Genomic DNA, 72,089 nt, shown 5'->3' with positions numbered 1-72,089 from the left:
AAGTATAAATCCAACAAAACATGTACATGATCTGTAAGTTGAAAACTACAAAACACTAAAGAAAGAAATAAAAGAAAATGTAAATAAAAGAGACAAATCATATCCATTGATTGGAGGACTCAACATAGTAAAAATGTCAATTTTCCCCACATAGATCTATAGATTTAATGCAATCCTAATAAAAATTCCAGTTGTATCATACAAAGACAAGCTGATTCTAAACTTGGTATGGGAAAACAAAGAAATTAAGATAGCTGAAACAATTTCGAAAAAGAATAAACTTGGATGAATCACATTACTACAGTAATCAAGACAGTGCAATTTGGTGAAAGGATAGATCAAAGGAACATAACCGAGTCTAGAAATAGACCCACACAAGCATGGCCAACTGATTTCTGACAAAGGTACAAAAGTAGTTCAATGGAGGAAGGATAGCTTTTTAACAAATGTGTTGGAACACTTGGACATCCATATACAAAAATATGAATTTTTACCTGTACACATCTCATACAAAAGTTAACTCAAATGGATCAGAGCTCTAAATGTACAATATAAAAACTATAAAACTTCTAGAAGAAAACATAGGAGAAAATCTTTGTCACCTGAGGTTAGGCAAACGCACATGACACCAAAAGTATGATCCATATAAGAAAATATTGATAAATTGGACTTTTGCAAAATTAAAAACACTCACTTTGCACAAAACATTGTTAAAAGAATGAAAACATAAGCTACTAACAGGGAGAAAATTCTTGCAAATCACATATCAGTAAGACTTTATTCAGAATATATAAAGAACTCTTAAAATTCAACAATAAGAAAGTAACGAGGCAATTTAAAAATAGGTAAAAGACATGAACAGACACTTCACCATAGAGGTAATAAATGAACACATGAAAAGATGTGCAATGCCATTAAATTTAAACCATGACAAGATACAAGTATGCCCCTCTAAGAATAGCTAAAGTTAAAAATACTGAAAATATTAAGTGCTGGTTTAAATCAGAGCAACTGGAACTCTAATATATTATTGGTGGGAATGTACTCACGAAATTGGTTTGGCAGTTTCTGATAGTTAGATATATACTTATTCTCTGGCCCAGCAAACCCACTCCTAGGTATCTACCCTCGAGAAATGAGAACTTACGTTCACACGAAAACCTAAACGCAAGTGTTTGTAGCAGCTCTAATCACAATAGCTAAAACTGGAAACAAGCCACATGCCTTTCAACAAGTGAATAAACAGACTGTGGTACATCCGTACAATGGAACATTACCTGGCAATAAAAATGAATGAACTGCTAATATAAGCAACAGCTTGGATGAATCTCAAAAGCATTATGCTGAGTGAAAGCAGCCAGGCTCAAAAGTTGATATATTCTATGATGCCATTATATAACATTCTTGAAAAGACAAAACTATAGTGATAGAGATCAGATTAACGGTTGCCAGAGGTTATAGGTTAGGGGAAAGTGTCACTTATAGGAATCCCGTGCAGGGATTTTCTTGGACGGTGGAACTGTTCTGTATCCTGATTATAGTGGTGGCTCCATGAATCTATACATGTTTTAAAACTTGTAGAACTGTACATCAAAAACAAGAAGTCAATTTTAGTGTATGATAATTTAAAAAATAAATGTTAAAAATTAGGTGTGGTCAGGACAATCATTGAAAAATAGAGGAGATCTAATCTATATCTAGAAGATTTCTGCATCAGGTTGTTTTGAAAGTGTTTTAAATTCTGTCTGCACTTAAATATGCTGAAATAATCGTGGAAGTCACATTATAGGTAGGATTTATTCAAGAAAGATAATGAGGAACTCCAGTCAGGAGACCATACAGAAAGAAAAGATCTTGGCCTTATATCAAAAGATTACTGAGTGCTTGTTTATGTATTTTGAATTAAAATTATAATCTTTTCATGCTTCCCTATGAATTTCTACTAACCACCTAGCTCATAATCTCATTGGATAATAATTTTATTAGGGATCTTTTATTGCAGCCATTTACTTTTTTAAAAGTATCTGATAGTCTATTCATGTGAAATATTTTATTTTGAAACAAATTTTCTTAATGGTGTTTTGTTACATCTTACTCTTCATCTTAAGACAAATAAATTTGCATTTTAGGTATACACCATATGCCCTTAATGCAAATGGATTCCGTGGATAAGGCATAATATTGTTCAAGAATATATGGTCCTGGGAGAGAGGTATGGGTGAAAACCACACAGTGTTTGTTCCCAGCTTAGGGCCTTTGTTGCTATGCAGCAAGGTCAAGATAATGACATTAAGATTACTTATTGATTTAAGCTCCCAATAGTCAACCTTTGTTCATAGAACAGTTCTTTCCACCCTCTTCTGACTAAATTATCACTGAGTGTTCAAGCATTTAAATTATTAGCACAAAAGTAGTGTACTTTTGATGGAATCACTAGGCTGAAGTGAAAGAAAGGAAAATCTTTAATCATGTCAAAGAGAGAAGATGAAGTCACTTGCAGTCTTCTTCAAAGTCTTGTCCACTCTACACAGCCATCCAAAGGTACTGGATCATCTTTGTTGTAGCCATTATAACAGCAAAGCTTCCAGGTTAGGGATGGTGATTCCATGCAGAAATTTCTTCCAGGCATTTCTTAGGAAGTGTAAATGTTTTAATGAATCTCAACAAAAATCAATCAAGAAATTAAGGAAACTGGAAAAAGTATAGTTCTCCTGCAATCATTAAAGCTTAACAATCTACTTAGAGATGTTGCTTGTTCGGAGTGATTCAATGACATCAAGCAAGAGCTGACGTCGGGAGGCAAAGGTTAAGGTTGACATTTCCAGGAACTGGGAACAGGAACGCAGATTGGTCATGTTCTCATCAATCAGAGCTGCTATAGCTGTTGCCTTGTGGGTGTGTTCATGGCTTGTCTGGGGCTGGTGGTGAGTCACTCTTGTAAATAAAATAAATGTTGATGAGTTTGTGTGCATTGTATACTTTACAAATCTGTAAGTGGTATTCTAAGGAATAACAAGTTTTAGAAGCAAAATTAGTTCTTCAACTGGCAATTTCAAAAGTGATTCTGTGTAATGCTAATAACCATGCTAGGAGACCCAAGTGTTACATGATTCAAGTACTGTTCCAATATTTGCTGGCATTTTCCAATGTTTGAATATTCTCTGTAGCTGTGCTTATATAGTAGCTGCTGGCCACTCGTGTCCATTAAACTCTTGAAATGTGGCTCATATAAATTGAGATGAGCTGGACTCCATAGAATAAATATGAATAAAAAGAAGCAAAATATCTCATTGGTAGTTTTTATATTGATTATATATTGATATGATAACATTTTGGATATATTGGTTTAAATAAAATATATCATTAAAATTAATTTCACCTGTTTCCTCTTTACTTTTTTAACATGGCTACAAGAACATTTAAAATACGCATGTGTCTTGGACAGTGTTGATCTATAGGTTACAGCTCCTTGTAGATACAATGAAACCTTTTAAAATTTACAAAACAATTTTTTAGATATTCATAATAATGAGTAAAGAGTATGAAGAATGTTGGAATTATTTTGAGCATGACATGATTTCTGGAATTCCAAAATCCCGAAGATTACTGTCAGGAACTTGGAAACACTAGTCAAGGGCACCAGCTTTGGAGTGCAACATTCAGTTTCGGCTTCAACTCTGATGCCAGACTTCCTCGTAATGTAATGGGATGATAATAAACACCACATAGTGTCATGAATATTGTTAAAAATAATACAGGGCACCATTCCTCCCCCTGAGCTTCTTTATGGTTTCTGGAAGCTCTGCTGCTCCCCTGTGTCTGGGACTTGGCATCTGCACTTGGCAGTGTCTTGCCCATTCTCCTACCAGCCAGATGAGCATCCTTACTCCACTCCTGTAAGATAAACAGTCAACCGTTATGGAGTGCCAACTTAGGCCAAGACACTGTTCTGTGAGCTTTGTGTAGCCCACAAATAGACCCTATTATTGTATACCTTTATGGACAGACGTATTGAGGCACAGAGAAGTTAACTTATTCTAGATAATCCTGCTCAAAAGTAGCAGAGCCTGGATTCAAACAAGACAACCAGGTTCTAGGGTCTGCAGACTTCTTCTTCCCTTCTTCCATCACCTCCCTCCCTCCCTTCTTTCCCCTCTTTTTTGAACCTTCAAGCTGAGCTTAGCACTCCCTAGTTCAGGGCCAGTTGCCATCTGTGGTCCATACCAAGGCCACATTTCCCTCATTCTCTGTCCTCCCAAACTCCATCCCATTCCTTTCTTACCCCAATGGCAACAACCATTATGTTTTTAATGTGTTTCTTTTTATTTGGTTATGTTCTTGCAGGATGTGGGGTGCCTAGCTGGCTCAGTTGGTAGAGCATGCAGCTCTTGACCTTGGGGTTGTGATTTTGAGCCCCACAGTGGGTGTAGAGATTGCTTAAATAAACTTAACAAAATGTTCTTGCAGAAAGTATATGAGCCCCATCTTGCCTGCCTGTAAGATAGAGTAATAATAGTACCCACTCTGCGGGTATGTTTGGAGGAAGAATCGATCACCTGTGCTACAAATACATTTGTGATGCCACCAGTACAGGATGAGGGTTCACTGACCTCAAGGCTCTATCATCCCACATGGAATGTTGTCAAGTCCAGTCTTGTAAATTTACCCCTCATTGTAGATTTACTTGCATTTTCCTGATTAGTAACGCCTTTTAAACGAGTTATACACTTACTAGCCTTGTGGGATTCCTCTTCTGTAAATTGCTGTTCATGTCTTTTGCCCATTTTTTTCCCATTGTGATTGCTGGTCTTTACTTGTCAACTCAAAGCCGTAGCTATTCTAGATATAGCTCCCTCATTTTTTTAAAATTTCAAGTTTTTATTTAAATTTTAGTTAGTTAACATATATGGTAAAATTGGTTTCAGGAGTAGAATTCAATGATTCATCACTTAAGATAAAACACCCAGTGTTCATCACAACTGCCTTCCTTAATACCCATCCCCCATCTAACCCATCCCTCACCCATGTCCTTCCATCAACCCTTAGTTCCTTAGTTTGTTCTCTATATTTGAGTCTCTCTCTCTCTTTTTTACAGAGAGAGAGGGAAGAGAGGCAGAGGGAGAGGGAGAGAAAGAATGTTAAGCAGAGCCCAAGGCCCTGAGATCATGACTTGAGCCGAAATCAAGAGTTTGACACTTAGCCTACTGAGCCACCCAGGCGCCCCTATAGTTAAGAGTCTCTTATGGTTTGCGTCCCTCTCTTTTTTTTTCCACTTCTCCCATGTTCATCTGTTTTCTTTCTTAAATTCCCACATATGAGTGAAATCATATGGTATTTGTCTTTCTCTGACTGACTTAATTCACTTAGAATAATACTCTCGAGTCCCACCCATGTCATTGCAAATGGAAAGATTTCATTCTTTTCAGTGGCTGAGTAATATTCCATTGTGGGGTGTGTGTGTGTGTGTGTGTGTGTGTGTGTGTGTGTGTGTGTATCTTCTTTCCTGCAGTCTCTGTCTTTGGCCACAGGCTGCACACCTAGTCACTAAATGAAGTGGCCTCTTTAGGCCCTATTCCTGTCAGACACTGGACAGTTTGGGTCCTTTGACCAGGGAAGACCTCCTTCTGGACAGCACTTCACAGTTATTTCTAATGTACCTTCATTTGACCTTTTTCCTATGTTCTGACTCTCATTTATCAATTCTTTATTTGATAAAATATTTATTGAGCACCTATCATGTGCAGTTAGAGTTCTAGACATTGGGATATAAGACTGAGCAAATAGGCACAGTCTCTGCCCTTAGAATGCTGGGGGGGGAGGGGAAGACAGACAAAAAAATAGCAAGATATATGTCCCCAAACTTGGAGACAACTCAGATGTCCTTCAGTAGGTGAATGGATAAAGATGGTCCATCCAGACAATAGACTATTGTCTATTTAATAGACTAATGCTAAAAAGAAATGAGCTATCAAGCTATGAAAAGAGATGAAGGGAACTGAAATGCACATTACTAAGTGAAAGAGACCAATCTGAAAATATACTGTGTGGTTTCAACTCCATGACATCCTGGAAAAGACAAAACTATGGAGGCAGTGAAAAGATCAGTGGTTGGCAGGGGGTGGAGGAGGGAGGGATGAGTAGGTGGAGGAGTCTCGCAGCAGTGAAAGTACACTGTGTGATACCATAATCGTAGATATGCATCATTATGCATTTATCCAAACCCACAGAATGTACAACACCAAGAACCACCCCTAATGTAAAGTATGGACTTTGGGTAATGATAATGTGTCAGTGTCGGCTCATTGATTCTAACAAATGTAGCACTTTGGTGGGGGATGTTGATGATGGGGGAGGCTGTGCATGTGTGGGGGCAGGGGGTAGATAGGAAATCTCTACACTTTATACTTAATTTTGCTGTGAACATATATATATATATACACATACACAAACACATATATGTATTTATCTATATGTGTGTATGTAAAATGTGTCAGCTGGTGGTAAGTGTCATAGAAAAAAATAAGCATAGAAGAAGATGAAAAGTGATAAATGTTTTTCTTGAGAGTTTGGTCCAAGAAGGCCTCTTTGAGGAAGCGCATTTGAGCAGAGACCTGAAGGGAATGTGAGGGAGTGAGCCACGAGAATATCAGGAGGAAGAGCATCCCAGGCAGAGAGAACAATAAGTGCAAATATCCTGAGGCAAGAATCAGCTTTGTGTGTGTTCCAGGGACAGCCAGCAGGACACTGTGATGTGTGAGAGAGATGCAAAAAGTCAGTCTGGAGGACTGGGCAGGAGCTAGAGCATTCCAGAGCCAGCCTGAGGACCACAGCAGGCACCCCTTCAGTCTCCTGATTGACATAAGACATTTTTTCTTGAGCTAACACCTTAAGCTCTATCTCTCCTTTCAAGATGACTGGCAGTTCAGCTCTGATTCACTGTGTACAATTTTATGGTTTAAAATGAATTTAAAATAAAATTCTTTTAGCATTCTTGGAGATCATCTCCCTTACTGTCCACCAGTTATAGGATGTTGAGCAGTTTAAGGAAGATAGAAAGAAATTCACAGAAGTGGTAAATTAGCCCTTGTGTATAGAGAGAATATAATCATTATTGGAATTATGCACATCAACACAAAGATTTTTATTTTTAATTAGCAGAAATAAGTCATTTGTAGCCAACTGAGAGTTTAATAACTCTTTTCGGTAAGATTGTTGTAAGAGCTTGGAGAAATTAATCCTTTGAAAACTGGGATTTTTTTAAAAAAAAAAGGAAAAGAAAAAAAGATTTCCTTAGTGCTAGCCTTGCTATTTCCTGCATAATTTAGTGCAGTATTCTATTGGTTCAAAATGTTTTCAATTAAGAAAGACAAAACTTCCTATCCCAGATTAATCAAAAGTCACTTTAAGTGACTTAAATTAACAACAGAAAAGGAAGCTTCATCAACTTGAAAATTAAACTAAGCAGCATTTGGTTTATTATTTGGAAGTGCAAGTCAAAGGAAAATTTAATAAAATTTAATAGAATTTCTAAATAAAACAACATATGCTTTAAATTTCCTATCGCAAAATTCAATAACAAGTATCATGTTAGACCATGTATCAGGCAGCATGGTTAGAAGACATCTCTGAGATCCCCATGTGAGGCTGACAGGTCATGATTTTGCCCTCTTCTTTTGTCCAAGGTGGATATGATTTGCTATTTCCCCATGAAAGCTATTTTTCAGTAGCTTGTACCCATTGGGTCCTCCCTGCCACAGGCTTTGTGAATGCTGTTCCCTCCACCAAGGATACCCTTCCATCCTTTCTTCACTTAGTTCTCTCCTACTGGTCTTCAAATCTCAGCTCATTGTCACCTCCTCAGGAAGGCTTCCCTTGGTGTCCCAGAACAGAATGCCTTCATCCCTCTCTTTGTAACATTGGTCAAAGTGGCATTCATGGAGCAGGGTCCATGATTTTAGTCCACACCATGTTTTTAGGGCACCTCAATGAACATTTGTTGAATGAATGACTGATAGGAGGATATGTATAATCGCTAGGAGGGCAATTGCTGTTGAAGTACTTGAACCACCAATGCAAAGATCCAAAAATGTCTTAGCTGGGAACTCTGGCTTTATTGTGATTAAGCTGGATACTTAATTTTTTTTCCTAATGAGCAGATGATTTTGTTTTTCCCAAGCTTTTTGATCCAAGATTCGATGTTGTCAGGGCAAGGTAAAAACTGCTGATGGCCCCTCCTGTTCTAATAAAAATCCCCAAAAGCCAAAGAAAGGGGGCTTTGTAACGACATTGGATCTGTACATCAACCAGGTCAAGTTTGAGATCAAGTCTCGCTTTTACATTTGGGAGCAGACTTTTCCTTATACCCTTTACCATATATAATCAAGGGAGCCTAAAAATAAAGCATAGGGTCTGCTGCGGGAGGCAGGAGAGAAGGAAAATGAGGAAGAAAAAATATGCAGAAAGGAGAATTATAACTACATGTAATTCTTTGCTAGAACATTTTCTGTAGAATAACTGCTATATAGTCAACTCCTCATCTGTCTCCTTAGTATCCTTAGCTCTTTGCCCAAAGAAACTCATCTTAGAACTATTAGTCTCTTAAATGTTTCCAAATATAATTGTGATAGATTGTAAATTCCCCAATAATTAAAAAATAGTTTGTGTAGATGAAAATAAATGGAACACCAAAGCCAACCAGAGAGAATCAAAATTATATCACAGCTAGGGACCCTCAGAGACTCTGGGGGCTGGAAGGTTTCTCTCCAGTCCAGCATTTTCCCAGCTGCGGTCCACAGACCATCAGCATCAACATCCATGGGCAGTATTTAAAATCAGAATTTCTGGGAGTTGCCCTAGAGACCCTTGTTTTTAACATGTTGCTCAGGTGATTCTTACAAACTCTCTGGTTTGAGAACCGCTGATCTAGGTTGGCCCTTTTGTTTCATAAATGGGGAAGATTAAGCATGTTCCTGGAATTGTCCAGCCAGTGAACAGTAGGAAGGAGACTGGACTCTCTGACCAGGGCCTTCCTCTGTGATCACCTTCAGACCCAGAGCTTTTAGCAAGGCCTGCTAGTGATAATAGTAAAAGAATATTTCCTACAGAACTGCAATATTGCTGCTTCTTCTTCACACCATTCTTAAATCCTGGGACTATTAATGTCTTGATCATTGGAACTCATTACAACACCAAAGTCTGGGATTGCAGTAGGTCTCCTGCTAGAGGTGATCAGGGAAATTGAAAATATGCTCCCCAAATGCTCCTGCCCAGCCCTTTGTAACCGAGGACATTCTAGGTGGGGTGAGGGGCACAAGGTGACAGATGGCAACTCACTTAGAAGGAACTTGAAACTCCAAGGAGTGCAGTCTGGCCACGGACAAAATAACCTTTAGGTAACAGTTTCCCTCTGTGTTCAAAATAGCACCTACCTCGTCATTTAGTCAAAAATGTTGTTTCAGATTTACTGAGAAATTTCACAGCCTGCCTGGAAAGTCACTAATGTTTTAGAAATTCAGGCCCTGTCATGTCTTTGAGGGTGTGCAATCCTCCTAGAGGTCAACGAAAACCACCCAGGACTGAAAGACTGTACGATCAGTGCAGGCAGCAAAAATCCCATTGCCCTTTAGAAAGCAATTTATATTTTTTTCTAGAACTGAGAGTTATGTTTACTGAACATGAAGTCCTAAGTAGGAAGTATCACTTTTTCATTGTGGGGGCTCAGAGGGAAGGAAATAGTTATTACTCAGAATAACTTTCCCATCTTAACCAAGGTTTAACTGTAAAGGATGAACTTGAGAAGGCTCCCCTCTGGGAATGGAGCTATTCGTGACTCTAGAAAGGACAACAGGCACCCTGCAAAGGTCACTGCTGTTCTCCCTCCCGCCCTTCATCACCAGTGCAGTTGGTACAGCAAACCAGTTGCCTGCATGGGGGCAGAGGAACGCAGCAAGGCAGGCTGATTCATTTCAGTTGAGATGAGATTGCAAGTGGTTGAAAGTCCTTCTGGAAACCAGACAGCCAGTTTGTGGAAATGTGAGCGGGGGCTACCCTATAAGGACAAAGTCTGAACAGGTCAGTGCAACCTCCAAACCAAGCATTGCTCACCATTCTTTCTGCTAATGGATGATCCCCAGGCTGGATCAAGATAGCGAGAGCCTGCCCTCGCCCCTCCCAGCTAAGCCGATGTTGGTGGGGGGTGGGGGGGAGGGCACTTGAGCCAAGGTTGTGGAATTGGTAGGAGGCCACCATGGTTATTCTCACCTCAGTCAATGCCTTCCTCTTCCTGGAACCCCATTTTTCTCTCCAGTCCCATCCAAACAAAACACCCCGGGTACCCACATTGCATCCCTTTGCCCCATGTTTCCGGTTACGGGACCTCAAGTTTCTAAGATTTTACTTTAGTGTTAAAAAGCACCTATGAAGACCCTGGAGTGACTTAAAAGCAAACAACACAAGTTGATGACATGCTGATGACCTTCACTGGTGCCGTGACACCCATTTGGACAAGCTTGTCTGCCACCTTGTTCCAAAGCACAAGTTCTGAACAAAGCTTAAACAAGAAAAAATCAAACTCTCCCACTTCACCTTGCCTTCCAGTTTCAACCCCCTCCCAACGCCATAACGTTAGGCCTGCACGACACACAGACTGGGGCACATGTTTCTGAGGAGACGTGAGAGAAGTCATTCAGTCACGGTAAACTTCCTCGGGGGTCTAGTCTTGGATCTCCTCTCACACCTTCTCCTTATGGGTGATTGCCCTTGGGAGGCCGTCCAGCCACAAGGTCTGAGGGAATCTGAATCTCCTCAGACACTGGGTACCAGCGATATCATGTGAGCCCCAAAAGTGACGTTAAAAATGAACAGATCAGATGACTAATGCAATCAAGGCAAAATATTCTAAGACAGAGGGGAATGCAATGAATCAGCACGGAGCTCTCTGTAAGGAAATGCAAGAGTCAAGAAAAACAATGCAAAGGAGTATTCACTTCTCAGTCTCCCCGCCACTGAGGCATAATGCTGAGAAAATCCCCCCACTTCCATTGAGTGATGGTTAACAACTACTCTTCCTGGCAGCTTGCTCATAATAGTTATAACTCCCAAGGGGGCTTTGGATGCCCCAAACCTTCAAAAATGCTGTGGTGGGCTGACAGGCAGTGGTGGGTGTGCCCCCTTGGAGCTGTAAATATCCCGGCGTGGAATTGTGATGACCAGCTGGGCCAGGCTTGGCCTGGGCTCCTGGGGGATGTGGAAGGGGGAATACAGTGACCAGCTGGAGTCAGATGTGACTTCTCTCCCTATGTCTTTCACCGACCATTTCAACAAGTATTTATTGAGTCCTATTTAGTGAGTTCCTTTGTGACATGCGAGGTTCTGTGCCAGTCACCCCCAAGGCCCAATCTCCCTGTCCTCTCCTACATTTCATTTTTGTGAAGTCAAGGTAGACATCTAGAGTTTAAGAAGAATAGAAAATTGTTGCTTCTGTTATCTTTAATTGGTAATTGAATGGCCTTGAATGCAAACCTCAAATATAATGAGACAGGATTTTCTTATTCTATTACATGATCTAATATTATACACATAAAAGGCACTTTGTATTTTTAAGTGTAACATCATTTAGATACTGTGACATGGCCAACAGTTACAGAGTGAATGGCAGAACCGGCACTCAAACATGGATCTTCTGATCTCAAGACCCTTGCTGATAGAAAGATTGGGTTCTTGAATTAAAATAAATATGAATGCCATGGCCAAACCTCACACCTTGAAGAAAAGGATGAATACCCGTGAAGAGAAACAGCATGGGTGCCTGTCCTGGGAGGGCACAATTGGACCAAGAAAGGAGTTATCTTTGTGAATTTCATTGTCTTGTAGGCCCGAGGATCTCAGGATTTCTCATACAATGCAGTTGTGAATGTCGGGAGAGATTGCCTCATTTGTCAAGGGCTCAAGTCTGAAATACATCCAAAACCTCAGAAATAATTGCCAAACAAAAGTGGGGGAGACCAACCCTCAAAGAGGACTCAGTTTATCTGACAAACACCTTTATTTTTGCCCAAAAATTGAAAATGGATTGACTGTATTTGAAATAAGCCTTATTTCAGGGAATTCCCCATCTACTTATGATAATCCTATCACAAATGAAACGCTGCTTAAATGAAATGCATTTACCCTGGGGCCATTCAGTGAAATTGTCTTAGGGAGCTTGCGTCAGTGGTTGAGGGTTAGCCTTCAATAATGCATTATTTAAGCTAAATGGATTTGAAGGCCCTATTAAACTCCTGACAATTTTTTTTTAATTGAGGGTGGTGATGGTTAAGTGGAGATTTGAAGTGATCTGGAAATTACGATGCAGAGGAAATAGGAGGGAACACATTGAGATGTCCTCTTGTTTCTAGAGCTGTCATAATCTCAGCACAAACAGGAATGTTACGAGGAGACTAATTATTTTTCCCCCGTGGAGAGAGAAATGACAGCTATAATCCGAGTAGTGACGCCTGAATCAAGACATTCAATCTTTTGTTTAATTTTAGCATCCCACGGTCAAGTTCAAAAATCTCTTCTCTAGATAGCAGGAGGGGAAGAATGAAGGGGGGGGAATCAGAGGGGGTCACGAACCATGAGAGACGATGGACTCTGAAAAACAAGCTGAGGGTTCTAGAGGGGAGGGTGGTGGGAGGATGGGTTAGCCTGGTGATGGGTATTAAAGAGGGCACGTTCTGCATGGAGCACTGGGTGTTATGCACAAACAATGAATCATGGAACGCTACATCAAAAACTAATGATGTAATGTATGGTAATTAACATAACAATAAAAAATTAAAAAAAAAATCTCTTCTCTGAGAGGAGGTTAGAAAGGCACACAATGGTGATGGGAAGTGAGGTTTCTGCCCCAAATGCTAGCAGGGGGGTATGCTCTGAGAACTCCCTGTGCCCCACAGATATTTTCTAGGTGTGAGCTAGTACTCTTATCTACAAACTGCCTCTCTTTTCACCTCATGTGGTACATTTGCTTCTAAATGCAAATGCTGATGCTATAGCCTAATTTATCAGGCCGAGCACACAAGAAGTGACGCATAAGCAGTGCCTGATTAATATCTGATGAATGACAGCAGTCCCCAGAGTGGGGGCTGTACCACCGAGGCTCAGATCTGGCTAGCCACTCTGCTACTGCCCCCACCACTCAGCTTCTGCTTCCCGGTGATTCTAGAAGCTACCCCTGTTGTGGATTGTTTGGGCTCCAGAAAGATAGATTTTTTCTGTTTTTTGTTTTGTTTTTTATCACATACTCCTTTTTTCTCTGGGCTCATGAGCACTCCAGGAGAAGTTGGCCATGGTGAATTAAACACGATTTCTCACTCTCGCACTACTCACACCACTTGCTAAACCCCACTTGTGGACCAAGCTCAGATTTCCATCTTGAGGATGCCTGATCCCAGGCAAAGCACAGGGTGTGCTTAGAGCACCCTCCCAGGTATCTCTGATTCACACTTCTTTGACTCCAGTGGCCTCACACTCACCTAGAGGGCTTATTAAAACAGGGGTTGCTCGGTCTCATCCCCAGAGTGTCCAGGGTAGGTCTGGGGTGATGCCCTCAAATTTGCATCTCTAACAAGTTCCCAGGCAATGTCATGCGGACGCTGCTGGTCTGGAGAACCCCCTGGAGAACCTCTGCTCTAACTTGACCCCAGGGGCCCATTAGAAGCCCTAGTTGTCCTCAAGTTCCCTCCACCACATTTATAAATCATTTTTGTACTTGAGAACATTTAAATGCCTTAGCCTACAGCAAACCAGACCCCTGTGCTCTGGAAGTGTTTCTTGGCCATCAGCTAAGCAGCTCTGGGAGCTGAGGTGGCTCTTTCAGGCCCGGCAGGATCTGATTCATCACCTGACTGTGCTGGTTATTTTGTGCATTTCAGAGTCTGACGCTGGCCCCAGCTCACATTAAATGTGTGGACTTGGGGATTGAATGTGACTTCCCAAGGAGTCTTGTAGCCAAGGAGTCATTACTGGTGGCATTTGGCACAGTGCCCAGGCAGCCTAGTTTCTAGAGAAATCCCTCCTGCTCAGTTAAGGAGCCTGTCACCCGTGAAACACAAACTTCCAGACGAGCCTAGATGTTAGCTGGGGTCTGCCTCCCCTAAATGCTGCTGCCTTGTTGAGAAGAGTCAGAGAACGTGGCGAGGACCCCTCAGGACACAGAGAAGCCGTCTGTGATGTAGGTGACCCAGGAGGTGAGGCCATCAGGATGCTCAGATGAACCCTTTCTCTGCGCTTTGGCTGAGACCTCCAAGACCACGACCCCCGCGCCCTGAATGATGCGAGTCTGGCTGCGCAGCACCACCGGGTCCCACCAGCATAAGTGGTCTCTTACAAGGTGAGGGCAGCCAAGAGCCAGAGATTCCTCTGAGAAGAAGTGAGAAGTGATGGAGTCTTGCAGACCCCCTCACCGTCATCCCTCTCCACTTGCTCTATGGCCTAAGGGGCAGGTTGCTCCTTGTCACATGAAGCCAAGTGGCCGAGCTTCAGGGGCTTCCCTTAGGTTAGGGTGCAGAGGGACAGTTATGCACTAGTCCCACACTCCCTGAGGACCTGAGCGGAGGATGGGATTCACCCACCATAGAAAGTGGGGCCGCTGGTCCCCCTTCTTGGGGATTAGATTTGAACCGACTGCACGTTGCCTGCCGGAGCCGTGCAGCTCCTGGCGCTGAAGGAGCTTCCAGGGCAGCCAGCAAGAGGGAGGGGAGTCACCCGTGTCCTGGAGTCTGTGGCAGGGTTGGCAGTGGGGGAGTCCCTGAGAAACAAAGAACTCCCCCCCCCGCCGAAAGCACAGCTTTGAGCATTTGCCAAGCCCAGAGGCCTTCAGAGCCGAGCATGCAGTGCCAGTCACAGAAGGCTCTGTCCCTTCTTGCATAAGCAGAACCTGGAGAGGTCCCAGCTGCAGCCTTGTGGGGGACAGGTGAATAACAGAGAAGCCCCCCAGTTTCCCTCCCCCATGCAGCTCGGGAGGGGGGAATATCACCTTCGAATTAAATTTGGAGTTTTACACATAAGACTAAACACTTTTTTAAAAGATTTTATTTATTTATTTGAGCACACACGTGGGCGAATGCACGAGAGAGAGAGAGAGAGAGAGAGAAGTCGGGGGGAACACGGGGGGGAGGGGCAGAAGGAGAAGCAGATTCCCCACTGAGCAGGGAGCGCGACGTGGGGCTCGATCCCAGGACTGTGGGATCATGACCTGAGCCAAAGGCAGACGCTTAACCCGACTGAGCCACCCAGGTGCCCTAAGACAAAACATTTTAATTATGGAAATGAGACTGTTCTAGTAGCTGGGGCATCAGGAAAATGCTTGGGACATTGCTCAGACTTTTTTCAGGTCCCAGGGAAGAACCAGCCCAGAGAGGGACTTCCAGGACCCAGTGGGAAGAGTCTAGTTTCTTGAGGACAGCAGTGTATGGGATTCAGCTCCTTCCTTATACCTGATGCATTTATCTATTTATAATGTCCCCCCCTCCCGCATAACTAGAAGGAGACCTTTTCTTTTCAAAATCAAAGCTCCCATTTTTGTGCATTTTACTCTATTCCAGGAACTGTGCTAATCATTCAAATGTAATTTAATTCTCAAGCGGCCCTAAGATGCACCATCATCTATTTTACAGACAAGGAAACTGAGGCAGACTTATCTTGTGACTTGCCCAGATTACGAATGGTGTGGCCAGGTTAGAACTGAGGCGGCGGGGTTCCACAGTCTGAGCTTGGATTCTTCCCCAGTAGTGATTCTCAACGTGAGGGACAGTTGCCATGTCTGGAAATGTTCTTGTTCACGTCTGGGGGTGGGGGTGGTGTGTGCTATGAGCGGCTAATAGGTCAAGGCCAGGGATGCTGCTGAACATCCCACAGCACACAAGACAGCAAAGAATTATCCAGCTCCAAATATCAATAGCGCTGAAGTTGAGAGACTTGCCTTGTTTGCCAAATGGAAATAGTTTTATTTTTCTGATTATAAAAGTAATATATCATTATTAAAAAAATCAGTCATTTCAGAAAAAGACATTAGAACATGAAAATTACCTGTAATCTCACCACCAGAGATAACTACGGTTAAGGTTTGTTTATATACATTCAGATTTGTTCCTCTGGGGGTATACATGTGCACACACACATTTTTCTTTCACCAGCTTTCTTTATTTATGGTTCTCCTTTTTCAAAAATGGAATCATGTTATAGACACTGATCCCTACGCCAACATTTTTACTTAACCATACATTGTAATAAAAATACGTATTGTAGACTTTTTTCCTTGTCAATAAACACAGATCAGTGGTAACTGGTTTTCAAAGCATTCTCCCCCATAGCAGAAATGTGTTGGAAATCTGTGGGGTTTTTTTTTTGGGGGGTAGGAGGGGTTCTTGGAATTTAGTGGGTGGGGGCCCAGTGATGCTGAGCATTCTATACCATGTAAGTTAGTCCTTCACATGAAGAAGTAACCGTCATAATTTTGAAATATCACCCAAGACATTTGTGACGTTGAAAAGCCTATTTAGAATAATTTGAGCTAAGATCCAAAGTTCATTTTAATTTAGACACAAATACTTTTTGCAGGGTTTTAACATACATTACATATTCCGGAAATATAGAGGGATATCTAGGGAGGGTTGTACCTTGCTTTGTCCATTGTGGATAATCCCATCATCAATAGCAAAGCAGCTAATGAGATTGGAGTTCCCTGTGCACACAGCTAAAGGGTCTGCATTTGACTTCTGTATGTCTCCCAGCGTGCTCCCATCTCTACATTTATATATTGAAACATTTCATTGTCAGTTCCCCTCCTCCCATTTCTCTTTTCTGTTACAGTGAAGGCGATATATTGATCTTTTAAACTTATGTGTGTGATTCATTGTGTCATTATATTGATTTTTAAAGAAGCGTGTGTAGGTTATATTATCTATGAATTTTGTTTCAGGATAGTAAAGGGAGCATTATAAACATTTATTATAAAAAGGGGTCAGGGAGTATGACCGAGCTCAGAACCACTGATTTATATCATTACATTTAATATAACCTCACTCCTGGGCATACTTTTATCATGGTTTATTTAACTGTCTACCACTGATGGATATTGAGGTGTTTTGGCTTATATAAGCCACACTCTAAGCATATTCATAAATACATCTCTGGGCACTGACAAAATTCCTAGGAGAGGAATTGCTGAGTCAAAGGGTATGTACATTTTCCATTTCAATATAGTTTTGCCAGAGTATCCCACTAAGAGAGTATAAGACACACTTTTGTGAGATTCTGCTGTGAAGGAAGCCATGCAAGGCAGCAGGCCCCGCACGGTGCTCATCCCTTGGCCGTGCTGGGGGGCGGTGGCCCAGATCCTACACCCAGCAGCAAGCGATGCCCTGGGAACTATGTGTCTGTGCCTAGTCGTAGGCACTACGGCAGGACCACAGTGCAATGTGGGTGTCCTTCCTGACCCAGCAGCCCCTCTGGAGTTAGCAAACATCCTTTAATAAATTCCTTCCCAGCGTAAATTGGCATGAGTGGATTCTATTGTTTGCAACAAATAATTCTGACTGATGTAGAAATCCAACTCAATATCAAGTGACTGTGGTGTTTTCTTTAGTGGTGTTTTTCACTTGGACTTTGTTGTGTTTTGAATTGGGTCCTCTAAAAATTCATATGTTGAATTCCTAACTCCCAGTACCCCAGGATAGGACTTTATTTGGAAATAGGGTCATTGCCAATATAATTAGTTAAGATGAGGTCAGTGTGGACTAGGGTGGTTCCTACTCCAATACGAAAAGGGGAAAATTGGACACAGACACACACACACATACACACACGCAGGAAGAACATCATATAAAGATTGGGTCAGAGATTGGGGTGATGCTTCTACAAACCAAGGAACGCCAAAGATGGCCAGCAAACAACCAGAAGTCAGAGGACAAGTCTAGAACAGATTTTCCCTCACAGCCTCAGAAGGAACCAGCCTGCTGACACCTGAATTTTGTACTTCCATCCTCTGGAACTGTGTGACAGTAAATTTCTGTTGTTCAAGCCACTCGGTCTATGATATTTTATTATAGCAACCCTAGAAAACTAGTACAGTTTCTGAGCTCCAGTTACTGAATTTGTCATATCCTAATAGCAGGGGCTCTGTCATTGCTCAGCAGATGTTGAATGATGAAGCCTGAGGTAATATCAGGAGTCATCTGGTCCACCCCCGACTCTGACATACAAAGAATGAAAACCCCAAAGGCCATGTGACTCGTCCAAAATCAGACAGCCGGTGGCAGCAGGGCGAGGTATAGAAGACCGACTTTTAAGTTGTGTCAAACATCCTTCCCACTGAGATGGGAACTGAAAAGGCAGCAAAGCCCCAGAGGTTGGTTTGGACAGAAGCCGCCCTGCAAGGTTCACAGGTACTGTGTTGTTTCCCATCAGAATCATCCTGGGAAGTCTCTAAAAGTACAGAGCATTGGCCTTTCCCTGAGACCCACTGAATCACATTTCTGGGAATGGAGTCAGAGAATCTGTATATTTTAAGAGCTCAGCCAGGTTTGGAGACTCTTTTTTTTTTTAAGATTTATTTATTTTTTGTTTTAGAGAGAGAGGTGGGGGGAGGGGCGCAGGGAGAGGGAGAGAGAGAATCTCAAGCAGACTCCCTGCTGAGCGTGGAGCCCCACGTGGGGCTCAATCTCCCAACCCTGAGATCATGACCTGAGCCAAAATCAAGAGTTGGACACTTAACCGACTGAGCCACCCAGGAGCCCCCAGGTTTGGAGACTCTAGCACACAACCCTCCTCCCAGCCTGCAAGCCAGAGGGGATGGGGCCTGGGTTGTGGGGCAGGCAGAGCTGGGGTGAGGGCTGCCGGCTCTGTGACCTCAACACCTTACCGAAACTCTCCAAGTCTCAGCTTCCTTGCCCATAAAAGGAAAGTAATACCGTTCATTGCCTCCATAAGCTGTCCAGAATTGAAAGAAATTTCAGGTACAGCACAGAGCAGTGTGCCAGGCACGCACACCCCTTAGAATTCCGCTGTCATTGTATTGTTACTCATAAAGAAGTGAGCATGACATTTACAAAGCCTTATCTTTAGGCCACACCGCTCCCTCTGCTCCCTGATGTCAGAGACTGGGCCTACTCTTATTATTTTTGCCTCTAATAAGGTCAGAGAGTCATGCGGGTCTCTCTTCCAGCATATCTTTCTCCACCCACCAAAATCCTACTCACTCTGCAAGGTCAAGTGTCACTTCCTCTTGACACCTGCCATAATCCCCTTCCTGTGTCTCCAGCCCCTAGTCCCAGCCTCTGTAGGCCTGGTCACAGGCTGTTTCTGTGTTAATTGTCCCATGTCTGTCCCCGTCACTAGTCTAGCCCAGCACTGAGCACTAGGTCTGGTGCAAAAGAGACGCTCGGGAGACTTTCCCTGAATCAGATGGAATGTGAATGCTCATTCCAACCCCAGCAAAACCCCACTGGATGTTTCTGAGCCATGAGTCAGGATCCCAGGTGACAGTGATTCGTCGACAGCTCCTTATAGAGGATGTCAAAGGGTGACCACAAGAAATGTTTGTGTCAAGGGTGGCACTCAACCTCAAATGTAAATGTTAGGGAATGGCAGAAGGATTCGGGGTCATGGGTTTCTGGAAGACTCTTTCAGAGTCCACAACAGGCAGCACTGTGCATCTGGCCATGATCTCCAGGGAGCCCGCATGGCCAATCCTGATTCTGACAGAGAGAAGGGCGCCGATTCCCAGCGGAATGAGTGGCAGTTAGGGAATAAAAACATCACCTGTGTGTGGGGCTATATTAATCATGGTTGTGCTCTGTGAGGATCCTGTTCCATAGAAAGCTATCTGTGCCTACATTTCTTATCATGGATGTTTCAGGGTATTAGGTCAGGCAAGATGAAAGAGGGAGAGAGAGGGAGAAATTGATGAATGGTGTACTGCTGGGTTATTTTTCTCTTAAATATCTTCTCTTTTTTATCTGTTATAACATCCTGACCTGAAAGGAAATTTCTATCACTCTCTCCTCTTACTGAAATGGGGCTGCACAGGTTTGAGGTAGACGATGTCACTCATGCGGACCATTGTGAACAAAAATAGAGGCAGCTCTCAGGGGCCAAGGTAATAGATGACACAGATGATTAAAACCCATGGGAAATATCCCAGCTTCTATTTACCATAACTCTTGTCTTCTTTCCCTGCTTTCCTGGATTTACCAGCACTGCCAATGATCTGGCAAATGCCTAGGAACCTGGTGACGAGATTTTTTTCTGCCATTGCACAGTGAACTATTAATTGATAGAGAGAACGAAGTTTTCCATTTCTTTCTAGAGATCTTCTTCCTCCCAAAAGCCAGTCTCTAAACTTTCCTTCCTCTTGCCTTCTTTTCACTTGATATCTATTGTTAATTGCCTGTTCCTCCACTGCAGTGTCTCTTAAATTTATCCCTTTCTCTCCACTCCCTCACCCCAACTTTCCCATTAGAATTTCATTGTTTCATGCCTGGATTGCTGCAACCCTCCTCCTTGCTCCCAGACTTCTCACATACAACCTCAGCTATGACTCAACACTCAGACACCAACACACTATGTATCCTAACATTCAAAGTCCTGTCTATGCTGACCCCTCTGGATCCTATCTAATGTTTCTTTCTTTGTGCATCTGCCATGCAACCATCCATCCATCCATCTACCCACCTACCTATCCACCCATCCACCCATCCTTCCATCTACCCCTCCATCCATCCATCTACCCATCCTTTCATCCATCCATCCATCCATCCATCCATCCACCATCCACCATCCATCCATCTGTTTCATTCATCTCTATCTATTTATCTATCTATCCATCCATCTATCATCACCCTCTATTCTAATACATAGGTCTTTATCTGAATCAGGACCATGTTCCCTCTGCCTCCAGAACACTTCTGTTCATTCCCCAAGCCTTGCCTGTTTTTTTTAAGTCCTACAAGATGCTCTTCAAATAAATCACAGTCCCATGTCAACAAGCCTGGAGGATGCTGCATACCTTAGCCCCTTTTGGGGTTCACAATGCACATTTATACTTTCAAAGCCTTTAGAAGTCCTATAGCCAAATATGTGCTATTCTTTCTACCTCTAATATTCCCCGAACCCTCAACTAACTAAATCTTCACACATCTTTTAGGCCCTGCTTAAATGTCATTTTCTCAAGGAAGCCTGTCTTCACCCCTCCTCTCAACCTAGGTGAGGTTCTATTACAGCTTCTAGAGCATCTTCCATTCCTCCTGCAACCTGACCATTCCATTTGTAACCATCCTAATGTCTGTATTTCCAGCTGGAATGCAACTTCCACAAAGGCAGGGACCACCAGTCTCTTATTTGATGTCTTATCCCCAACACACAGCACAGTGCCTGTCTTACAGTGGGCTTATACACATTATCCACCAACTAAAGGAAAAAAAAAGTAACTTTGGGAAACATTACAGCAAATGCATGATTCTGGCTTGAGAACTTTTCTCCCTTCTTATACAACAGGTGCTGCCCCACCATGATACACACTTGGAAGATATTTCCCTTTCCCTTTGCCTGAAATGCTTCACCGCCTTCACAGATAACAAATCCTATCCCTCACTATCATTTAGGACTCTTTTTGTTGCAAGCCACAGAAAGTCCAATTAAAACAAGTTCACGTAATGAAGGACTCCTAGTCTAGAGCTAGGACTAGTTTCCAGCAAGGGTTTATGTAGCAAATCAAATGATGTCACCAGTGGCCTGGTTTCTCCCTGGCTCCCCTCTGTCTTCTATTTGCATTCCACGGTGAGGCTTCCTCCTTGTGCCCACATCCTGCCCCAGGTTCCCCCTTTGAAGTAGAGGAAAAGTTGTCCCACTGCCTCATATCATACTGAGTATATTCTGATATCCTCTAAACAAAAGACATGAAGCATTTCTTTCTAGGAGAGTTCAAAGCCTGGGACTGCCTCAATGCCTGGGGGCAGGAGTCATCTAGAGGTGTCTTCACTAATATATCTGGCAGTTGAACTGCAACTGGAACTGCACCTGGGACTATGGGCCCGAACTACCAAACATGACTTCTTCCTGTGACCTCACAGCATGGCGGCCTCCAACCTCTTACATGGGGGCTCAGGGCTCCAAAGACAAGTATCCCTAGAAAACCAACGTGGGGCTTACTTTTTATGAACTAGCCTCAAAAGTCACATAGTATCACTGCCAAAGTAGTCACAAGCCCATCCAAATTCAAGAGGAAGAAACAGAGGGCCCACCACTCAAAGGGAGGAATATCAAATCATATTATAAAGAGTGTGGGTTAGGAGGTATCATTGTAACCATCTTTCAGAAATACAATATGCCACACTCCATTACATATTTTGAGTCTCTTAAGGGCAGGAGCTCTTTATAAATACTACTTGAACCAGCCATTGAATCTAAGAATAGGAATAATTTGCCAATTATATGTTAATTTAATCTGTAACAAGATCAAACAAACCTTTGTTAGGTTTTCTATTTAAAGTGTTTAAAAGATTCTGTTCTGTTAGAATATGCATAAAATAAATGGTTGCATGCAAGATTAAAATAGAGAGGAAGATTCTAGCGACAACCACTTGAGGACTTGAAATAGTCATTGGAAGTAGATTTGGTCTTAGGAAGAAACTGGCTCTAGGAACTGTCCAGCCAGATTTCCAAGTTCTCCATCATCTGCTTCTCCTCCAGAATCTTCACCTTGAACTCTGTCCATACCAAATTTCTGTGGTTTCTCAAAGCTTGCCACAAACTCACTCTCCTCAGGACCTTTGCACATGCTAATCTTCCCAAATGAGGCTATTTCTAGTCCTAATGCTGGTCTAGCTTAGATGACACCTTCTCCAGGAGGCCTTCCCTGACACACTTCTCTTTTTTTACCATCACAAAATGCCCCATCTTTTGGGTACTGCCTGGTTACTTGTTTGTCTCCTCCACTAAGCTGTACACTCTGTGAAGACAGAAACAAAATCCATCTCAGTGGCCATTATATGATTGTGCCTGACACACAGGAAGTCTTCAATGAATATGGAGCAGATGCTGTCATTGCCCCATCCACAGTCTCTTGTCCTTATCATTTTAGCCCAGGCTGGTCCCAATTCCAGCTGCCAGTATTTGTACTCCTTTGGCTGAGCACTTTCTCTGGCCACCAAAGCCTGCTTTGTCTACTCCAGTAGCCCGGCCGAAGTTCTAGGGAATTCATGCTCCCTGGGAGCAGTCCTCAATCAATGATTAGGGAGTTGGTGTCCAAATATCCCAGTTCCCTCAACCCTTGGGTGGCATAACTCTGAGGCATGTGTTCTACACCAGATTGCAAAGTTTCCCAGCTGACCCAACAATCCACTCTTGATTGGCTGTCTTCCTTCCTCACCTCACAACTGTCTTTCTTCTTCACCTCACAACTGGCATTTTCTTTGGTTCTCCAGTAAGGGACTTGCTCTCAAGTCCTTGACTCGGGATCTGCTTCCTGAGAACCCAGCCTAAGACAGAATGTTTGTTGAATGAACGACGGAGACTCTGTTCTAGTCCCTGCCCCCCACTCCCCACACCACAGCTGGTGCATGCAACCCGATAGCCAGCAGCCATGCCTGATCCAAGCCAGGAAGAGCAAACACCTAGCAGGAAATCTTAAACCTTTATTTCTGTCTCCAGTGACATATGTAATCAAGACACACACACAGGAAGGTTATTTTACTTAAAAGTGCAATGCTGAGAAGTGGCACTGAAAGAGATTGTTAAATCAGTAAATAACATGGCACCTGTGAATGAAATTAGCTCTAGCAGCCAAGACAAAGGCTGGCTAGATCAATTTCCAGATGAATAATACCACTTGCTTTTCAATTGCTTGGCCCTTGACTGGCATTACACAATCTTTCTTCCATCCTGCTGCAGAAATGGAGACCAAGAGCCACTCTAGGAAGGTCACCCAACAATGGAGAGGGAGCAGATGTTGGAAGTAGGACTGGAATTTAGGGTTTCTCTTCTTCCTTTCCTCTACAAGCCATTGTTATAATTTGGAAAGAGATTTGCTGTGGATTACATACTGCCCTGGGGTCAGTGAGGGTACCTACTCTTTTACTGCCCCACCATACTTCCCCTACTATTCTCTTTTTTTTTCTCCTTCCAGTTAATTAATAGGTGTTTGCTGGATATGGGACGAATAGGACACGTTTCTCTGGGGGATGAACACTGGAGAAGCTTGAAAAGTATGAGGCTTCATCCTGCAAGGGGTCCTCTGAGGTCAGAAAATCAATGATCCAGGATTTGATGTTCTCTTTCAGCCACAACCCAGCTCCATATTTGAGGGGAGAGAAGGGGACAGAGAGGAGCAACGAGCCCTAGGAAAAAAAAATAGTTGTACTTCCCTCCTCTGTCAAAAGAAATCATCTTTAAATTGGACATAAATCTAGAGAGGGTAAAGAAATCTTAAGAAATCCAAGAACTCAAAAGTGTTGAGGAAGCAGGAGCTATTTTGCCATATTTAGAGAGTGTGTGTATACATCTGCACCTGGGCCCATGAGGGGCACGTTTCTGATGTTACTTGAATCTGTCCCCTCCTCCCTAATGCTGACCCACAGGTCTCCCTGCTTCCAATGCCCTCCTCTCAAATCCAGTCACCAACCAATCTTATCAATCCAAATCCTACCACTGGATTCTCCTACTTCAAATTAGTGGCTCCCAGTTGCCCGCAGAGCCCAGAAGGTTGCCTGGAAGCCTGAGGAAATGGCAGGGATTGGGGCCAATAAAAAGCCCCGACCTGGTTTAGAGGCGGCAGCTCATTACAGGACCAGGAATCCAGTGATGTCAGATCTGATTCTTCCAAGGGGTGCCAGGAAGGTACTGACTTGTAAAACTTTGTAAGAGTGAAACAAAACAAGTCCTTAAGATTAAAAAAATAAATAAATAAATCCATCTCATGGCCACTAGTTTTCAAGCTCCAGCCCTCAGGATGAGATGTAAGCCCTTTCACATGGCATCCAATGCCTTCTGTGGTCTGATCTATTCTTGTTTCTGTCCCAGTCGTCTGGAACCACTTGTCACTTTCTCTATCCCCGAAGCGCCACATCCCCCAGGGGCAACTCAAGTTAATATACAGAATTGAAAGGGGAGGGTACGGACTTGTTTTGAAGTGGAGTCCACAGAGCAAGCTCACTGTTTTTGCTCAGGTTGCTTATTACAGATGGCCTTGCAGAGTGCTGGTGGAGATTGCAGGAGGCACCAAGTCCCCCTCGGGTTCCTTCCTGGTGCACATTCCCCTCTAGTTCACCCTCTGGGAGTTCAGAGACCCTGTTTCCTCTAACAAGATGGTCTTCTATGCTCTTATGCACCCGGACAACTTGTATTCATTTTTCAAAACCCAGCTTAAATATCACCTCTGCCTCCCTGAAGACTCCAGAGAGAATTGCTCCCTTTTCCTTCTGCACCTTGTATGCATTGTCACTATCATCCGGTCACAATGTAGTGTATATACTGCTTCCTGCGTCTGACTCCCCCGTAGACAGGGGACTATCTGAGTTGGAGCCTGTGTCTTGTGGTATTTGTGTCCTCAGGGCCTGGTTCACAGAGCCCTCCTTCTACTTCTGTATTCCAACATCTAGAATCATCTCTCACACTTCTGCGAACACACCAGACATTCAGTAACTGCTTGTTGAAATGAAACCAAGCTGAGAACTGAGAATTCACGTTGCCAGGCTCCTGACTCACAACTTCCTTATAGAATGTACCTCACCCGCCACCTGCCTAACCCACTTATGTAACCCAGTTTGGCATTTCTGATGCCTCACTCGGCCTGGGAGGTTTTGCAATGGGCCGCACCTGCTGTGGGGTCGGGGACAGCCGTGGGGGAGCAGGTGGACGGCAGAGCACAATTATGCAGGGCCTCTTCTGGCCAGATTGGAGAAGGGACAACTTTGTCAGGGTGCCTGGATGCAGCACCTGTGCTGAAATTGGGGCAAAAGGAAAAGGAATGCAGTGGCTGACCAGTGCTTGCCTCAGAAGCGGTTCTGGAAAGGGCAGGGGCAGGGCCCATGGGGTAGAGGAGGAGGACCAGCTTCCTGATAGCCAGTGGGGATCTCTGAGGAGGAGGAGTCACAGAAAAGACCTTGCACAGGGTGGATGAAACAAGCTTCTATTTTTGTCAAAGCCAAGGGCAGTGACTGTACTGAAATGCCCTGGCCTTGTGGGCAGGAGGCTGGGCTGGGACACCCTCTGTCCCTTCCTGCCCTGGGCAAAAAGCTCAGAACAGACACCGTGCCCCCATGTTCTGGCACCAGCTGGCCAAACCCACACACAGGCAGTCCATCATCCCCAAGTGCCTGGCAAGTGAGCAGAGAAGGAAGAAATTCTAAGTTTGATCTGTGCTCTAGACTGGATGGAGCCATGTAAGTCCGTAGGAAACAGGGGGGCTACCTCAGCAGTTTTTCTGGACTCACAGGCCCTGGGGAAATTTCCCTAGGGGCAGTGAGAAATACTTGGAAAAGGTGCCTTTAACCAGAAAAGGAATCTTGTCACTTTTGATATTTTAAAACCCAGGAGAGGGGCGCCTGGGTGGGTCAGTCTGTTAAGCGTCTGACTCTTGATTTCAGCTCAGGTCATGACCTCATGGTCCTGAGATGGAGCTCTGAGTCAGGATCTGCGCTCAGCAGGGAATCTGCATGAGATTCTCCCTCTCCCTCTGCCCCTCCCCCACCTCTCTAAAAAAAAAAAAATTAAAACCCAGGAGAAAATGTCTTCTTTGTGCCAGGGTCTTTTTTTTTTTTTGCACTACTTTATTTTGCATTATTTTCATGTATTTTTACATTACTTTACATTACTTCAGTTAATCCTCATAGGGCTTTTTGGGGGTAGGTACCATTTTCAACCAACAGAAAATCACGTTTGTCCCAGAGAGCAGACACCTCACTGAGTTAGTAAGGTGGTTCCCAGCCATCTTTTTCTTACACTCATTCAGCTTCTGTTTGGCCACCAGGAAGAAGGAGAAGGCTGGGGTGAGGTAGAAGTAAGAAAAAGAAAATGATGTAGATGAGATGCTGCCTTTTCCCCCTGTAGGTGCCTCAGTGCGGTTGCAGTACGGATAGGGATAAAAGGGCCCGAGGTTTTTCGGATTTTTCAAGAGTGACTCAGAGAGACTCAGGACTGGGCAGAATTGATTGTTACATTTAGGGTAGGGAAGACCGTTCTCTTTGTCTATACAGAAATGGCATTGCTCTGGTGCCCAATCTCTGCCCCTCTGGGGAGATTTAAATGAATCTTCAAATAGCAGCCTTGCACGGTTTTGACAATGCAGTCATGAGTGTCTCCTGGAGGCCTAGCAGACACAAGGCGGGGTGGGGGGGGGCCAAGCGCAGAAGAGGCAGCAGGGGGCAGATATGATGAGCAGGTAGCTGCGGCTGACAGACTGTCTCTGCACATGTGAAGCACCCTCTAGGGACTCATAGCAACAAGTCCCAGACACTGTGGACGGGTTAGTTTCTGGCAGCCAGACCTGGGGGTGCTCAGGCAACTATAATTTGTCATTAAAAGTAAGTGTGACTTCGGGGCACCTGGCTGGCTCCATCAGAGGAGCGTGCGACGCTTGGGCTCGGGGTTGTAGGTTTGAGCCCCATGTTGGGTACAGCGATTACTTAAAAATAAAATCTTAAAAAAAAGTAAATGCGATCTACATTATAGACACAAGCCCATGAAATCACCTGAATACCTGGATCACCCCACTTTCGGGGAAATTAAGTACTGTTTAAAAACTGCACAGCAAAGAATGATGTGCAAAGGAGAGGAACGGAGAGCAGGTGGGATTCAAAATGGCTCTTGCTAATACTCTGGGAGAGTGTCGTAGTGTGCAAACCCTCAACCTTTCCTTTTCGTCACACACCCACCTATTCTTTTGTGGTGAATTGGCCAATCATTTGAATGTCTGGTTTTTGCCTTGGCATTTCTACCTTTTAGTGAAATTCATATAGTATTTACTCCCAATAATTCGGCAAAAAGAATCATTACGGTCTAATACAGAAATATACATAGTCGAGCTTGTCTGGTAAAAGAAAACAATTCATTTACAAGGCATAGCATTCCATTTTAAAAGGTAGTTGGAGGAAATAGGAGCTATCCACACTGTAGAAAAACAATAATTGTGGTTTAGCCAGAGGTGGGGAGCAGTTGGCAAAATTAAAGAGGAACTATGCCAAAGCAGTGGCGTAGTTAGCGGTGGAACTAGCTTCACTTCAGACTTCCTTTGTTACTTTGGATGAGGCCATTAAGATAACCAACAGGTGTGTCAGCGCCATTGAACACGTCATCATTCCCCGGGTTGAATGTACCCTTCACAGAGCTGGATGAGATAAAGTGAGAAGAGTTCTATAGATTAAAGAAAATACAGGAGAAGAAAAAGATTCTCAAGGAAAAATCAGAGAAGGACTTGGAGCAACGGAGGGCAGCTGGTGAGGTGATGGAGCCTGCTAATCTTTCGGCTGAAGAGAAGGATGAGGATCTTCTGTTTGGATAATCTTTCCCGCTCTGGTTCTTTCATAAGCCCTAACATGGCACCTTTTTAATTCATGGTGTGTAGGTTTGGTATGCGTGGCTATTTATTTTTTGGCCTAAGAGTTTCACTGGTGGCAAAATTTCCCTGGATGTTGGTTATGGGACTACCTTTGCAAAATCCTAATTCAGCAACCATTTATCACATGAGATTTGTAGACCCTGCCCAGGAACCTGTAGAATTTATCCAGCAGAAGTGGTACCCTACTCCATGTATATCTGTTCGAGTGATCTGCTTATCAAGCATATTAGGAAATCCCCCTTAGGAAACAGCAGTGGCCTGAGGCCACTGTTGCTGTAGCAGCCCGAGTTCCTACCTGCTCTGACACCGTGGCACTGTTGTCTGGGATCGCTGCGGCCATCCTGTGTAACCCTGGTACTTCTCTCAAGCTTTATGAAACCTTCACTATTTTTCCTTTCATGACAGGTCTCTGTCCTGTCTGTCATGGGAGTTCTGCCAATTTTAATGTGATTATGGCATAAACAGTAAAATGATTTAAAAATGAAAAAAAAACAATAATTGTGGTTATATGAGTTAAGTAACTGTTGAAGTTTGTGGTTTGTTTTGTTTTTTAAGAATAACACTGGAGAAGACTAAATAATGTTAAGATGGCAATACTCTCCAGATTGGCCTATAGATTCAACACAATCCCTGTCAAAATCTTAGCTGCCTTTTTTACGTAAATTGACAAGTTGATCCTAAATTCATATAGAAATGCAAGGGACCCAAAGTAGCCAAAACAATTTTGAAAAAAGCCAAAGTTGGAAGACACAGGTTTCCCAATTTCAAAACCTATGACAAACCTGCACTAATTATAAGACAGTGTGGTACTGGTATAAGGATAGACATATCTTGAAAGTCTAAAAATAAACTCATATATTTATAGATAATTGATTTTCAACAAGGGTGCCAAGACAATTGACGGGGAAAAGAATAGTTTTTTCAACAAATGGTGTTGCGATAACTGCATGTCTACATGCAAAAAAGAAAGAACGAAAGATAGAAAATTGGATCTGTACCTCACACCATATAAAAAGTAACTCAATATGAATCAGAGACTTAAATACAAGTGCTAAAACTATGAAACTCTTAGAAGAACACAGGAGTAAATCTTTGTAACCTTGAGTTAGACATGACACGGAAAGCACAACAAAAGAAACAATAGATAAATCAAACTTCATCAAAAATAAAAATATTTGTGTTTTAAAGGACATCACCAAGAAAGTGAAAAGACAACCTACAAAATGAAAAAATATATATATTTTCAAATCTTATATATGATAAGAATCTATATCCAGAATATAAAAAAAAACTCTTACAACTCTACAACAAAAAGATAAATAACCAAATTTTTAAATGGGCAAAGGATTTGCATACATATTTATTTTAAAAAGATGTACAAATACCCAATAAGAATGTGAAGAGATGTTTATCATCACTAATCGTTAAAAAAAAATGCAAACCAAGCCTGAATGAGATCTCCCTTCACACCTACCAGCATGGCCTATAATAAAAAAGATGGACAAATAGCAAGTGTTGAGGAAGATGTGGAGACACCGGAACACTTATACATTGCTGGAGGACATGAATGTGTTTCCCTTCTGGAAAACAGTTTGGCAGTTCTTTAATGAGTTAAACATGGAGTTAAACAGGAGTTCCAGTCCTAGGTATATACCCAAGAGAACTGGAACTAAGTATCCACACAATAACTTGTACACAATTTAAGTTAGAATTAAATGTTCATGGGGCACCTTGATTGAGCTCAGTCAGTTAAGCATCTGACTCTTGATTTCAGCTCAGATCATAATCTCAGGGTTGTGAGATTGAGCCCTGTGTGGGGCTCCGTGTTGGGCATGGAGCCTGCTTAAGATTCTCTCTCTCCCTCTCCCTGCTATTCCTGTCCCCCAGCTCCCACACACTCTCTTAAAAAAAAAAAAAAATTAAATGTTCATAGCAGCATTATTCATAATAGTCAAAAAATGGAAACAACCCACATGTCTATCACCTGTTGAGTGGATAAACAAAAATATATATCCATACAGTGGAATATTATTTAGCCTTAAAATTGAAGTATTGATACATGCTACAACATGGATGATCCTTAACAACACTGTGCTAAGTGAAAGAAGCCAGACATACAAGGCCACATATTATAGAACCCACTTCTACAAAATTAGAATAGGCAAATCCATAGAGACAGGAAAATAAATTAGTGTTGCTAGGAGCTAAGGGTTTGTACAGTGAGAGAAGGACTGTTGATGAGTATGCATTTCTTTTTGGGGTGATGAAAATGTTCTGGAGTGAGATAATGGTGATGGTTGCACAGCCTTGTGATTATATTAAAACCACTGAATTATGCACTTTAGAAGAGTGAATGTTACAGCATGTTAATTACAGCTCAATTAAAAAAAAAACCAACTTAGGTGTAGGTCAAAAAAATAAATAAGCAAAAAGGAGTAATACTCAAGAAGTATGGTGTGACAGCGTAGCCACAAGTTCATGAAATATGAAGCTAGAGTCTCCCAAGAAAAAGGGCTTGTCTGACCCTCAAAGAAACCTGGAGGGAGGTTCCTCCATTGTCCCTCATGCTCAGACAGCTGAGCACCTCTCCCTAGAGCCGGTTCAGAAAAGAATTTCCCTCCAATCTCTTTCAAGAATCTGGACTACCTTCCCCAGGGCCTCTTACAGCCCAGTTCCCACAGTTGACCTCCCGATGTTGTTACATTCCAGAAATCAGGTTGTTTCTAACGCATGTAATGGTTTCCCATGTTTTACCCAAGTCTAAAACCTCAATCACGTTAAAGAATTCAGACGGCAAAGGAAGCAATACGAAGTTTACAGATATGGCCATTGCAACATGTTGTATAACCGTGAAAAACTGGAAACTCATCTAACTATCTGACAATAAGGAATTGGTTAGGAAAATTATGGTACATCCTTACAATGGAATATTATGGAACTCCAGAAAGTAATGTATAATAAATAATGTTTAGTGATATAGGGAAATGCTTATGATAATGGCAAGCAAAAAATACGGGGAAATGCTTATGATAATGGCAAGCAAAAAATACACCAAATACAGAATCATACAGGCATTATGTTCTCAACTCTGGTAAAAATATACTTAGGAAATATTCCATGATATTAATAGTGGTCATTTTAGTGGGCAGGTATTTTCATTCTAAATTTTCTTTTCAAATTTTCCACAGTAAGTATGTCATATTTTTGTTATTGGAAAAAATAATTATTTGGGGGAGAAATTCCAGGTGGCAAAACAGAAGAATTTTAACACAGCTTTGGATGTACTATGTACATCCCATTGGCCAGAATCCGTCCCAGGGCCACTGCTTGTTTCTCCTCTGTGCCCAGACAAAAGGAAATGATTTGAGGAACCACAGGCAACCTCTGCCACAGGGTTGCAAGAATGTACAGGCATCGGTTGAAGATTACACAGCTGATAAGCTGGAGCAAAGGTTAAGAATCAGGGCTGAGTCTTGGTCTTGTCCATCTTGTGGTTCTGCCCTCTTTCAGGTCCTGACATCCTCTCTCCTCTGGAATGTTCTCTAGTCCATGGATGCTAGACTCATCATTAGGGAGGATAAGAAAGTCTGATGAAAACATTTATGTTAAACAGAATTGGAGCCTTTCTAGACCCATCAATAATTCTTTTTTTTTTTTTTAAAGATTTATTTATTTATTTGAGAGAGCGAGAATGAGAGAGAGAAAGAGTACATGACAGGGGGGAGGGTCAGAGGGAGAAGCAGGCTCCTCGCCAAGCAGGGAGCCCGATGCGGGACTCGATCCAGGGACTCCAGGATCACGACCTGAGCCGAAGGCAGTTGCTTAACCAACTGAGCCACCCAGACGCCCCCCCATCAATAATTCTTGAACAATATTTTCTTCCCAGCTTTTTTTTTTTCTTGATTAGTATCTGTAACTCCCCATTAAACATTAACGTGAGGTTGATGTATGGAAGTATTGAATCACTCTATTATACACATGAAACTAATATAACCTTGTATGTTAACTAACTGGAATTAAAATTAAAACTTTCAAAAAAAGAAGAAAAGAAAAAGGAAAACACTGCTATAAAAAAAAAAACACTAAAGTGAAGCAGAGCAGACACCACTTTTAAGGCAATTCATTACCGTGCTTATGATGTACACTATCATTTATAGGTTTGTTTCTGCAAGAGCAGGACTTCAAAGGCTCTTCCCTGCTTCTTCGGGCCTTTCCCAGCAGGTGCACTCTACTGCCTCCAGGTGGAGGGCAGTGCTGGGCTGGGCCTCAGGTCCTGATGGTAAGCTTTCCCCAGGAATGGAAAAAAAAAAAAAAAAAAGCTGAGTATAAACATGAACTTGATTGACTAATCATTATCATTAAACAAAGGGCTTATAATTCAAACATGATTTAAAGAAATACAGATACCTGGAGATATTTATTCACAAACATTTGTTTTTAAAAAAATGAGAAGGGTTCTAATTAATATCATCTTGACACTTCAAATACATTTTCTTATCTAACCTTCACATGAACCCTGCTGGGATGGGTCTTCCCATGGGGGTTCTGCAGATGGAAGTGGGCACATGGGATAGTGAGTGAGTGGGCTGCAGTTCATCTTCTTGGCAATCCCTTGCTCTGGCTTTTAATCTCTCTGACCCATTTCCTTATCTAGGAGAAAGGAATGGAAAACAGTAAACAAACAAAGTAACTACTTCTCGGAGTCTAGGGAGAACTGAATGGGATGATAGATTCATAGCACTGAGACATGATTATGACGACAATTTCACTTACAGATAAGGAAAGGTAGGCTCAGAGAGTCATTTTCTCAAAGCCAGCCAGCCAGAAGTAGTGAGGCTGGGGCTTGAGCCCAGGGTTTTGTAGGTCTGATGCCTGAACTTTTTCTCTTAGCTCTTGCTGCCTTCAATATTCGAGGAGACACAAAGACTCAGGCACAAAGATGCCTACACTTGACCAGCCTGTAGTTCACTGGTAAGCGTCCTTTCCATTTAATTTATAAAATGTCTTGGGGTGCCTGGGTGATGCAGTCAGTTAAGCGTTCCGACTCTTGGTTTCAGCTCAGGTCATGATCTCCAGGTCATGAGATCAAGCTCCAACGTCGGGCTCCACACTCAGCAGGGAGTCTGCTTGGGATTCTCTCTCTCCCTCTGCCCCTCCTGCTCATGCTTTCTCTTTCTCTAAAATAAGTAAATAAATCTTTAAAAAAATAAAATAGAAATAAAATATCTCAATCACTGTCTATTCAAACTCTACCACTTTTTAAATTGTTCTTTATTCCAAGGTCTGGAATTGAAAGCTTAGCTCATTTACCTTCAGTCTTTCTCTCCCAGGATGAATGCTCATCTGGAAATACTGGAGTTTCTGGAGGCATCTCTCTAAGATGCACTAAGAATTTATCAGAGTCACCACCCACCTCCTGATGAGGGCTGGAGGAGGGCAGTGGACAAAGGTGAGAAATCACAAGACCTGAGTACCAGGCCCACCACATACTAGCTATTGCACCTCATGTGATTTCTCCTGCCCAAGTCTCAGGTTCCTTAGCTAAGAACAGGAGACACCGACTTACCTCACAAGCCTGTGGGATCAAATGAAGTGGAGCCCGTTGCAAATTGCAAAGTTCTGTGTGATTGCCACAATCTATCGCCAGGCAGTTCTTCAAATAGGAGACAGATTTCTTTCCCTTGGCAATAATCGTGAATAATGTATTCCAGGATGTTTTGCATTTTCCTGTGCTTAAAATAAAACTAAACCCAAACAAGAATGCAGACATGGTCTCTCGTTCTGCAACTCTTGTTGAGTGTCTCCTATGTGGGAGGCTCTCTGCTTTAATGCACGGGAGATAAAATGTAGTCCCACCCCCAACTACTTCGCCGTCTAGTGGAGGAAGCCAGACATTTATACAGAGTGTTGCATACTTTAAGAGAGGAACAATTGCAAGTGTTAGAAAAGTTGAAAGAAGCAGGGGTTACTTTCAGTTTAGTGAAATCTGGGAAAACTCCTTGGAGGACAGAATATTTGAGTTGGGTCTTAAAGTTGGCTAATATTTGGGCAAGTAAAGAGAACCACTGGAGCAAAGACTTGGAGGCAGGAAAATGCAGGCTGTGTGTGGAAAGGGAGGAGTACTTTGACTTAACTGAGTCAAAGGATACAAAAAGAAGATGGGAAACAGAGACAGATTTGAGGGTACTTGAAAGACTGATGACTTGTTTTTTGAATAGGAAATTGAAAATTGATCCACCACAGGGTTTACAGAATGCCCTGGAGTGGATGGAGAGAAGCAAAGGTAGGCAGAATGCTTCAGGGATCATTGTAGTGGTCCACATGTAAGGAAATTCTGAATTTAGGACAGCAACAGGAAAAACAGGGAGCTGTCTTATAGGTGTAGAATCCAAAAGACTGGTCAGCATAAGTAATACAAAAGGGACTCTAAGAACTGGTAAGCAAATCAGGGTTTGTTTCAAGGTTTTAAAAGCTCCACAAATTCATCTATTTGAAAAATATGAGCCAGATGTGTGCTAGGGGCTGAAAATATTGCAGTGAGCAAGATAGACAAGATCCTTTGTGGGAAGGAGGCAGACCCAAAACAAGTAACCCAGTACAGAAACAAGGGAGTAAGGAATCGGGTAATTTGACCCTGTGTTCAGGGGGCAGGACAGGGGTGGGGAAGGTAGTGTAGCTACTCAGGTAGGTGACATTTGGCCAAACTTTAAATGATGAACATAAGACTGCCAGGGGAAAGTTGAAGGAAGAGTAATCTTCACAATTTTGAATCCAAATAACTTTTTTAGGGAGTTACCTTTTGGCATTAAGATACTAAGGTCTTGCTGTGGTCCCCAAACAAGGGACAATCTCTTATTTACTATCCTGTAGAGTAGATGACCTCACTTGTCTCTTGCATGTAGTAGATTCTCAACCTCTAACATGACTTCTTTCTCCCAAAGTAGCCATGGGCCAATTTCCCATCCCTTCTTCCAAATAGCTGACCTTTGGGTGTCCAAATGGGTTTTTATTAAGTTTCTCTAAAAGACCAGCTTTACAGATAACGTTTAGCACCAAACTGAAGCATCCCAGAAGCTCATATACATTAGATAATCAAGACTCGTCCATTGATATATGATATAACAAATGTCCCTGCTCCATTTAATAGACCAATAGGCAGTTTTCACAAAAAGACAGGTGACTTTTTCAGTCCAAAGGGTGAGTCAATCCATCTGGTATGACAAATGCTGTTTCTGGCTTGATTCCTTGTCTGAGACCTTTTGCCAAAACCTTTTTCATGAATCAATAGTTAAGATAATCTAAGCTGTTCCCAATAGATTCAATGGTGCATTGGTTCCAGGCATAAGACATCAATTTGGTTTGGTTACAAAATTTAATATTCTATAATTCACAGAAAATCTAATTCATGTACCATCTGGTTTTGGAAGAAGGACCTCTGGAAAAATTCAGGGGCTTTCAGAATTAACATTTCTGATCTTCTTCCTGTTCTCACTCAAGACCTTTCCATTCACACTAAAAAGAAATAATCTATCTGGCATATTACCCCTTATTTTAAAAATGTTAAGTTCATTCCACCTGGCTTACTTTGTAATATGTCCATGAATGTTCTTATTCTCTTGCCCTGACTAATAGTCTGAAGCCACATTACATGTTTCCAGCTCCCTAGTTGAGGGCTATGAGGGCATATACCCAATAAGTCATCACCTGGTTAATCTTCCTGAGCCTCCATTTGATGCTTTGTAACCTAAAAGGTTTACAAAACACCTTCACTATGTTGTTTCACTTTGTTCTCATGCTGACCCTGAGAACATTCCCATTTTACAGATGAGGCCATTAAAGCCAAGAAAGTGATTGGTTTACCACCTGGGATCCCTGATCTTTGGTGTACATCCTGCCCAAAATATTTATCATGCCAACTCCAGAATGCAGTTATGTTCCCTGAATCTTGCCCTTTGAGCCTCTCTACCTAGCTTTCCAACCTTTTCTTCTCTTCTCCCATCTCAACCATCAGTTCCAGTGGAGCTGGTGTTTTATCACTCTCTGAGCCTATTATGCTCCAGAAGGCCTTAACTGGCCCCCCTGGGGTCATCTCTACGAGGTGGGGAGTGGGCTTTGGGGTGACTGAGTACTTTGCAAGGCTGCATGTGGGGTTTTGTATGTATATGCTTATGTGAGTCTGTCTAGAGAAAGAATCCACAGTTTTCATCAGATCCTCAAAGAAGTCAATGGCATCCCCCAACCCCAAAAAGTTAAAAATTAATTTTATACCCTGCTTTTCTTTCACCAAATCTCTCCATTCCCTTGACCTATCTATACTTCATAATTTCTCTTCAGAACTTAGAACCAACTACAGGCTCTCTAGATCTCCCTTTCTAGTATAATTTAATTGTTCCCTTCTCTCTAAGTATTAAGTCAAAAAAGGGAGAAGCCAGAGTATTCCTAGGGTGGCCTGTATACATGCAAATCGTATGTGATAACTTATCCCAACCAGGAGCACAATGATCTGTAAACCCAATCATTCCCTTCAGGGTTGATCTGAAGCCTTTCATTAGTACAATGCTTCCTATGAGATAAAGCGTGGAAAGAGCTGAGTGAGATATATTTAACTGCACTGATACGGATATGGCACCACTTATGAAAAGAAAACCATCCTCTTACTGTAAGGATTGCATAGTGATATTCTGATGAAAACAAAAAATCGGTAGAAGTTCAGCCACTCATTCTCCAGACACCAGAGCAGACCAACCCCACTGCTTATGGGGACTTAAAGGCACACAAAACATTGTAAGAACAGATTTGGTCTGGAGAGCTCAAGGTGAGGGGCCGAAGTGGTGAGGTAAGTGGAAAGTGAGAGAGGGCTCTGCAAAGGATGGTGGGGGGTACCGGCTTTTGGTTCACCAGCTTTGGCTTTGAGATCTTTCCAGACTCCCAGCCTTAACACACATTCCCTGGCATTTTCTCACTCTGTGTGCCTGAATATCTTCTGCTCCTCTGCATCCCCTCCCATTCCCATCAGGAATCTGCTATATTTGGGGGTTACTCTTTGGGTTACACACCCCCTCTTCTGACCCTGCTGAAGCCTGACATTTCCCATGAGCGGCGCCTCCATTGAAGTCCTATGCCTAAAGATGTAGCTTATCTATACCCTGTATTGCTGGGAGGTGAGGCCAGCCTCTCGACTCCCTCACTGTTATTCCTTAATTATTATGAAATCCTTCCTCTCATAGGCCCATGTCACCTGCCTCTGCCCTCTCTGCCTTTTCTTGCCAGCTGGTGCTTCCAGAACATTCATTAGAGATATGGGCATCGCCATGGGCTGCATAGTGGCCCCCTCAAAAGATATGTCCACATCCTAATCCCTGGAACCCATTAACATGAATTTATTTGGGAAAAGGGTCTTTGCAGATGTAAGAAAGTTAAGGATCATGAGAGGAGATCATCCTGGGTTATCCTGGTGGGCCTGAAATCTAATGACAAGGGTCATTATTAAAGGGCCACAGAGAGACAGAAAAGGGGAAGTGAATGTGATCAAGGAGGCAGAGGTTAGAGGGATGGGACCCCAAGTGAAGGAAGGAATGCTGCAGCCACCAGAGGGAGGAAGAGGCAAAGATTGGAATCTCCCTTCGAGCACCTGGAGGAAGTGCAGCCCTGATGACACTTTAACCTCAGACCTCCAGCCTCCAGAACTGTGAAAGACCACATTTCTGTTGTCTCAAGCCACCCAGTTCATGGTCATCTGTTGCAACAACCCCAGGAAACAACCACAGGGAGGGCCAGGTTACCTAACTCCCATCATCTTGCATAATAATAAACAGCTAATATTTACTGAGTTCTTACAAAGTGCTGGGGGTTGTGCTGAAGCCTTTTCATGGATTATGTGTGGAATTCTCAGAATGACATTGGAGCACAGGTACAGATAAGGAAATGAGAGCCCTCAGGAGATAAGTGCGTGCCCACTGTCACACAGGCCGGCGCAAGGGACTAGCAGAAGCAGGTTGCCTGACTACAACCCATGTGCATCACCACTCCGTGACATTGCCCTTAGCGGGTGACATGGAGTCCCCTGGGACCTACAGTGCCACTGGCCCTGCAGCCTCCACCCCCTAACTCTCCAGGTCATAGCCTCTGTCCTCCAATATGGCCATCCCCAGACTTGCTCTTCCCCTGACTTCACCAGCTGCAGGATCCCCCTTGCTGACCACAACCCTCCACCCTTTTAGGTGCCTCACACACTCCCTCCCACTCCACCTGACCTTAGATCTCTAGACCAGCAGACCTCAAAGTGGACTACCGGTATCTGTGTGAGCATGCAGAGACTTTCCAAGAGGCAAATAAGCATGAGTGGTTTTAGGGAGCCATATTTTATTTTATTTTATTTTATTTATTTTTTTAAAGATTTTATTTATTTATTTGACAGAGAGAGAGACAGCGAGAGATGGAACACAAGCAGGGGGAGCGGGAGAGGGAGAAGCAGGCTTCCCGCCAAGCAGGGAGCCTGATGCGGGCCTTGATCCCAGGACACTGAGATCATGACCTGAGCCGAAGGCAGATGCTTAATGACTGAGCCACCCAGTGCCCCTAGGGAGCCATATTTTAGAACCTGATTTCCCTGAGAACATAACTTTGTCATTCAGCCATTGCCACAGTAATGCTGCAGAACAACCCCCCGCGCCCAACACACAGTGACTTAAAACATCAGTCATTCATACTCATGACAAGTATGGGTCAGGTGGGATGCCCCGGTTTTGGCTGCAGGTCTGCAGTTTGCTGTGCCCGGGCTGGCTCCAGGTTGTGTGATCAGTGCAATTTTATAGAGCCCTACACTCAGAAGGACCTTGCACTTGGGCTTTAATACTCTGAGATGGACCCAAAGACATTCATGTTTTGTGAGTAAAGTCTGATGAAACATGCACCTGGGGCTTCAAGCCTCAATTCACACATGGTGCTTCTCCTATCTCCTGGCCCTCCAGGATAGGTACTCAGCCATCAGCTCTCTGTTCATGCCCAGTGAGTGACCACTGCTGCCCTCCATCCCCATGGGGTTCTGAACATGAGCCCAGGAAGGTCCAGGCAGGCATGGGCTCTGGAGTGTCTTGAGGTGGGGCAAGGTAGTAGCTATTTAGACTGGCAGAGTCAGGGCACATTTGGTGGGCAATGGGCAGGGACTTCTTGTTCATTCCCAATCCAAGTACCAAGTACATCCCTGCATGGACGTTTCTACCCTTTGGGTGTTGCCCATCCACCATGGATTGAGGTGGTGAGCCAGGAGAAAGAGGGATTGAATCCTGATGCCCCACATTTTCATTTTGCAATGGGTCCTGGCTGGGCCAGCTTAGTTCCATATCTTATTTGGGGCCCAGTGAAAGGCAGCAGCTCCCCAGAGCATGGTCCCTTCATAGCAATGGCAGAAGCACTAGAACCCAAACCAAACTGCACAAGCCCTTTTCAAGCCTCTGCTCACATTTGTCCACTGAAGTAAGTCACTAAATTATGCTCCATCCACCAGGTGGTCATGGTGAGGGTATGGCTGCCTGATGTTATTATGAGGCAGTAGAAAAGTAGGACCGAACCACCTAATCCACCTACTGCAGTTCTCCTTTTTAAAATGAGTCTCCTTCAGAATGGAAGTCTCCTTCAGAATCAGGGCCCTGATTCCACTCACCCTTCTTTTTACCTCCTTTCTCACAAGTGTTCTTACCAAAGAAAGGCTCAGGGGTGCAGGTGGTTCAACCAATGGTACACTAGGTGTAATCCAGGGAAAAGGGTGAATGTTCCCCGCTTAATGTTCAGAGGAAATATTTTAACATCTTATTTCAGTTTATGTAAATACTTTTGTTATGGGGAACTGTGATAGGGCCAACAATAAAAGACTTTCAAGCACAAGAATCTACAATGGGATAAAATTCTTCAGGGAGAGTGGGATAAAAATATGAAAAGGAGGAAAAGGAATGTTGAAAAATACCCTTTGTTAGAGAACAGCTATGCTGGTGGCTATTAAGGCAGTATGGCATTTAGATGGGACACATTTAAGTCAGAAATGTAACCATTTTATTTTCAAATGTAATTATAATATACTAGAAATGACATTTTTTCTTACTGCCTGAATTTAAGGTGAAAATTTTTAAGTGTTAACTTAGAAATGTTAGAGCAGGTCCCTGGTTTCTCAACCCCACCCCACCCCACAGGCAATCAAAAAAAAAATTTCAAGTCCAGTCCTCAAGAGCAGGAAAACCTTACATTTTTATCCAACCTATCACTCCCTTGAGACTTTACTTTCTTCCTTAACCCTGTAAGTAAAATAAGCCAGAAAAAAAATCAGAAAAGTACTGTATGGCATCACTTACACGTGGAATCAAAAAGAAAAAAGTTGAACTCATAAAAATAGAGTAGAATGCTGGTTGGCAAGGGCTGGGGGTTGGGGGAAATAGAGAGATGTTGGTCAAAGGGTATAAACTTTCAGCTATAAGATGAAAACTTCTGGGGAGCTAATAATGTACAGCATGGTGATTACAGTCAACAATACTGTACCGCATACTTGACATTTGCTAAGGGAGTAGATCTTAAGTGTTCTCACCACCCAAAAAAGGTAACTATGTAAAGTGATGGATGTGTTAATTAGCTTGATTGTGGTAATTATTTCACAACGTATATGTATAAATCATCACGTTGTACACCTTAATGAAAAACATCACCTTGTACAACTTAAAAAAAAAAAAGAAAACCACCAACCACCATCAATCATGGCTTAATTTATCTCTTGTTGATTTGAGGAGGATGCAACTATCTAAATCATGTCAAATTTTTCTTCTTATTGGATCTGTTTGTGATTTTCTGTGGCAAAAACCCTTGCAAACAGCTCTCTGTCAGTCTTAGAACTTTTTTTTTTTTTTTAACAAGCAAAGCCTCCTGACTTTTTCTGAATAAAGAGTTGCCTGCTTAGGATTCCCCATCATCTTTCCGACAATCAAGTGTTTTTGAAATTTTTTTTATTCTATATGCAGATAAAAAAAAGTGAAACATGATTCCACTGTCTATTTAGATATGTGCTATCAGGAAATCCAGTGATTTCTGTGTTAGGATTATTCTTCCTGTAGGAAGGGAGTCATTTCCTCTTCTTTTAATCTAGGCCATTTGTCCTGTGAAATTGTCGTTTAGACGGGTTCTAATATCTGTCCCTTAGGAATCATCAGGAATTGCTGACTCAACTTGCTTCAGCAAGAAAGCTTTCGTAACAGTGTGAGATTATCAGTCCATAATCCATGATAACACCCTTAAAACAAACATAACAGCTTAAAACATGGAAGAGGTGTAGCCCCGCCCAAGTTCAAGCTTGCCAACCAGAGAGAAGAGAGTGGCCTTTAAGGACACTACCTGAACAATCACAGCTGGTGTGCTGGCACAAGTTAGTGCACTGACACCATTGTGAAGTGTGTCCCAAGACGTTCAGTAGAGTCACCTTTGCCTGTATTACCTCTGCCGTCACTAAATGTGTGTTTCTCTAACCTCTGAATAAGTTGGAGCTCTGCATAAGAGACCGTGTTTCTGACTTAGTCAAGTTGCTTAAAATGAGCCTTAATGCAATTAAAATGGGATATTGGGCCCGTCACTGTGATGGTTAATTTTTTTTTCTTTCTTTTTTTTTTAAATTTTATTTTATTATGTTAATCACCATACATTACATCATTAGTTTTTGATGTAGTGTTCCATGATTCATTGTTTGTGCATAACACCCAGTGCTCCATGCAGAACGTGCCCTCCTCAATACCCATCACCAGGCTAACCCATCCTCCCACCCCTCTCCCCTCTAGAACCCTCAGTTTGTTTTTCAGAGTCCATCGTCTCCCCCTCCGATTCCCCTCCCTTCATTTTTCCCTTCCTACTATCTTTTTTCTTTTTAACATATCATGTATTATTTGTTTCAGAGGTACAGGTCTGTGATTCATCAGTCTTACACAATTCACAGCGCTCACCATAGCACATACTCTCCCCAGTGTCTATCACCCAGCCACCCCATCCCTCCATTTTATGTATCAACTTGGCTGAGCTAAGGGCTGCCCAGATAGCTGATAAAACAGTATTTCTGGATGTGTCTGTGAGGGTGTTTCTGGAAGCATTTAATTTCACAGACTGAGTAAAGAGATCCACCCTCACCAATGTGGGTGGGCATCTTCCAATCCACCTGGGGACCCAATGGGACAAAAAGGCAAAGGAAGGGTGAATTCACTCCCTCTTCTTGAGATGGGATGTCCATCTTCTGGAGCTTCTGGAGCTTCTGGGCCTTTGGGCGTACGGACTTATGGCAGCAGCCCTCTGGTTCTCAGGAGTTTGCCCTGGGACTGGGAGTCACACCATCAGTTCTCAGGACTTTGGACTTGGGCTGAATTATACTATGGGCTTTCCTCGCTGTCCAGCTTGCCAAGAGCAGATTGTGGGACTTCTCAGCCTCCACAACCGTGTGAGCCAATTCCTATCATAAATCTCCTCTATTTGTTCTGTTTCTCTGGAGAATCCCATCTAATACAGTCGCTATGAGGAATGGTTGCAAAAGGAGCATATCAAATGGATATTTGATATGCTGTTCTGCACTGTTGTGACCGTGGCCTTTCCCCACTGTTCTCAGCCAAAAGCCTCTCCTTTGGAGAGGAGACAAAGGAGGAACAGCTTAGAGGCAATCTCTGCAGCTTGGTGCAGATGAAGCTGTCATTCTTCTGGCTGACAAAATATAACTGGCTAACCATTCTACCAAATAGCTTTGCTTCTCAAAGGTGCTAACCATTCTATTATCTCTAGTCCCACCTCTGATTTAAGAGCCTCAGAGGCTAGTTTGTAGTTTACATTTCAATGAGATCTCAGGTCAATTCCAACATGTCAGAAAATCCAATAAGAAGAGACACTGAAATTTATGTGTTTATTTAAAGCTTGCTGGTAAACAATTACATACATCTTACTTATAATCATCTACTACAGTTTATAAGTTACTAGCCGCAGCAGGTTGTGGGGTTTTTTGTTTTTTTTTTTTTTTTGAGATGGGAAAATAAATTAAGGTTTCCACAACTTGTAGTATGTCTGACAGTCCATGAGAAGCCATGAAAGCAGGGAACAGGACACTGTGATAGTCAACCAATAGCTATTTACTGATATCTGCTCTGTACAAGGCTCCTCCCAAGGGCTATGCAGAAGTTCAAGGTAGCACCCTTTCAGGAAGCTGAGCACCCATCTGAAAATCAGGCTAACAGCACAAGGCAGAATATGCCAATTTTCAAAGGAACATCAGACAGTAGGAGTGGTTGGAGTTCAGGGGACAAAGATGTGTGCCTCGACTGGGTGACCAGGAAAGCTCCCCAGAGAGGATGGCATTTATTGTGAGTCGAGGACAAGTAGCATTTTGGGGGCAGGGACGGGGAGAGAGAGCACATTCAGGAGGGGAAACCACTTGAGTCAAGGACCAGAACTGAAAGTACACAAGGTGTGTTGGGGAAGAGTGATGGCTCTCACTGGGAGCAGAGGGGATGAGGAGATAAGGCTCAAGGGGAGGTAGAAGCCAAAATAGGAGGAATTGGAATGCAATTCTTTCTCTGTAGCTGAAGCAATGTTCTAATAGGCACTGGACTAAAGTACTTTTTAGAATGCCTTCACCCTGGAAGGTACTCTGGGGCATCTTCAGGAGCTTCCTTCACTTTTCCAGCTTCTGAGAGACCCTTGAGTACCACATAGTCTTAGTATACTAATTGGCTCCCTGGTGCCTTCGGTGAGGGAATGGGAAATTAAGTTAGATATCATCTTCCCCTAACATAGGTAGACATTAACTAGGAATTCCACTTTCCCCTCTCTCTTCATCAGTTCTCAGGATGAAAACAATGAGAAGCCAAAAGAGAAAGCAATTTCAAAAAGTCTTTCCTCGTGCACAAGGAACAACCACGAAGGAACAAACACAAGGAACAAACATGTACAAGCGAATCATGGAGAGTTTGGGTGCCAGCCGTGCAGTGAGAAACTTCATGCACTAAATTGAGCTGCTATTCTTTGCCAGACACTCAGCTAGGCCCTGCAGACACAGCAATGAATGAACTGGACAGGGTTCAAGGCCTCATGGGATGAATACGCCATTGAGGAAGGCAGATAATAAACAAGGGGAGATATGAAGGACAAGTTTAGGGAGCTACAAGAGGCTACAACAGGGGGTCCAGGGACTGTGTGTCTGAGGAAGTGACTCAAGGCTGAGATGAAGGAGCAGAGAGCATTGGCCAAATGACAAGGGGTGCCATTGGGAAGACCCTTGTCCTTCATTTATTCTCCAACTTCACTGCTGGAAACACTCCTTTAATTATCTTGACAACCTTTTCTCGCAGTGATTATGGTCTCTAACCAATTCCCTGAAGGCTGATATAGTCTATGCAGATAAGATGAGTCTGCAAATATTTTTGCTCTTCATAATACATAGGCATCTTCCAGATCCCAAGATGTGGGTCATCTGGGAGGTCCTGAGAGTTTGCAGATGCTGTGAAGAGACTTTTCATATGGTTTGGCTTGCAGTTAACCCTGGACAGTGTTTACTTTAAACTCCCAGTGACCTTTAAGCTGTCAAATATCGTATCTTTGTCTTCAGGCTTCATCCTCCTCCACAATGTCAGTCACTGCTCTGACTTTCTTGGTTTCCATGACACTGAATTACTCTTGTTCAAACTCTCTGGCCAGTTCTTCCCTGTCTGCTTTTCCTTTTACTGTGTCAGTTGGGATTAGGTTTGGCTGCAAACAACAGAGACCTATAATAACAGTGACTTAAACAAGATAGAAGTTCATCTCTCCCTCATGTCAAAGCCTGGGGATCAGCATTTCAGGGCTGGGATAGCGGATCCACAAAGTTATCTAGAGCCCTGGCCCCATGCCAGCTTCTACTGTTCCATCCTTAGAGTGTAGCACCCATTCTTGTGATCCAAGGAGGCTGCTATCACTCAGCCTTTCCCATCAGAATTCCAGGAAGCAAGATGGAACATGGGACGAAAAATAAGAAAACAATAGAGACATGCCAAATGTCTATTAGGACAGGTTCCTGAAAGCAATTGCATGACAATGATTCTTACATCTCTTGGGCAAAACTTAGTCACCTAGTGACAAGGGAAGCTGGGATATACAGTCTTTATAATAATAATAATAATAATAATAATAATAATAATAATAAATAATATAATAATAAATAATCCTGTACCCAACTAAAAATGTGCGGTCTGTTATTGTGGAAGTAGGTGAGAACGGACAACCTCTAGTCTCTGTGCATACCATAGATGTCCACACCATGAGAGATTCTGACTTGGTCCTTTATCTTTATAGCCCCACACTTGCCAGTTCAGATTTTTTTTTTAATTCTACATATAAGTGATACCATACCATATTTGTCTTTCTGTGTCGGCCCTATTTCATTTAGCATAATGTCCTCAGGGCTTATCCATGTTGCTGCAAATTTCCTCTTTTTATGGCTGAATAAAATTCCATTGTGTATATATACACCACATTTTCTTTATCCATTCATCCATTGATGGACAGTTAAGTTGTTTCCATTATCTTGGATACTATGAACAATGCTGCAATGAACACGGAATGCAGATAGCTCTTCAAGATACTGATTTTATTTCCTTTAGATGTATATATCCAGAAGTGGGATTGCTGGATCATATGGTAGTTCTATTTTTAATTTTTAGGGGGAATTCCATATTATTTTCTAGAGTGGCTGTACCAGTTTATATTCTCCCCAACACTATACAAGGGCTCTCTTTCCTCCACATCCTCATCAACATTTATTTTTTATCTTTTTGATAATAGCCATCCTAACAGATGTGAAGTAATATCTCATGGTAGCTTTGATTTGTGTTTCTCTGATGATTAGTGATATGAAGTACCTTTTCATGTACCTGTTGGCCATTTGTATGTCACCTTTGGAGAAATGTCTATTCAGATCCTCTGCTAATATTTTTCATTGGGTTATTTGGAGTTTTCTTTGTCAGTGATTTGTATAAGTTCCTTCTATATTTTGGATATTAACTCCTTATTAGATACATGGCTTGCAAATATTTTCTCTTATTCCGTAGGTTGCCTTTTCATTTTCTGATAGTTTCCTTTGTTGTGCAGTAGCTTTTTAGTTTGATATAGTCCTGTTTGTTTATTTTTGCTGTTGTTGGTTGTGCTTTTGGTGTCAAGTCTAAAAAATCATTGTGAAGACCAATGTCAAGGAGCTTTTTCTTGCTTTTTTTTCTAGAGGTTTTATGGCTTCAGATCTTACATTTAAGTCTTTAATCCATTTCAAGTGAATTTTTATGAGTGGTATAAGATAGGGGTCCAGTGTCAATCCTTTGCAGTTGTCCCAACACCATTTATTGAGGAGACTATCCTTACCCCATTGTGTGTTTTTGGTGCCCTTGTCAAAGATTAGTTGACCACATATGTGTGGATTTTTTTTCTGGGCTCTCTCTTTGTACCATTGGTATATGTGCCTGTTTTTTTTATGTCAGTACCATACTGTTTTGATTACTGAGACTTTGTAATGTAGTTTAAAATCAACTTTGCTCTTCTTCCTCAAAATTGCTTTGACTATTCAAAGTCTTTCGTTGTTCCATATGAATTTTAGGATTGTTTTTTCTATTTCTATGGAAAATGCCTTTGGAATTTTGATGCCTTTTGAAAATTTGTGTTGAATGTGTAGATTGCGTTGGTTAATATGGATATTTAAACAATTAACTCTTCCAAACCAAGAAGACAAATCATCTTTTCATTTATTTGTGTTTTCTTCAATTTCTTTATTCAGTATCTTATGGGTTTTGGTTAAATTTATTTCTAAGTATTTTATTGTTTTTGATGCTACTGTAAATGGCATTGATTTCTTAATTTTTCAGATAGTTTGTTAATAGTGTATAGAAATGCAAATTACTTTTGTATGCTAACTTTGCATCCGGCAACTTTCATGGATTTGTTTATTAATTCTAACAGGTTGGGGTTTTGTTTTGTTTGTTTTGCAAAGTCATAAGGTTATCTATAAGATCATGTCATCCACAGAGACAATTTTCCTTCTTCCTTTCTTATTTGGATGCTTTTTACAGGCATACCTTGTTTTATTGCACTTCACTTTCTTGCACTTCATAGATAATGCTTTTTTTTTTTTTTTTTTTTTTTACAAATTAAAGGTTTGTGGTAACCCAGCATCCAGCAAGTCTATTGGCATCATTTTCCACAGCACTTCCTCACTTCATGTCTCTATATCACATTTTGGTAATTCTCACAATTTTTCAAACTTTTCTCATGATTATATATTTCTTATGATGATCTATGATCAGTGATCTTTGATGTTAACTATTTTTTTAATTTTATTTTACTATGTTAATGTTAGTCACTATACAATACATCATTAGTTTTTGATGTAGTGATCCATGATTCACTGTTTTCATATAACACCCAGTGCTCCATGCAGTACGTGCCCTCCTTCATACCTATCACCGGGCTAACCCATCCCCCCACCCCCTCCCCTCTAAAACCCTCAGATTGTTTCTCAGAGCCCATAGTCTCTCATAGTTCATCTCTCCCTCCAATTCTCCCCCCTTCATTTTTCTCTTCCTTCTCCTAATGTCCTCCATGCTATTCCTTATGTTCCATAAAGAAGTGAAACCATATGATAATTGACTTTCTCTGCTTGACTTATTTCACTTAGCATAATCTCCTCCAGTCCCATCCATGTTGATGTAAAAGTTGGGTATTCATCCTTTCTGATGGCTGAGTAATATTGCATTGTATATATGGACCACATCTTCTTTATCCATTCATCTGTTGAAGGGCATCTCGGTTCTTTCCACAGTTTGGCTATTGCGTACAATGCTGCTATGAACATTGGGGTGCATATGGCCCTTCTTTTCACTATATCTGTGTCTTTGGGGTAAATACCTAGTAGTGCAATTGCTGGGTCATAGGGTAGCTCTATTTTTAATTTTCTGAGGCACCTCCACACTGTTTTCCAAAGTGGCTGTACCAACTTGCATTCCCAACAACAGTGTCAGAGGGTTCCCCTTTCTCCACAACCTCTCCAACATTTGTTGTTTCTTGCCTTGTCAATTTTTGCTATTCTAACTGGTGTAAGGTGATATCTCAATGTGGTTTTGATTTGAATTTCCCTGATGGCTAACAATGATGAACATCTTTTCATGTGTCTGTTAGCCATTTGTATGTCTTCTTCAGAGAAGTGTCTGTTCATGTCTTCTGCCCATTTTTTGACTTGATTGTTTTTTGGGCGTTGAGTTTGAGAAGTTCTTTATAGATCTTGGATACCAGCCCTTTATCTGTAGTGTCATTTGCAAATATCCTTTCCCATTCTGTGGGTTGCCTCATTGTTTTGTTGACTCTTTCCTTTGCTGTGCAGAAGCTTTTTATCTTGATGAAGTCCCAAAAGTTCATTTTTGCTTTTCTTTCCCTTGCCTTTGGAGATGTATCTTGAAAGAAGTTGCTGTGGCCAATGTCAAAGAGTTTACTGCCTATGTTCTCTCCTCTCCTCCAAAATCCTCAGGATTTTGATGGATTCCTGTCTCACATTGAGGTCTTTCATCCACTTTGAGTTTATCTTTGTGCATGCTGTTAGAGAATGGTCGAGTTTCATTCTTCTGCATGTGGCTGTCCAATTTTCCCAGCACCATTTATTGAAGAGACTGTCTATGTTCCATTGCATATTTTTTTCCTGCTTTGTTGAAGATTATTTGACCATAGAGTTGAGGGTCCATATCTGGGCTCTCTATTCTGTTGCATTGGTCTATATGTCTGTTTTTGTGCCAGTACCATGCTGTCTTGGTGATCACTGCTTTGTAATATAGCTTGAAATCAGGCAACGTGATGCCCCCAGCTTTGTTTTTCTTCTTCAACATTTTCTTGGCGATTCGGAGTCTTTTCTGATTCCATACAAATTTTAGGATTGTTTGTTCCAGCACTTTGAGAAATGTCATTAGAATTTTGATTGGGACAGCACTGAAGGTATAGATTGCTCTGGGTAGCATAGACATTTTAACAATCTTTATTCTTCCGATCCAGGAGCATGGAATGTTTTTCCATCTTTTTGTGTCTCCTTCAATTTCTTTCATGAGTGTTCTGTAGTTCCTAGTGTATAGATCCTTTACCTCTTTGGTTAGGTTTATTCCGAGGTATCTTATGGTTTTTGGTGCTATTGTAAATGGAATCGTTTCTCTAATTTTTCTTTCTACAGTTGCATTGTTAGTGTATAAGAAAGCAACTGATTTCTGTGCATTGATTTTGTATCCTGCCACATTACTGAATTGCTGGATGAGTTCTAGTAATTTGGGGGTGGAGTCTTTTGGGTTTTCCACATAAAGTATCATGTCATCTGTGAAGAGAGAGAGTTTGACTTCTTCTTTGCCAATTTGAATACCTTTTATTTCTTTTTGTTGTCTGATTGCTGTTGCTAGGACTTCTAGTACTATGTTGAACAATAGTGGCGAGAGTGGGCATCCTTGACGTGTTCCTGATCTTTAAGGGAAAGGCTCTCAGCTTTTCGCCATTGAGGATGATATTTGCTGTGGGTTTTTCATAGATGGATTTTATGAACTTGAGGAATGTTCCCTCTATCCCTATACTCTGAAGAGTTTAATCAGGAAAGGATGCTATATTTTGTCAAATGCTTTTTCTGCATCAATTGAGAGGACCATATGGTTCTTCTCTCTCCTCTTATTAATGTGTTCTATCACATTGATTGATTTGTAAATGTTGAACCACCCTTGCATTCCGGGGATAAATCCATCTTTGTCGTGGTGGATGATCCTTTTAATGTATTGTTGGATCCTATTAGCTAGGATTTTGTTGAGGATTTTGAAATCCATATTCATCAGGGATATTGCTCTGAAATTCTCCTTTTCGATAGGGTCTTTGCTTTGGTTTGGGGATTAAGGTAGTAGAGGCATCATAGAATGAGTCTAGACGTTTTCCTTCTGTTTCTATTTTTTGAAACAGCTTCAGGAGAATAGGTATTATTTCTTCTTTGAATGTTTGGTAGAATTCCCCAGGGAATCCATCAGGCCCTGGACTCTTGTTTTTTGGGGAGGTTTTTGAGCACTGCTTCAATCTCATTACTGGTTATTGGCCTATTCAGGTTGTCAATTTCTTCCTGTTTCAGTTTTGGTAGTTTATAGGTTTTCAGGAAGGCATCCATTTCATCCAGGTTGCTCAGCTTATTGGCATATAGTTGTTGATAATAATTACTGATAGTTGTTTCTATTTCCTTGGTGTTAGTTGTGATCTCTCCCCTTTCATTCATAATTTTATTAATTTGTGTCCTTTCTCTTTTCTTTTGGATAAGTCTGGCCAGTGGTTTATCAATCTTATTAATTCTTTCAAAGAACCAGCTTCTAGTTTCATTGATCTGATCTCTCAAATCAACTGTTTCTGGTTTCTACTTCATTGATCTCTGCTCTAATCTTAATTATTTCTCTTCCAATGCATGGCTTAGGCATCGTTTGTTGCTTTTTCTCTAGTTCTTTAAGGTGTAAAGTTAGATGGTGAATTCGGGATTTTTCTATTTTTTTGAGTGAGACTTGGATGGCTATGTATTTCCCCCTTAGGACCTCCTTTGCAGTCTCCCATAGGTTTTGGGCCGATGTGTTTTTGTTCTCATTGGTTTCCATGAATTGTTTAAGTTCTTTTTTGATTTTCTGGTTGACCCAAACATTCTTAGGCGAGTGGTCTTTAGCTTCCAAGTGTTTGAATTTCTTCCAAATTTTTTCTTGTGATTGAGTTCCAGTTTTAAAGCATTATGGTCTGAGATATGCAGGGGATAATCTCAATCTTCTGGTATCAGTTGAGACCTGATTTGTGACCCAGTATGTGGTCTATTCTTGAGAAAGTTCCACGTGTGCTCGAGAAGAATGAGTATTCTGTTGTTTTAGGGTGGAATGTTCTGTATATATCTATGAGGTCCATCTGGTCCAGTGTGTCATTCAAAGCTCTTGTTTCTTTGTTGATTTTCTGCTTAGATGATCTGTCTATTGCTGAGAGTGGAGTATTGTGGTCTCCTACAACTAACGTATTGATATGACTCTTTATTTTGGTTACCAGTTGGCTTATATAGATGGCTGCTCTCATGTTGGGGGTATAGATATTTACAGTTGTTAGATCTTCTTGTTGGATAGACCCTTTAAGAATGATATAGTGTCCTTCTGTGTCTCTAACTACAGTTTTTAGCTTAAAATCTAATTTGTCTGATATAAGAATTGCTACCCTAGCTTTCTTTTGAGGTCTGTTGGCATGGAAGATGGATCTCCATCCCTTCACTTTCAGTCTGGATGTATCTTTATGTTCAAAATGAGTCTCTTATAGACAGCATATGGATGGGTCCTGTCTTTTTATCTGCAACCCTGTACCATTTTATGGGAGCATTTAGGCCATTCACATTGACAGAGAATATTGAAAGATATGAATTTATTGTCATCATGTTGCCTGTGAAGTCCTTGTTTCTATAGATTGTCCCTGTAAATTTCTGTTGTAGATCACCCTTGGGGTCTTTCTCCTTTTATAGAACCCCCCTTAATATTTCTTGCAGGGCCAGCTTAGTGGTCACATATTCTTCCAGTTTCTGCCAGTCTTGGAAGCTCTGCATCTCTCCAACCATTCTAAATGAAGCCTTGCTGGATAAAGTATTCTTGGCTGCATGTTCTTCTCATTTAGTACCCTGAATATGTCTTGCCAGCCCTTTCTGGCTTGCCAGGTCTCTGTGGATAGGTCTGACCTTATTCTGCTGTTCCTCCCTCTGTATGTAAGGAATCTCTTCCCTCTAACTGCCCTTAAGATGGTTTCCTTGGTTCTAAGATTTGCGAGTTTTACTATTACATGCCGGGGTGTTGGCCTGTTTTCCTTGATCTTGGGAGGGGTCCTCTCTGCCTCTAGGACACGAATGTTTGTTTCATTCCCCAGATTAGGGAAGTACTCAGCATGATTTGCTCAAATATATCTTCTAGTCCTCTCTCTCTCTCCACCCCTTCAGGGATCCCAATAATTCTGACATTGGAACATTTCATGGTGTCACTTATTTCTCTGATTCTCTTTTCATGGAATCTGAGTTGTTTTTCCCTGGCCTCCTCTTTTCCCTTTTTATCTATTAATTGGTATTCTAGGTCACTAATTAGTTCTTCTGCCTCGCTTACCCTCGCTGTTAGAGTATCTAGATTAGATTGGATCTCATTGATAGCATTTTTAAGTTCAGCCTGATCGGCTCTCATTTCTGCCCTTAGAGAATCTATGTTGCCACTAATAATTTCTCCCTTCTAGCTATTGTCTTCACAATTGCTAGCCTGAATTCCATCTCCAACATCTTGGTTATATGTGAATCCATTTGTAAATCTGTGGCATAAGTCATAGTCTCCGAGTCTTTCCTATCTGGGGGGTTCTTCCTCCTAGTCATTCTGTTGAGGGGTGGTAGAGGGAATGTATAGAGTCCAAATTATTGACCACAACCCAAGCAAGATGCACCTGTTTTCTAGGTACCTTAGGGTTGTTGGCCTCTTGTTTTCCCAGCCTATCTTCTGGGGGAGGGGCCTACCACGCTGTTACTCAGGCAACCCTCTTTAGGCAGAGTTGCCCTGCCCCTTGTGTGGGGAGGGTGGGCTCAGTGAAAACCGGTTTTTGGGGGTTTTGTTCTCTGGAGGCTTTCCCTGGGGGCTTTCTGTGTCTCTTCCAAGAGTTAGAGCAAAAGAGATCGTTTTCAACCCTCTGCCTCAGAGCAGAGATCACAGTCTGTTCTTCAGTGAGCTCTCCAGGCCACACTATCTCCGTTTCTGTCTGTGCTGCTATAAATTGCAGTCCTGGGTTGTGTGCCCCTCAGCAGCGTTCCCAGTCCTTGCCTCCAGGTGGGGCACGTCTCTGCCCTTTGTGCTTCTAAAACCGCCAGCCACTCCCAGTTCCCTCGCATGATCCCGCCACTCCAGTTTCCATCTGGGGGGCTGCTTTAAAGTCCTACCCCGCCGCTGCCAGTCTGTGAGTCTGTGCACCATCCCCAGCACAGAAGGCTCTTGCTCACTGGTGGTTTAGGATCCCCATGGCCATGCTCCCTCCCGCTGCTGTTTATCCTCTGATATCTGCCCAGAATCATGGCTCTCTGCTTTGTACCTTGAAACCAACTGCCTGCAATATTCTGTTTGTAGAGATCCAGATCTATCTTCTTACATCTCAGATTTCATGGGTGTTCAGAGTGGTCTGGTAGATATCCAGCTCAATTCTGGGGACTGGTTGGAATAGGGTCCCCTACTCCTCTGCCATCTTTTCCCCGATGTTACTATTGTAATTGTTTTGCGGTGCCATGAACCCCCATATGTCCATGTAAGACAGCAAACTTAATCCATAAAAGTTTTGTGTGTTCTGATACTACACTGACCTGCTGTTCCCCATTTCTCTCTCCCCCACCTCAGGTCTTGCTATTCCCTGAAACACAACAATATTGAAATTAGGCCAATTAATAACCCTGCAATGGCCCTTAAGTTTTTAAGTGAAAGGAGGAGTTACATGTCTCTCACCATAAATCAAAAGCTAGAAATTATTAAGCTCAGTGAGGAATGTGTGTTGAAAGCCAAAAGAGGCCAAAAGTTAGGCCTCTTGTGCTAAACAGTTAGCCAAGTTGTGAATGCAAAGGAAAAGTTCTTGAAGGAAATTAAAAGTGCTACTCCAATGAACACATGAATGATAAGAAAAAGAAGCAGCTTTGTTGCTGATATGGGGAAAGTTTTAGTGGTCTGGATAGAAGATCAAACCAGCCACAACATTCCGTTAAGCCAAAGCTTAATCCTGACCAAGTCCCTAACTCTCTTCAATTCTGTGAAGGATGAGAGAGGGGAGGAAGCTGCAGAAGGAAAGTCTGAAGCTAGCAGAGGTTGGTTCATGAGGTTAAGACAAGAAGCCATCTCCATGACATCAGAGTGTAAGGTGAAGCAGCAAGTGCTGATGTAGAAACTATAGCAAATTATCCAGAAGATCTAGCTAAGATAATTAATAAAGGTGGCTACACCAAACAATAGATTTTCAATGGAGATGAAACAGCCTTCTACTGGAAGAAGATGCCATCTAGGACTTTGATAGCTAAAGAGGAGAAATCAATGCCTGCCTTCAAAGCTTCAAAGGATAAGCTGACTCTCTCATTAGGGGCTAATGCAGCTGGTGGCTTGAAGTTGAAGCCAATGCTCATTTGTTGTTCAAAAAATTCTAGGGCCCTTAAGAATTGTGCTAAGTCTACTCTGCCTATGCTCTATAAATGGAAAAACAAAGCCTGGATGACAGCACATCTATTTACAACATGGTTTACTGAATATTTTAAGCCCACTGTTGAGACCAACTGCTCAGGAAAAAAAAAAATTCCTTTCAGAGTATTCCTGCTCATTGACCAAGCACCTGGTCATGCAAGAACTCTTGGTAGAGAAAGGGGCACCTGGGTGGCTCAGCTGGTTGAGCCACTGCCTTCAGCCTAGGTCATGATCGTGGGGTCCTGGGATCAAGCCCCACATCCAGCTTCTTGCTGGGGAGCCTGCTTCTCCCTCTCCTCCCCACTCATGCTCTCTCTTGCTGTCTCTGTCTCTGTCTCTCTCTCAAATGAATAAATAAAATCTTTTAAAAAACAAAAACTCTGATGGAAATGAACAATGAGATTAATGTTTTTGTTTTTGTTTTTGTTTTTTAATGCCTGCTAACATAACATTCATTCTGCTGCCCATGGGTCAAGGAGTAGTTTTGACTTTCAAGTCTTATTATTTAAGAAATACATTTCGTAAGGCTATAGCTGCCATAGATAGTGACTTCTTTGATGGATCTGGGCAAAGTAAATTGAAAACCTCCTGGAAAGAATTTGCCATTCTTGATGACTTTAAGAACATTTGTGATTCAGGAGAAGAGGTCAAAATATCAATGTTAATGGGAATTAGGAAGAAGTTGATTCCCACCTTCATGGATGACTTTGAGGAGCTCAAGACTTCTGTGGAGGAAGGAACTGCAGATGTGGTGGAAACAGCAAGAAAACTAGAATCAGAAGTGGAGCCTGAAGATGTGACTGAATTCCTGCCATCTCATGATAAAATTTGAATGTATGAGGAATTGCTTCTAATGAATGAGCAGAGAAAGTGGTTTCTTGAGATAGAATCTACTACTGGTGATGATGTGATGCTGTGAAGAATGTTGAAATGACAACAAAGGATTTTTGTTGTCAAAGGAATATTACACAAACTTAGTTGATAAAATAGTGGCAGGGTTTGAGAGGCTTGACTCCAATTCTGAAAGATGTTGTACTGTGGATAAAATGCTATCAAACAGCATTGCATGCTATAGTAAAATCAGTCATGAAAGGAAGAATCAGTTGGATGCAGCAAACTTCATTGTCTTATTTTAAGAATTGCCACAGCCACCCAACCTCCAGCAACCGCCAACCTGGTCAGTCAGTAGCCATCAACATGGAAGCAAGACCCTGCATCATCAAAAAGCTCAGAGGAAGGTTAGTATTTTTTACCAATAAAGTATTTTTAATTAAGGAATGTACATGTTTTTTTAGGCACAATGATATTGTACACTAAATAGACTACAGTAAAATATAAAAATGACTTTTATTTGCACTAGGAAAGCAAAAAGTTCTTTTGACTTGCTTATTGCAATATTCACTTTATTGTGATGGTCTGGAACCAAATCCACAATATTTCTGAGATATATCTGTATTTCTTTTCCTTACCTAGTTGCTCTCACTAGGACTTCTAGTACTGTACTGAATATAAGTAACAAAAGTGGACATTCTTGTCACATTCTTGATCTTAGAGCTCTACACAATTGAACAGGATATTGGTTGTGGGCTTGTCATATATGGACTTTATTATGTATATTCACTCTATACCAAATAGTTGAGAATTTTTATGATGAGAAGGTGTTGAATTTTTATCAAATGCTTTTTCTTCCATCTATTGAGATGATCATATGATTTTTTATTCATTCTGTTTATGTGATGTATCTATCACATTTACTGATTTGTACATATTGAACCATCCTTGCATCCCAGAATAAATCTTAATTGATCAAGGTGTATGATACTTTTAATGTGCTGTTTAATTTTGCTAATATTTTGTTGAAGTTTTTGCATGTATGCACATAAAGAATATTGGCCTGTAATTTTCTTTTCCTATAGTGGCTTTGTCTGGCTTTAGTATTTAGTAATGCTGCCCTCATAAAATGATTTTGAAAGTATTCCCTTCTCTTCAACTTTTAGGAAGAGTTTAAGAAGGATTAGTGTTGATTCTTCTTTAAAGGCAAATAATTAAATTATTTCCCACATTCCCTCTCTGTTCTGTGTTTCTTACTTTTATGCATTGCCATTCTTTCTCCACCCCATTTCCTTTTCCCAATCTGTCATGGATGGCTTCTCTTCATCTCCCTCCACACGCTATCCATGGCCAAACCCCTATTATCTCTTGTCTGGACTTCTGCAACAGCCTTTTGGCTGTTTCCTAGGGTCATATTCTTCTCCAATCTTCCTGACATATGACTATCTGATTCTCAATATCTAGAATGGGTCACCTCTTTCTCTTACTCCAAAACATTCAAATGTCTCCATGTTACTTACAGAAGAAAACCAGTATTTCTCAACCCAGTGCTCAACTATCTACTAAGTGATCCTAGGCTCTTCCACTCTATAAACACTGTTGAGTTTCAAGTATATGCCAGACTCTATTCTAGGTGTTTGGGATCCACCATGGAACAAAACAGATTAACACACACACACACACCCCAAACACCCACTCTGTGGAGCTTACATTCTATTTTTCCACTGTTCTGAGAATTCTTTTCACATACCCTTCATTCCAGGCAAACTGATTCACCTGCTGTCTGTCCCAGGCTTCTCCTTTGCTCATTTTTTTTTTACTCTCTCTGGAATATTCTTTTGCCTATTCCTTTATAGCTGTGGTTCTCAACCAGGTGACTTTTTTTTTTTTCCTGTAGGGGACATTTGGCAATGTCTGGAAGCATTTTTTGTTTGTCACAACAGGATGGGGACCTACTAGTACCTCATGAGTAAAAGCCTGCAATGCTGCTAAAAATCTTACAGTGTAGAGGAGATTCCCTTGAGAATTAGAATAGAGAATATTCTAGAGAATATAGAGAGTTACCTGGTCCAAAATGTCAATAGTATTGAGGTTGAGAAACTCTGCTATGGATAGAGCCAAGTTATACCCATCCCTCAATGCCAGCTCAAATTTCTCCTTCATGAAATACCCACAGTTCCTCTTTCCATTCCTGTTTGCTCAAAGCTATCTGCTGACCCAGCTGAATTCCCATTTCCCCCATATGTAGCTTATTAGTGGCACTCATCGCTTTTCATGGGTTATCAGAGTCTACAAGGGTGGATTTATACCTGATTCTTCTGAGTTCTCAGCCTGGAGCTTAGTCCACAGAAGAGGGTACCCACATATTTGTTATGTGTGAGTGGGGAATACCCAACATTTGTCTCTTCTCCCAGACTTTAGTTCCTAGGAATTAAGCAGCCTGAAAGTTCCCACTTCAGAGGGAAATCTGCCGGGCCCCTTCCAGCCATACCTGGCAGAGACTCAACTGGCATCAAGCCACAAGAAAGACTGCCTCTACCAGTCTAAAAGAAAGAGGCCAGTGGAAAAAGAAACTAAACAAACATGGCAAGAAATATGACTCTGTGTGCAAACAGAGGTTCCCTACAAAAATAACTGAAAGCAGGAAGGACATTTGGTTGGATGGGAGTTTGACCAGTTTTATAAATGGGTTAGAATAACTAGTAACCTCAGCTGCCTTTGAAGTCACAGCCCTAACAGTGCAGAAACCAGGAGCCACATGCAGCCACAGCCAGGCGTGGCTCCCAGCCAAAGAGTTCTGTGATGTCACTGGGCCATCACCCGATGAAGGCCTGAGCACAGACACATTGCTGCTGCAGGGTTCAGAACTGTGTGTCAACCATCACTCATTAATTCAACTTTTCCTGTCTAAGTCCTTGAGCTGTCTGGGAGGCTGAAGTGTCTTGGCAGGCCTAGGAAACTGCTGGATCTAAAGGAACTGGCTCAGTTATCTCAGGCATCTCCTGAATCCAAATGTGCCAGCTTCAGTCTCCTCCTCTCGAGCTGCTCAGAGCAGGGAGCTCTGCTATGCACCATTTTTTATCTGCCTGGCAGCTGAAATGGCAAAAAAGTGTGTGGAGTCCCAGCTCTGAGTCCCTAACAGGAGGCACAAGGGAGCTTTGGGACTTTTGCAAAAGGAGTTTGAAGTCAGGTGGAGATGAAGAAAATCACTCAAAGCTGCAGCCAATCCCCAAAGACACAGAGCATTTGGTGAGCACTTTACTGCTACATCTATTCCACCTGGAAGTATCTGTCACTCAACCAACTTAATGCAGAATGGACCTTACAATTAATATAATAGCATAACCAACCAACCAAGTTAGTTCTCTTATCCACTACCTAACCCTCTGTTTCTACATGCTGTAATTCATGCTTTGTGATGCAGTTGGATGTTGGGAAACAGTGAGTCAGGAGGAGCTCTGCTGATGTTTTTTTCCCTTACCCAGGATTCTGGAGGTTTGAGCAGAAAGCAGGGGGATGATGTGCTTTCCAGAGAGGAAATGTTAGTATGGTGCCCCAGGCTCCAACCCTTGGCTCTAAACTGGCCTTTCAAACAGAAATACAATACCAGCCACAAACACAAACTGCATACGTAATTTTAAATTTTCTAGTAGCTACATTAAAAACACATAAAAATAATTAAATTAATTCTAATAAAATATTTCATTAAATTCAACATATCTGAAATAGTATCATTTTAACATGTAATCAACATTAATAGTATTATCAATAGAATAATTTGTGTTCTTTTTATCATACTATGCCTTTGAAATTCATTGTGTATTTTATACTTACAGAATATCTCAGTTTTAACAAGCCATATTTCAAATACTCATCTACAGGGTGGATCTAGAATAATTCAGGACTTTCACAAGTCATCAAATGGTGCCCAGACACTAATGTATCACGTTATACAACATGGGGCTAAAATAGCGCTTGAAATATAATGAGATGGAGAATTTTTTTTTTAATTTACAAAACTCCCCCCAAGGGGAACACATACCCACATATGGTTGAGAGAAATACTTTGAAGAGCTTACTGTGGCCAGGATGAGGGTAAGGGATGAAAGTGGGAAACCCCCATGGAGAATGTTGGGGTAATAATAGATTGAGAGCTGAACTTGAACCTCTCAGGGATTTCACTGACACTTGAAACTAAGAGCAACATTTAATTATTTTTCTAGGACCAAGACAGAGGACACAGGGAGATTTAACAATAGTGACTCATTTTATTACTGAAGAAATTATAACAACTTCAATGTCTAATGAGAGGAAATTGTGAACCCACATGAAAGTGTATTTTACTATGATGAAAACACTATTTAGAAACATGGGGATGTACCTAATATAAAATTTTTCAGTGGAAGAGAAAAGCATATCAAGTGTAATTGCATGTACAAGCTGATCTCTATTTAATAAATGCAAAAAAAGAAATGCATCAAAATGTTGCCATTGTTTTTACTAAGAAATAGCATTATGCGTTATTTTTCTGGACTTTCCAATGCTTTTCTAATATACACATATTACCTTGAGAATTAGGACAAAACGATAAAATAAAAAACAAATCCAGTGATTCACTTGTCAGAATTCCCCCACTTATATAGCCACGTAAATACATGTATGTTTGTACTGTGTATGTCTGCATAAGTATGCAAGTATGTGTGTGCATGTGTGTCCTTGAGTATCTGTATATCTTCCTGAACCATCTCCTGAGCCTAATCCCAGAATAATGCTCAGCAGATCTGGGGAAAGGCAACCTTCTTCCACTTCAACATATTTCCTTGAATTCTGTTAAATTGGCTAAAATTTCTGAAGTCATTCCAGACTCATTTCTAATCCCCACACCCCCACTTGATTTTTTGAGAGACTATATCTCTCATGAACATTTCCAGCTAAGTGTAGAATGGTTTTATCCTTCACTTTATGTGTAAATAAGAAAATAAATCACCTCTGAACTCCAAGTTCTCAACCCAGAGGCAAAGAACTCAAGATGATTATGCAGAAAAAAAAAAATTAAGCCACATCACTGTCATGACATCTAATCATATCAGGCCGACTGCACAGCTTTTTAGAGGGTCATTTTTCAATTGCCTGTTTTATATTATAGGGTTAAGAGGAAGAAAGAAAGTTGACAGTAAATTGAAAGTAGAAATTTTAAGCTATTCAAAAAAAATGTCCCCTAGTAATGATAAAAAAAAAGTTTAATCATTAAATATTTATGGCTGCAACATATTCAGCTAAGAGATATATGCTAAAAAGATAAGAGTCTGTAACAGAAAATCATATATTGTGAGAAATCTCTTTTTCAAGCAGTATGGCAGATTGGATACCCTGAATAACTCACCCAAATAAAATAACTCATATACTGGATAAGAAATCTCTCTCTCTTTTTTTTTTTTTTTTGCTTAGCCGACCAAGCCACCCAGGCACTCCAAGAGGTGAGTATTCTCAATACCACCTTCCCTTCAGCTGGATCTTCAGTTTTACTATATTTTTTAAAATTTTATTTTATTTTATTGTGTTAAGTTAGTCACCATACAATACATCATTAGTTTTTGATGTAGTGATCCATGATTCATTGTTTTCTTATAACACACAGTGCTCCATGCAGTACATGCCCTCCTTAATACCTATCACCGGGCTAACCCATCCCCCATCCCCCTCCCCTCTAAAACCTCAGTTTGTTTCTCAAAGTCCATAGTCTCTCACAGTTTGTCTCTCCCTCTGATTCTCCCCCCCCCATTTTTCCTTTCCTTCTCCTAATGTCCTCCATGCTATTCCTTATATTCCACAAATAAGTGAAACCATATGATAATTGACTTTCTCTGCTTGACTCATTTCACTTAGCATAATCTCCTCCAGTCCCATCCATGTTGATGTAAAAGTTGGGTATTCATCCTCTCTGATGGCTGAGTAATATTCCATTGTATATATGGACCACATCTTCTTTATCCATTCATCTGTTGAAGGGCATCTCGGCTCTTTCCACAGTTTGGCTATTGCGGACATTGCTGCTATGAACATTGGGGTGCATACGGCCCTTCTTTTCACTATATCTGTGTCTTTGGGGTAAATACCTAGTAGTGCAATTGCTGGGTCATAGGGTAGCTCTATTTTTAATTTTTTGAGGCACCTCCACACTGTTTTCCAAAGTGGCTGTACCAACTTGCATTCCCACCAACAGTGTAAGAGGGTTCCCCTTTCTCTAAACCCTCTCCAACATTTGTTGTTGCTTGCCTTGTCAATTTTTGCCATTCTAACTGGTGTAAGGTGGTATCTCAATGTGGTTTTGATTTGAATTTCCCTGATGGCTAACAATGATGAACATCTTTTCATGTGTCTGTTAGCCATTTGCATGTCTTCTTTTGAGAAGTGTCTGTTCATGTCTTCTGCCCATTTTTTGACTTCATTATTTGTTTTTTGGGTGTTGAGTTTGAGTTCTTTATAGATCTTGGAAAGCATACCTTTGTCTGTAGTGTCATTTGCAAATATCTTCTCCCATTCTGTGGGTTGCTTCTTTCTTTTGTTGACTGTTTCCTTTGCTGTGCAGAAGCTTTTTATCTTAATTAAGAAATCTTTTAAAGTCCTTTTTGAACATTAAGCTTGTGTAAAGTACATGCCAATCTCCAAAGTGAAGTGAAACCAGGAACTTGAAGTGCCAAAGCCAGCATCCTTCCTGGAAAATTTTGGCAAAACCTAGAATCCTTGAGCTTGTACTTTAATGATTGCACCAGTACAAGGGACAGAAAGTAAAGTCTGGAGCACACCCCAGACAGGGACTGAAATTGAGATTCTCATAAAAAGCTTGGACTCACAGTGAAGCCCCACTGTGCAGAAGGGCACAGCAGGGAAACCGACTCTCAGTCCTAGGGTTAGAAGGAAAAAAAAGTAAAGTAATGCCCTGGGAATTCATAACCACAAATTGAACTTCACGTGGATTTGGTATCCTATTACCTATGTAGTCTGAAAAAACCTCAAAAGGAAAAGTTAACTTGAGGTGATTATGGGTTAGTATTGCTTCAAGGTGATTGGCCGCATCAACATCAACCCAGGCCTCAAAGAATCTCCATAGATAAATTTCTAGTAAAAATGAACAGTTCACAGTTAAAAAAATAACAAAACACAAGAAAATAAGGCAAATTCTAATGCCCTTAAAGAATGAGTTAGTTTTATGGACAAATCCTCCCAATGAAAAAAGAGAAAAAAAATTTGGCTTAAAAAAAACATGGGGATAATCTCTTGCAACAACACAGAATTGGTTAGAAGAATAAATACTCCCCACAAAAGTATTTTTCCCAAGAAAAGAGAAACAGTTTTGAGGGTATAGATGGGGTGCAATAATAAGAATGTATGTTTAAGATGCTTGTGGAGCATTCAAGTGAGAATGTCCAGTAGCAGCAGGAAATAAGAGACTGAAGCTCAGGGGAGAGGCTGGGACTAGAGATATGGCTGTAGAAGTTGAGGGCATAAAGAAAATATGGAAGCCAAAAGGATTTGGCATGGTATTTTTCAAGGTCTGAAAGAAAAAGTAAAAACCTGTGAACTCAGAATCCTATACCCAGGGAAAATGTCCTTTAGGAATAAAGGGAAAATCAAGACATTCTCAGAAGGGAAACAAAACAAATTTGTCACCAACACACCTACCCTAAAGAATGGCTAAAAGATGTTCTGTAAACAGAAAGGAAATATAAAAGAAGGAACCTTGGAATATCAGGATGCAAAAAAGAACATAATAAGCCAAAATATGGGTAAATACAAGAAGCTCTCTTTCTCTTGAGTTTCTAAATTATGTTTGATGGTTGGAGCAAAAATTATAGCACTGTCTGATTTGGTTCAAAAAATATTTGTAAAGGCATCAAAGATTTGACAAGAAAGCAAGGTATTGTCAAGATATCTAAAATATGTATCTTGGGATAGAGGTTAATGAACATAAAAACAATTAAAGGTCTTACCTTCTATCTACTCAGAGTTTAAGAATAAGACAGTAGGGGTATGGAAAATGTTCTACAGGTAAAAGTTGAGAATTTTCCAGAATTATTGAAATACACCAATGCTTAAGAAGCCCAAAAAATATACCCCCAAATCAATATCTGGCTTAGTATAGTGTAATTTCAGAACATTGATAGAAAGAGATCTTAACAAGAAGCCAAAGTCATCATCAACAAATAAATAATGCTTAGACTGACTGCTAACCTCTCATAGCAACAATGGAAATAAGAAGATAATGGAATATCTTCAATAAGCCAAAAGAAAAACTAATTGTCAGTATAGAATTCTATAACCAGAATACTAACTTTTTTTTTCCCCAGAATACTAACTTTCAAAGAAGAGGGAGAACAAACTATTGTGACAAACAAAAATTAAAGGTTTGTCACCAAAACATTCTCAGTAAATTTAATTCTAAAGGTTGTACTTCAGGTAGAATAAAGGCAATCACCGATAGAAGGTCTGAGATCCAAGAAGGAATGGTGAGCAAAGATTCTGGTGAGCACGTAGGTAAATTCAAACAAACATTGACTCTGTCAAACAATAATTATAAAAAGTTGGAAAATAGGCTACAAGTAAAATACTGGTAAACTGTATATGAGTTGGAATGGAGATGATTAGGTTAATGTATTTCAAGGTCGCTATATTATTGAAAAGAAGGGTAAATAATGTAAAAGTACAAATACTTGAAAGTCAAATATGAAAAACAATAAATCAAATAAACACTAACAAAAAATCTGAGTAGTTACATCAATATCACAAAATACAAACTTTAAGGCAAAAGACATTACTAGCAATAAAGAATGTCACTTAAAAATGATAAAAAGTCTCAATTAACCACAATTCTAAATTTATATGCAGTTAATGACACAGCCAGCCTCAAAGTATATGATGTAGAAATTGACAGATCTACAAAGAGAAACTGACAAGTCCATATTTATAGTAGGAAATTTTACTCTTCTGTCAGTACTTGGTAAATTAAGGAAACAAAATCAGGAAAGATATAGAATATTGGAACAGCACAATAAATAATATCCATTGTTTAAATGGACAGCATGTAACTTTCAAACACATATTAAGCATTTATGAAAATTTATCACATGTTGGACTTCAGTGCATTTTAAAGAATTGGTATATCATACAGCCCAAATTTAATGGCTACAGTGTACTTAAACTATAAATGAATGATACAAATAAGACAAAATCACATGTTATTTACAAAGTTGGAAATAAAACGATAAAAAATATATACCATGGAAACACTAACCAAAGGTAGCTGGAGAGGTTATGTTGATATTAGAAAAAGTAGTATTTAGGGCAAGAAGTATTACTAGATAAAGAGGGACATTTCATAATGATAAAAGGGTAAATTCAATAGGACAACATGGAAATCATAAATTGATATACATCTAACAGCTTCAAAATATAAAAAGCAAACGACATATTAAGGAGGGCAGGTGTTGTGATGTGCACTGGGTATTATATGTAACTAATGAATCATTGAACACTACCTTTAAACTAATGATACAGTGGCTAACTGAACATAATAAAAAAAATTTAAAAATTTAAAAAAAGCAAATGACAGAGCTAAAAAGAGAAATCGATTTTCTAGTCATAATTGGGAATTGCTTTCATGAGTATACAGTTTAATGGATTTATACACAGTGAACACACCCAGTTCAAAAAAGAACATTTTGTACCACAGAAGCTCCTCTAAAACCCCTCCTTAGTCAACTCTCCCTCCCTTGACTTTTTTTAATGGACATTATTTCTCAGAGCAATTTTAGATTCACAGCAAAATTGAAGGGAAGGTACAGAGAATTCCAATATACCCCCTTGTCCCACACATTCATAACACATTCATTATCAACATTCCCCACCCCACAAACTGACACATTTGTTACAATCAATAAACCTTAATTAATTAATGCATCATTATCACCCAAAGTCCATAATTAACCTAAGGATTCACTCTTGGTTCTGCAGGTATGGACAAATGTATAATGACATGTATCCCCCATTATAGTATCATACAGGATAGTTCCACTGTCCCTAAAATCTTCTGTGCTCTGCCCATTCATCCCTTCCTCCCCTCTAACTCCTAGAAACCACTGCTCCATTGTTTTTTACTGTCTTCATTATTTTGCCTTTCCCCAAATATCATATAGTTGGGATCATACAGTATATAGACTTTTCAGATTGGCTTCTTTCACTTAGTAATATACATTTAAGTTTCCTTCATGTCTTTTTATAGCTCGATAGCTCATTTCTTTTTAGCACTGGGTAATATTCCATTATCTAGATGTACTACAATTTATTTATTCATTCACCTACTGAAGGACATCTTGATTGATTCAAAATTTTGGAAATTTTTAATAAAGCTGCTATAAACATCAATGTGCAGGTATTTGGGTAGAATGATTGGGGGTTTTAACACTCTCTCTCTCAGTGCCTGATAGACCAAACAGGTAAAAATATCAGCAAGAATATAGTAAATTTAAACAATATGATTAACGAAGTTGATCCAATTGACTTGTGTAGTACACAAAATCTGACAATTATATACTATGGATTCTTTTCAAGAGCACATGGAACATTGATCAGGATGGACTGCATGCTAGGCCATAAAGCAAGCCTCAACAAATTTCAAAGGATTGAAATCACACAAAATATGGAATTAAACCAGAAATCAAGTTATTTTAAGGTCATTAGAAAATACCCCAAAATGACAAGAGATCATTGTACATACACCTTTGTTGGGTACCAGCTATTTTGTCCCTAAGAATGCCACATTTTATTAATATCTCATAACTTCCTCAGAGATTTATCCCGCATCACACCACAATGGCCCTTTGACCCCAAGCCTCTGCCCCAAAAGGAGTACCAACGGCAAGACTGCCCTTTAGAAGAGCCCTTGTCCCACTCTCTATTTCAGTCACTGGCTGGGAGCTACCCTAAGAAAAGCATGCAATCAGTTACCACTGCTTTGCTCAGACATTGGCCAGGAAGTTTCTCCAAGAACAGTATGACCTTGGCTTAAAAACCAGGGTAGATCCTGAGGGAGATAATAGCTGGCAGCTGGCAGATGACCATACTCAGAGCAATTGGTCAGGTTCTTTCTTGAAGGGTTATCCAATTGGCACTCTCCATGTCTGCCACAGCTTATACTGGAAAAGAAGAAAGGTTGAAAAATCAATAATCCAAGTATCCATACAAGATGTTAGAAGAACACTGGAAAATAAGCACAAATAAAATAAAGGGAGGAAATAATAAAGATAAGAGCAGGAGACCATGAAATAGAAAGCACATGAACAAGAGAGAAAATCCACAAAGTCAAAAATAAGTTCTTTGGAAAGACTTAATAAAATTGATGGCCCCTAGCAAGACTCATCAAGAAAAAAGAGAAAAAGATAGAGAAAGAGAAGATAAATTGTGAATATCAAGATTCAATATATACTAAAAAGGTAATAAAATGATATTATGAACAATTTTATGCCAAGACATTTGACCACTTAGATGAAATGGACAGCTTACTGAAACACAACTTACTGAAACAGTTACACACATACTGAAAAGCACAACTTACTGAAACAGTTACACACATACACAAAAGCAAAGTGAAGTAGTCCTATATCTGTCAAAGTAATCGAATCCATAGTTTAAAACCTTTCCGAAAAGAAAACTCTAGTCCCAGATGGCATCACTGGTAAATTCCCCCACACATTTAAGGAAGAAATCATACCCCTCTTAGACAAACTCTATAGAGAACCAGGGGATGAGGCAACACTTTCCAACTTGTTTTATGAGGCCCTAGGACCATAATCTGTCAAAGATATTACAGTAAAATTATAGGCTGATTTTTCTGTCAGACTAAGACAAACAAAATCAAATCCAGCAAGTGTGGTTTATCCCAGGAATGCAAGATTGATGCATTCAAAATCAACCTATGCAATTCACCACATTAACAGAATAAAGGATAAACATATAATCAACTCTGTAAATTCAGAAAAAGTATTTGATAAAATTCCATACTCATTCATAATAATAAAAAAAAAAAAACCCTCGGTGGACTAGAACTAGAAGGATACTTCCTTAAACTGATAAAGGGACTATCTGAAAACCTCCCGCTAACAATATACATAAAGTCGGAATGTCAAACACTTGCCCCTGACTTTCAGACTGAACCAGACAAAGATGTCCACAATTGTCACTTCTGTCAACTTTGTGTCAGTGGTTAATCTCTGTAGTGTGGCTAGAAAAATAAAGGTATAAAGTTTCCATAGAAAAATGCAAAACTCATTTGAAAATAATATTTATATACATAAAATATTCAAAACAATCTACAAACTTAGAATAATGGCTGAATTCAGCAAGGTTATTCGACACATGATTAATATAGAAAAATTAAATTATCTAGGAAGTAGTGTCAATATTCTAAAACTTGTCTCGGAGTCTTCCTACCCTTGGCAATGCATTTTCTCCATTCAGGTGATCTTCTTAGTACAGATGGGAGAAAAAATGGCAAGAGCAACTTCTGCATTCCTTGGAGGAGGGTGAAGGGTGCTCTCAAACGGGGAGCAGTCTTTTGTTTAAGGGAATAAATCTTTAGAGTGCTGTTGGTTAGGAAAGGTAAGATCCAAGGTATTGACTACAATGGGGAGATGCAGTAAAAGTGAATTAAAGTTCTGTTTATAGTAATATAAGAGGCTAGTTTCTGTGAGGTGGAGTATGATCTAATTTCAAATGATTTTCAGTTCTCTCCGGAAAAAGGGCAAAAAAGATAGTAGAAATGACCCTGGGTAGGGAAAGTAAACTCCACAAATATGGTGAGACTCAGGACCTGAAGAGAGAGTATTTCGAGTTGTTTCCAATTTTGTATCTTAATTCCTCTCCATTTTCCTCCAATGGCTTCAGCAAACCTTTAGTAACTACCAAATTAGTCAGATTTATTTTAGTATTTTCTTGGGAAATAAAGGAGAGTCTGTGATCATGTTGGTGAGTCAGCTGGATCACAGAAAGACAGAAGGCAATAGAGAGGTATAGGGAGGAGACCAGGGAGAGAACCAACCCAAGAGCCAGATGTGGTCTAGAAGAAGCCAATAACTGGGGTTTGCAATTGACACATACTCTCTGGGGATTAGAAATATTTAGGAGGGGACTGGGTTTATTAGCACCAAATATGCGATATGGACTCAGATTATTTCATTTGGATATCCAAAAAATGGTGACCCCCTCAGTTATTTGTAGAATCGAAGACATTCAGGTTATGCTTTATTACTATATCAATAATAAATAACATTTGTGTGAAGATATAACATGACCTGATTTGCAAAGCATTTTCACTTTTTTATTATATTATTTCACAGGTAATTCTTTACTGTTTTACTTTCCAAACCTATCCCCATATTTGGAAGAGACAATATATTTTTTCTTAAATAATATACTTAATGGTGTTTAAACAGGACCTAACATCATTTTAAAATAAAGCTATACAGTGATTTATTTACAATTACTAAATAATTCATTCTTTCTACGATAAAGCAAACATCTCAGGTCATTTGAAATAGGGTTTTGTTAAATTGAATTTGTCCCCAATCTTTCAGGAACATCTTTATTAGAGAGCCTTGCTGATATCTCTAGTGGCATAGGCCAGATGATCTTCTGAGCCTCCTTCTTGCAGATCTGATGGGGTGTGGAAGTGGAATAGAGTGAATAAAGAGAAGCTTAGAAAGACTCCTGGGCCAAAAGTGAAATGCAGCAAATATCCCACTTCCCCCAGCAGATGTGAACCTGTGATCTCTATGGCAGCACTGTTTATGATGAGCAGAGGCATCATTAAATGGCATTTGCTTTATCAGTGAATAACCTCATCTGGTTTTTCTTCCCCTCAACTGAAGCTAATTGCTCAGTTCTCTTTCCCTCAACAAAGTGTTCATCCTCTACATTGACAAAAGTACTTTCAAAGTTTTGCCTGATGCAGCCCACAGCAACCAAGGAAAGAAGTTCCGTTTGTGAGCAGGAGGTTGGGGACCTCTAAAATTTTTTTCTGGGATAAGGCTAGCATCAAAGTATCATTTTTGAAAAGTTAAAAAACATGACTCTCATACAAGTAGCAAATGAACATACTTCAAAAATTTACTCATTAATGAAGGAACTAGCAGAATGATAAATAAAACTGGTTCAAAGAGAATTGGAGATACCGAGCAAATACAGGTATTGAAGGAAATAATGCTGTAATAAGATTGTTACGTTAGATATAAAGCTGGTTACTAGGGCAATAAAACCCTAATGTTTGTCACTACATTTTCTAAAGGAGAAAAATCATGTGCATCTCTACTGGGCAAAAATCACTTCCACCTTATAAGTCTACAGATTAACATCTGATTTCACAGAATTTGAGCCCTAACCAATACTACATAGTAAGTGAAACAAAGGTACAACTCCCCAGGCAATACTTGAGTATCACAACAAAGGCACGTGATCATCCTTTTACTTTATATCCACGTTGGGGTATTTTTTTCTCAACACTTAAAATTCACAATAGAATGAATAAAATAAACTTGAAGTACATGCTTGTAAGAATTTAGCATTTTCAATCTATAAATGGCAACAAGTTTCACCGGGATTTATGTTTTTATTGGCGTGTTTGTTTGATCGCTTATTTAATTTTGCAATAAGCAGAGACTCCAAGGCTCTTGCTCTCCCCAGAGGACACACTCTTTATGGAAATATCTGATCTTCTTTCCTTTGCCATTACTGATGTCTTTAGGGAGGAAAGACCCTGCCAGAAAGTGTACAGAGTTCAGAATATTCAGACCTTTCCCTAAACTGGACAGCCAGATTTAAAGAACTTGATTATTATGTCCTTAAAAAAAAATACAGGAACAAACCTTCAGGAAAAGAAGTTAGGCCAACTCAGAAAAAAAAAAGGAAAGGAAAGGAGAGGAGAGGAGAGGAAAGGAAAGGAGAAGGAGAAGGAAAGGAAAAGGGGAAGGGGAGAAAAAGGGAAGAGGAAGGGAAGGGAGGGGGGAAAGCTTATTCTTGAACGGAATGGAAGTTCATTTGACTTTCTGTAGGAATTTACCTATCAAAATTTACTAGGAAAAGTAATTATGAAAAGGCAAACAGATGCTGGGATAGCCCTGGGGATGTGAGCATGCTTCAGTCATTGTCTGCTGCTACAGGAGTGAGGGGGCAGTTACATGGGAAGGTCCATGATGAAGTATATGGGGGAACCATCCCTTGCTCAGACTTGGGCAGAAAGGGGCTCTGAACACTGAATGCCAATTACACAGGGAGATCACAAGCAGGAGAGAACACACCAAGGCAGAATGCAGCACTTCAATGAATCAGAGAGATAAGGAGTCATAGGACCATGCAGCCAGTCCCATTAACCCATGAAACAGGCAGCCATAACATCTTGTAGAGATATTTGGAAGGAAGTGAAGGCTACCATAAAAATCAACAAATGAAAGTTGATGTTCAGTGACTACTTCATGTCCAGGCTGGTTTGGAATTTTCAATCTGAAGCCACAAATGCTAACATCAGTATTGCAAGTCACATCGCCTACGTAAGTGTCATGAGCCCTGTGGGGGCTGTGGGGAACTACAATCCCTATTCCATTGAAGGTGGGCAGCCACTTCCCAGAGCTGCAGATTGCTGCCGTGTGAGAACAATGGCCTCGTGTTGCCAAGTCTTCAGAATGTTTTTAAGCTGGAATCTTAATTTGTATGGGCAATCTCCTAGTTTTAACTTTGACTCAGTTTTTTTGAAATGTCAGTGAAAGGCTAACAAAGCACATCTATAAGCCAACACTTTGTGACCTCTGCATTGATGGCTGCCTTTCTTCTCATATCCAATATCACTGATGCTCTATAAAAATCCCTCTTTCAGACCATCTGATCTCCTTCCCTGGATGCCTCATCCCCAGATTAACTCTTTCTGACTTGCTTCTTTGGATGGAAAACTCTCTGCCAAACTTTTAATTTAGCCTCTCCTTAGATTTGCCTTTCAAATCATTTTTCTTGGCTTAATCCATTGCAGTCTTTTAACGAGTGATGCTCTACCTCTGTTTGACCTTGGGTATCCAGAGAATACACCCCAGTATGGGTCTGGCCTCCCTACTACCACTTGTATGAACAGAGATTCTGAGCTAGAGCATATCTGTGACTCTGTGAGTATGTGTGTATGTGTGTGTGAGAGAGAGAAAGAGGGAGATGGAGGGATAGGGAGGGGAGAAAGAGAGAGAGAGAGAGAAGTAATAAGAACACTGAATTGAGTTGAGAGAAAGGGATTTGTTCCAACACACAGATGGGATATGAATAGCATGGAACATTGAGAATTCAAACTTGACAAATTAAGACTATTCCCTTAGCCACAC

General features: G+C 41.0%; 1 long non-coding RNA gene across 1 annotated transcript; it reads right to left on the bottom strand.

The window, feature by feature from the left end:
• Positions 1-31,609: 31,609 nt before the first annotated feature.
• On the bottom strand, positions 31,610-34,412 carry LOC144379108 (uncharacterized). Its single transcript, XR_013441376.1, has 3 exons — positions 34,161-34,412; positions 32,440-33,771; positions 31,610-32,220 (listed from the first exon to the last, which is right to left on the bottom strand). It is a non-coding gene; the product is annotated as an uncharacterized LOC144379108 (long non-coding RNA).
• Positions 34,413-72,089: the final 37,677 nt, after the last annotated feature.

The sequence above is a fragment of the Halichoerus grypus genome, chromosome 9, assembly GCF_964656455.1.
Source record: "Halichoerus grypus chromosome 9, mHalGry1.hap1.1, whole genome shotgun sequence".
Classification (NCBI taxonomy): domain Eukaryota; kingdom Metazoa; phylum Chordata; class Mammalia; order Carnivora; family Phocidae; genus Halichoerus; species Halichoerus grypus.
The sequence above is the reverse complement of the archived record's forward strand: the minus strand, read 5'-3'. Positions and strand labels throughout refer to the sequence as shown.